At 34.1% G+C, this 70,967-nt stretch overlaps 8 protein-coding genes and 1 long non-coding RNA gene across 17 annotated transcripts; 4 read left to right on the forward strand and 5 right to left on the reverse strand.

Moving 5' to 3' along the window:
* The first annotated feature begins 2,750 nt into the window (after positions 1 to 2,750).
* On the forward strand, positions 2,751 to 4,755 carry LOC140822132 (uncharacterized). The gene is made up of 2 exons (XM_073182885.1): positions 2,751 to 3,193; positions 4,372 to 4,755. The coding sequence occupies exons 1-2, from the start codon at positions 2,911 to 2,913 to the stop codon at positions 4,752 to 4,754; spliced, it is 666 nt and encodes a 221-aa protein (XP_073038986.1). The 5' UTR covers positions 2,751 to 2,910; the 3' UTR covers position 4,755.
* Positions 4,756 to 6,352: 1,597 nt separating this feature from the next.
* On the reverse strand, positions 6,353 to 12,077 carry LOC140822141 (uncharacterized). 2 transcript variants are annotated; one of them, XR_012115907.1, is made up of 12 exons: positions 11,659 to 12,077; positions 11,326 to 11,504; positions 11,014 to 11,236; positions 10,787 to 10,928; positions 10,507 to 10,707; positions 10,285 to 10,416; positions 9,927 to 10,055; positions 8,427 to 8,836; positions 7,979 to 8,195; positions 7,546 to 7,736; positions 7,058 to 7,298; positions 6,353 to 6,963 (listed from the first exon to the last, which is right to left on the reverse strand). XR_012115907.1 is itself a non-coding variant. In XM_073182894.1 (11 exons), the coding sequence occupies exons 1-11, from the start codon at positions 12,018 to 12,020 to the stop codon at positions 7,115 to 7,117; spliced, it is 2,370 nt and encodes a 789-aa protein (XP_073038995.1). In that variant the 5' UTR covers positions 12,021 to 12,077; the 3' UTR covers positions 6,361 to 7,114. The 2 variants fall into 2 exon arrangements, 1 of the variants encoding a protein (XP_073038995.1); XM_073182894.1 differs by having other exon boundaries at positions 6,361 to 7,298.
* A 5,939-nt stretch (positions 12,078 to 18,016) lies between these two features.
* Positions 18,017 to 22,866, forward strand: LOC140822167 (uncharacterized). Of its 5 annotated transcripts, XR_012115911.1 has the most exons (7): positions 18,019 to 18,384; positions 18,587 to 18,685; positions 18,902 to 19,007; positions 20,546 to 20,629; positions 20,979 to 21,072; positions 21,166 to 21,282; positions 22,358 to 22,866. It is a non-coding gene; the product is annotated as an uncharacterized lncRNA (long non-coding RNA). The 5 variants fall into 5 exon arrangements; XR_012115910.1 differs by having other exon boundaries at positions 18,017 to 18,384; positions 20,979 to 21,282; XR_012115912.1 differs by having other exon boundaries at positions 18,017 to 18,384; positions 20,979 to 21,282; positions 22,384 to 22,866.
* Positions 18,687 to 23,521, reverse strand: LOC140822154 (beta-glucosidase 47). 2 transcript variants are annotated; one of them, XM_073182905.1, is made up of 12 exons: positions 23,218 to 23,520; positions 23,070 to 23,136; positions 22,873 to 22,931; positions 21,502 to 21,577; positions 21,342 to 21,416; positions 20,820 to 20,907; positions 20,446 to 20,698; positions 20,213 to 20,328; positions 19,487 to 19,745; positions 19,304 to 19,406; positions 19,115 to 19,223; positions 18,687 to 19,032 (listed from the first exon to the last, which is right to left on the reverse strand). In XM_073182905.1, the coding sequence occupies exons 1-12, from the start codon at positions 23,368 to 23,370 to the stop codon at positions 18,846 to 18,848; spliced, it is 1,545 nt and encodes a 514-aa protein (XP_073039006.1). In that variant the 5' UTR covers positions 23,371 to 23,520; the 3' UTR covers positions 18,687 to 18,845. The 2 variants fall into 2 exon arrangements, with proteins under 2 accessions (XP_073039006.1, XP_073039008.1); XM_073182907.1 differs by lacking the exon at positions 18,687 to 19,032 and having other exon boundaries at positions 19,115 to 19,234; positions 23,218 to 23,521.
* Positions 23,522 to 41,691: 18,170 nt separating this feature from the next.
* Positions 41,692 to 43,463, forward strand: LOC140822182 (cytochrome b561 and DOMON domain-containing protein At4g17280-like). The gene is made up of 3 exons (XM_073182922.1): positions 41,692 to 42,375; positions 42,480 to 42,734; positions 42,860 to 43,463. The coding sequence occupies exons 1-3, from the start codon at positions 41,692 to 41,694 to the stop codon at positions 43,187 to 43,189; spliced, it is 1,269 nt and encodes a 422-aa protein (XP_073039023.1). The 3' UTR covers positions 43,190 to 43,463.
* A 34-nt stretch (positions 43,464 to 43,497) lies between these two features.
* Positions 43,498 to 46,738, reverse strand: LOC140822187 (inositol-phosphate phosphatase-like). Of its 2 annotated transcripts, XM_073182928.1 has the most exons (12): positions 46,612 to 46,738; positions 46,422 to 46,477; positions 46,217 to 46,267; positions 45,342 to 45,422; positions 45,137 to 45,240; positions 44,977 to 45,061; positions 44,588 to 44,642; positions 44,465 to 44,508; positions 44,248 to 44,316; positions 44,059 to 44,159; positions 43,932 to 43,988; positions 43,498 to 43,844 (listed from the first exon to the last, which is right to left on the reverse strand). In XM_073182928.1, exons 1-12 carry the CDS (start codon positions 46,718 to 46,720, stop codon positions 43,748 to 43,750), a joined length of 909 nt encoding a protein of 302 aa, XP_073039029.1. In that variant the 5' UTR covers positions 46,721 to 46,738; the 3' UTR covers positions 43,498 to 43,747. The 2 variants fall into 2 exon arrangements, with proteins under 2 accessions (XP_073039029.1, XP_073039033.1); XM_073182932.1 differs by lacking the exon at positions 46,217 to 46,267.
* Positions 46,739 to 48,597: 1,859 nt separating this feature from the next.
* Positions 48,598 to 48,957, reverse strand: LOC140824014 (cysteine proteinase inhibitor 1-like). The gene has a single exon (XM_073185620.1). The coding sequence runs from the start codon at positions 48,955 to 48,957 to the stop codon at positions 48,598 to 48,600; it is 360 nt and encodes a 119-aa protein (XP_073041721.1).
* Positions 48,958 to 58,451: 9,494 nt separating this feature from the next.
* Positions 58,452 to 59,136, forward strand: LOC140824015 (uncharacterized). Its single transcript, XM_073185621.1, has 2 exons — positions 58,452 to 58,698; positions 58,820 to 59,136. Exons 1-2 carry the CDS (start codon positions 58,488 to 58,490, stop codon positions 59,134 to 59,136), a joined length of 528 nt encoding a protein of 175 aa, XP_073041722.1. The 5' UTR covers positions 58,452 to 58,487.
* A 404-nt stretch (positions 59,137 to 59,540) lies between these two features.
* LOC140822198 (F-box protein CPR1-like) lies at positions 59,541 to 62,823 on the reverse strand. Of its 2 annotated transcripts, XM_073182942.1 has the most exons (4): positions 61,539 to 62,823; positions 60,804 to 60,980; positions 60,370 to 60,458; positions 59,541 to 60,040 (listed from the first exon to the last, which is right to left on the reverse strand). In XM_073182942.1, the coding sequence occupies exons 1-2, from the start codon at positions 62,663 to 62,665 to the stop codon at positions 60,941 to 60,943; spliced, it is 1,167 nt and encodes a 388-aa protein (XP_073039043.1). In that variant the 5' UTR covers positions 62,666 to 62,823; the 3' UTR covers positions 59,541 to 60,040; positions 60,370 to 60,458; positions 60,804 to 60,940. The 2 variants fall into 2 exon arrangements, with proteins under 2 accessions (XP_073039043.1, XP_073039039.1); XM_073182938.1 differs by lacking the exon at positions 60,370 to 60,458.
* Between the last annotated feature and the right edge of the window lie 8,144 nt (positions 62,824 to 70,967).

Genomic DNA, 70,967 nt, shown 5'->3' on the forward strand with positions numbered 1-70,967 from the left:
AAGGTTTTGTTTTGGGTAATTAATTCAGTATTTGAGGAAATTATCATAAATTTGATGAGTAGGAAAGTGAACAGTATGAACCAATTTCGATTAGTAGATCGTAGATGTATGAGTAAAATGTAAAAAACCAAATTAATGTAGCTCTGTGTATTGCGAGCAGGATGGATTGCGATGATTCAACCAGAGAAAGCGCAGTTGCTGGCGAGGATTCAAGTCAAGCCGATACTAAAATGGCGAAAGGAGCAGAATCATTGGAAGATTTGAACGGGTGTGAAAGTGCTGGAAGCAAGAACGACGATACCTCAAAATCGATCGTTCCCTCGGAAGTCATCATTGAATGTGATAGTGCTGAAACCGAAGACAACGAGGATGCGGCGGAGCCAATATTCCCCCCTGAAGTTGTCATCGAGATCTTGTGCTGGTTGCCTCTCAGGTGCCTAGCGAAGCTCCAGCTCATCTGCAAGGAATGGCGAGGTTTCATTAATGGCCGCTACTTAATGGAAAGAAACGCGGATCGCAGGGAGGTTATTTGCCATTGGCACAATGTTGTGAGGCACGACGATCCGACCAAGCGGGACCCCGATGATGAAAGTTTTCAATTACTTGATGTTTGTGATGGCTTGCTTTTCATAACGAGTTTCGGCACAGAAAAGTTTACCATCTGGAACCCAGCCACTCGCGGTGTTCTCCATCTGCCTGATAATCACAAGGATGTCTATGGGGTCACCTTCAATTATGTCAAATCCACCGGAAACTATCTAGTGGTTTCTATATACAACGACGAATCGGGCAAAGAAAGCTGTGAAGTTTTTACTCCTGGCCAGTCCGAATCTTGGCGGCCCTTGGCGTTTCCTGATGTTGCGGAAGATGAGGGAAACAGAAAAAAACAGCGTGTTCAGGTAGTTTCAACCGGAGAAGCTGTCCACACTGTCCTAATTTTCAAAGTTGGAATCTACGGTCACTAAAAAGGTGGTGTCGCTGGATTTGGAGACGGAATGTTTCACCGTGACCTGTTTCACGAAAACTCAGTTCAAGAACTCGAGAACCCTCTGGGCTATAGATTGGAATGGGAAACTGGCGTTAACGACCTTAATCGGAAACGATCTCCACGTGACGGAGTTGGAGGACTACAAGAAACAAAGATGGTGTCAAAAAGATAAAGTCATCCCACTGTCCTTCCTGCAAGAAGAAGGCGATGATGTGGGCATGAGTTTGGTGCCATTGCTTGCAAAAGATGGTGATATATGGTTCATCTGTAAAGAGGCTGTGATGATCATTTACAGTATTGAAACCGGCCGCTCCTGTCCCGTAAACACAAGCAAGTTACCACCAGCCGGAAAGATGTACCCCTACAAACCAACACTCGTAGGTTTCCGAGGAATGCAGCAAGATCCCGAGTTTGGGAAACGTTGGTCTTCTACTTTGAAGTTTGGTTAATCTTTACTTAACTCTCTCTATTCAGTGAGTACCTGGTTATTTCTCTAGAACTCGTTTGATAAGGATAGATGGTCTATTTTATGCTTTATTTGAATTTCGATAACTGTCTTGTAAGTACTTTTTGTTCTGTGATAGGGCGTTTTCCCATTCATTGTTGATTCTTGAACTTGGATTTTGAAATAAATAAGTTCTACTCCACGGATAAATCGAGGGTAAAAACTTGTGTGAGACGATCTCACGGACCGTATTTTGTTTGACGTATCTCTTATTTGGGTCATCCCTGAAAAAATATTACTTTTTATACTAAGAGTAGTACTTTTTATTTTGAATATCGGTAGAATTGATCCGTTTCACAAATAAATATTCGTGAGACCGTCTCACAAGAAACTTACTCTAAATCGAGTTAGTAAAATAGAATAATCTTTCTATTTGAGTTTGACCCTACAATGTGTGTGTATTTGTGTATATCTCGAATGAAATTAGAGCCATGAGGAACATGAAAAAACCAAAGAAACCTAAAAATTAATCGGTTTGTGAAAGAAAAGTAATGATTATGATTGAATAGAGGAAAACATAGGTTTTGATTTTTATTTGACCAAAATTTGAGCAATCATCCGAGTGAGCCCATTTAATGTTACGAGTGAAATTAATCTCATTTAATTTGATCAACAATTTGAGTGAGTTTCATTTAATGATAGTCAGTCGACATAGGTGGTGGATAACGTAGTGAATTGACTCTCCGACTAAGCATAATCGAAGTCAAATATTCAGTTCACCAAAAGCAAAAACACATGTGAGACGATTTCACGGATCGTATTTTGTGAGACAATTTCTTATTTAAGTCATCCATAAAAAAATATTATTTTTTATGTTAAGATTAATACTTTTTATTGTGAATATCGGTAAAAATTGATATGTCTCACAAATAAAAATTCGTAAGACTGTCTCACAAGAGACCTACTCCATCTCAAATGTATTTCTAATATTATCCTAATCTTAAAAAAACATAACCAATTTTTAATATATTAAATAAAGATAAAATAAGAATATTTTTTGTTAAAAAAATTCGAATAAATTTTTTAATCTGTGTGATGAAACAAATAAGTGAGTATGATTAGATTAATTATTATTGATAATACAAAAATTATATTTTCAAAAAAACTCATTAGTATACAACTTATTTAAATATAATTTAAAGTATTAATAAAATGGGATGTCGGCATAAATTTCAAGGAATATAGGGGCTGAAATGAAATATATGAACTAAAAGTCCTAGTGATATTAAATGCTCCATTCAAAATATAAGACCCGAAGCTTTGGGTTATCGGATCCAAATTTAAACCCACATTCGCTACACTTGCGTCGTCTTCATCTCTGCCTGCATTTTCTCAATTCTCATGATCACCCGCTCCAATACTTTCCCTCTTAGAGTGAAACCCTAAACTCTGGAATCTGATTTGTTCTACAATCAAGATGTTGCAGCTGCTGTTTTCTCTAGTGTTTGCGGAGATGGCGCTGATTGTTGTGTTCGTGTTCAAGACGCCGCTGAGGAAGCTGGTGATACTGAGTCTGGACCGGGCCAAACGCGGCCGCGGCCCAATCGTAGTGAAGACGGTGGCGGGGACTGTTTTCATCGTGATGATGTCCACCTTGTACAGTGTGGTGGCTGTCCAGAGACGTTGGATCGAGGAAGGCGAGGTCAATCCCACGGATCAGGTTCTCCTAGCTAAGAACCTTCTCGAAGCTTCTCTTATGGGTAAACTTTCTGTTTTTCTTTACAAGAAACTAAGCCAACTGATTATTTATGTATTAAAAAAACAAAAATACAACATTATGTAATTTGATTTATTTGGACTTTATAATAAATAACTTTGCTACGTGAGCTAATTCATGACATGGTTCGCCATCGTGCTCGTGAAACGGCGGACGACGACGACGACGATTTGGTGGTTGTGGCCATCGGTGCGAAAGGTTTTCTGTAATTTTTTCAGAATTTTCCTAATTTTTTTCAATTAAATTTTTTAAAAATATATAATTATTTCTATTTTTATTATAAAATTATTCTGTGACGTGATTGTGACTGTTCCGCGAACCGCGATCCATGGAGTCAACTTTTATTTGTGTTACTGCCTTGAGTGTATTAATGATGGATTTGATTTGAGGTTTGGACGATTTGATGTCGTAAAATAAAAGGCAAAAAATTGGTTGAGACGGTCTCACGGGGCCATATTTTGTGAGACGGATCTTTTATTTGGATCATCCATGAAAAAATATTACTTTTTATGCTAAGAGTATTACTTTTTTACTGTGAATATCGTTAATAAAGATTCGTGAGACCGTCTCACAAGAAACCTACTCAAAATAAAATTCTTGGAAGACGAAGGGACCCATCATAAATGTTTTACTCCCTGATTATCGTCGCGTAAATCATTCGAGTTTGGTTAATGGAATCTCAATTTGAAGTATATCAATCAATATTCTATTTCCTAATTTGAATCAAGTTTTCATGGTAATTAATTTGGGAATACCAAGGGAACATTTATCTCTGGTTTGTGGTTGAAGATTTATTTTTGTAAGGTATGTGTTAGAATATTAAATTTTATTGTTAGTTCTTACAGAGGTTTCACAGAAAAGTGAGATCTTTTTCATGTGAACCATTTTCCAATGTGGTATAATCTGAGATACTATGATGATTTGGACAAAAAGCATATAATGTCCATAAGAAAAGTGTCAGAGTTTTACTCTGATAGAAACGAGCATAATAAATTCGAACATCACGTTATCTGTTAGACTGTGTAGCTCATGAATTCACTCGGATCAACAGAGTCATATTTGGTTTATTCACTGTCCCTAAACTATGCAAGACATTACGTTTTTCCCGTACCTGTTGCAGTTTTTAGTTATTTATCATTCATTGTAATTGTTTTTGTGCAGGATTTTCACTATTTCTTGGCCTGATGATTGACAGATTGCATCATTATATCAGAGAACTGCGCATAAGAAGAAAGAACATGGAAGCCGCGAAGAAACAAAGCCGAGGTTTTGAGGATGGTAAGACTGTAGTGTCCGAGGAAATCAGAGCACTGGAAGTTGGGATGACCACTTTAAAAGAAAGGATCGAGCAACTTGAGATACAGCTCGAAGAAAAGGCTAAAGAGGTGAGCAGCGCAGAAGCCAATGCATTAGCTTTGAAAAAACAGTCAGAAGGGTTTCTTCTTGAATATGATCGGCTGCTTGAAGAAAACCAGAATCTTCGTAGCCAGTTGCAATCCATAGATCGAAGCTTGTCTCATTCTGATAGTAAGAAGTTTGCGTGACTAGCTATTAAAATTTGGTTTTTTGTTTCCTCATTTTGTGAGTTATGTGGTTATTATGTTGTTCATATAAATCGTAACATAGTGGTCTCAAAAGGAAAGAAATAGTTTAAAAATATTTGGTCGCAACCGAAGGATCAAGGGAAAAAATCATCGCGTTGTGCGTTGGTTAAGTGTGTCTTGTGAGGGTCGTACTAGCATCAAGGACTAGGCACTTCACCATTAATTTGTACATCGATTTGTGAAGAAGACAATCTGTCTCCGCTCAATCAACTTATTGGAACTGGGGTGTCTTGAGGTGAATCCATTGCCTAATATGAATCTCGTCATATGGAATTTTTATTGGGGACAGAAGGACTCGTGTCTCTCTTTTAATATAGTTGATTATTATTATTATTATCTTTTTAATCTAGTAAACAAGTGGATCGAGATTCATTCCTCAGTTTCCAACGGACTAATGTCTAACTTAGAAGCTAAGGTACTTCAGGAGAGTATTATTTCATTGGCTTTAATTATATGGCCCGAATCCCACAAGATAAGGAGATAAAGACAATTGTAAGTATGAATGTAAAAGTAAGTGGGTGGCATAAATATGGGAATTTTGTGTAGACCCATGGGACATTTTAGTTATGGTAGTTTGGACTAAACCACCACAAATTCAGTGGCCAACTGCTAAATCTGGATATAGATTCTCGGGACAGATTCTTCCTCACTAGCAACACTCTTTTCTGTCATGATGTTTCCCACTTTTGGGTCATTACTTTTTTAACAGCTTTTCGCTTGTTTGGACATAAAAACAAAAGCTGCTGTTTGGATAGAATATTTGGTGAGTTTTGAGCTGTGCATGCATTAGATTAGAATAGAATACTCTATTCCTTAGAAGTTAAGTTTGAGAGTTTGGATGTGTAAACATTGCAAAAGGCATCATGGGATTGTGGCTTACAGGTCACCAACACGCCAAAATGACTCCATCCAAAGATGGCCTGTATTTATGAAAGAAATTGGTGTTTATGCGTGATAAGATTGCGGAGCAACCCGAAAAAATTAAAGTTAGGTAGCTAGTTTGAGTTAGTTGATAATAATAGTTGAATATTAATAAGAGAGAGCGAGAAAGAAATGGGTATGTGTATTTTGTATCTTCTTCTTGATATATTTTTGAGTAGGTATCTTATGAGACAGTCTCACGAATCTTTATCTGTGATGACGGATCAACCTTACCGATATTCATAATAAAAAGTAATACTCTTAACATAAAAAGTAATATTTTTTTCATTGATAACTCAAATAAAATATCTGTCTCATAAAATACGATCCATGAGATCGTCTCAGATAAGATTTTGCCTATATTTTTTTAGGAGACTAGTGATCTCGAATTCGCTGCTCTCAGTTGAGTCACAATTCGAAATTTGTGGACGCGTGAATTCAATTTCTCATCGATTTCTTGAAGTTCTGGTTATGGCAGACGGCAAGTAACATATGATGAAATTCTGGTACATGAACCGGTAACTTGGGAAATGATTAAATTACATGGGCACAACGCATCAAGTGTTATATTTATATTCTTCAAAGAAAAATGTAGGATAGAAAAATAGGCCAAAGTAGTGACAAAATTGCAGCATAGCTTAGTCACTTTGCAATGGGATATAGACCTTAATGATTTGTAGACGGCACTCTGAGACCAATATTTAGACATGCACCTAAATCAAGAGCTTCTTGTTTTGTTTCTTTGTTTTCAGAGAGATGAATGAATTCACAAATCTGAGTAACACAGGTAAATAAGGATATTGATGTACAAACATTATCCATATGAACCAGAAAAATCATTACAACGGCGAGACTCGTATCAAAGTCCAGATACGACCGACCACATCAGAGAGAGAGAGAGAGAGAGCGTGCGAGGGAAGAGTATCCAGACAGGAGAGGAGATGGTGTAATTGGCAACTGGCCAACTGGGTATGCTTTAAATACCGAATTCATAGACTCGACAGGTTTGAGCTTGAAATCAGGGATGAGTTGTGGGTACCTTGACTTGGTCTCTTACAGCTCTTGGCCTTGTTAGTATCTTATCTGGTTATCACTAAAACCATTTACTGGCCTTGACGGATTATGGTACTTCTGTTTGTTGAAGGTGCAGTTTCATATGAAAATGAACAACCCTTTGGTGTACATGAAAAGAGCAAATACCCATCAAACTAAACCATTCGCCAGAAAGCTACGATCACCATCAGCGTCAACGAGGAAAACCACATATCATACTCCTTGACAAACTTCTAGAAAAAATTGAAAAAAAGATGCTGAGTACATACTCGGGTTGAGATGAAACAGTTCAGTGGCTACTGATGAACATATTTGATTCTCCGGCATCATGACTGAGAATCAACCATCTTGATCAGAAAAGCGGTCTCCATCGCTGCTTCCTTGGAATACAAATATCTGTTCTCCTCGACAATGTCAGCTGTCAAATTAAGGAGCATAGGGCGTCTGGGATCATATACAGAATACTCCCGCACCCGTGCCACCCATTTTGCCGCTTCCCATACTCCAAACCTTATGATTATAATGGCGGCCAGGTGAGAGGAGAGTACATATATTTGGCACATAGATTAGCAGCAGTAAAATATTTCAAACTAAAGTTTATAACGGTCAACTCGTAATAAAAATTCCTACTTTTAGCAATTCCAAGATTCTTATCCTCCATCTGTTCTCCATCAGCTTGCACCAAAGGTTTTTTCGTTTCAACAAGACAAGAGAACTTCAAAACTGGAACTAAAAACAATAAACAGATGGAAATTACCTTGTATTAAAAGATGATGTCACCAGGACAGCTGGGTATACCGTGTCTTTTCGGATATTATCATAGGGTGAATATTCACGAATAGCCTCAAAATCTTCAAAATCTCCAGGGTATCCAAACTCTTCATAATCAACAGGTGTCAACGGTAACACAGGGTAAGTAAGAGTATTAGTTGGATCCAAAAATGGAACCTGACCAAGAAACAAATGGTTAACTCATCAAGATTTCAGTAAAATATTACGGTAAAAAACGACACAGATAAAACGGGATCATAGGTGAAGCGTAGATCCGTCGACCTTCACTGAGCATTCTTCGATTAAAATTGTTTTGAATTATACAGCCTCTTGTCATTGCTGTGACGTTATTGAAAGTATCGAGTACCGGTATTTTAAAATCAAGTAAAATGATAAACTTGTTTTAGAGCTGAGTGTACCTTTAAAATAGCAGCTCGGAATAAATCCGGACAAAAGTTCAAAGCTGAAGCAACCAACAATCCTCCAGCACTGTATCCCCAGCCTGCAAGTTTTGTTTCTTCAACAATGTCCATTTCAATCAGAAACTTGGCACAAGATAAATAATCCTTAATCGAATTGAGTTTCTTTGTTCGTCTACCATCATCGTGCCATTTTCTACCACCTCCACCTCCACCTCTGGAAATGAAAATCAACAGCAGAGTCACTAGAATGCGTTTTAAATAGTTTCCATAAGAACGATTGCCATTTTTTTTAAATGGTCATATGGGCAAGCAATCTATTTTTAAGAATGTCCTAAAACTAGACTGATAACGAACACAAAATTTCACGAAATATCTATGCAACAACGAAACATAGACTACTTTGAATTTAATAGGCTAAAAAAATTCACAGATAAGCCTCAATAACCTAACATCTGCATAAGCAATAACCCAACCACGGTCAAGAAGACTTTTTAACTCATTTCGCCAACGTTTGTCAAGTGCCTCCCCATAAGCCCCATGCCCATGAAGTAATCCAGGATTTTGGCCATTTTTCTTTTTATGTGGTGAATATAGTATGGTCAAAGGCACAGAAATCCCATCGTGCGAAAAAACTTCATATTCTTCACAAGCATAATAATCGGACAGATCATTCCATGGATGGACATCACCATCACCACCGTTGGAGAAGCTTTTGGAGATTGATGACTTCTGATTGTTGCTAATGATAGATGTTGATCCATATAATATCCTTGTTCTTTCATGAAGCAAGTTTTGTTGCTGGACAATAGTCCATTTTCCATTGAGTAAATCATAATCAACTACAGCATCGGGCATCTGGAAAAATAGATGAAAATCATTGGTAAGGATAAGGCAAATCGAGGAATCGAGGAGTATCCAGAAAAAAACAAGTTACATTATGTGGCCTAATGCAAGGCTCCATTGACCAAAACGAGACACTAGTTGTAATCAGGAACACCAATTTGTTGCCACCGAATTTCAAAATGAAGTGTATAATTTATCAAACTCAAAAGTATATCTACGTGGTAATTGGATCCATAACAAGTTGGGCTTATCATTCTTCCTTCTCGATATTATTCCCGATAATTAGCAAACAATACTAAATGTTAGAGCAAGATCGTTACTGCAAACTTAAGGTCCACAAAATCCCATCCATTGCTGACATTTCTTCATCAACAAACATATCTATCAGACTAAGGGGATCGCCAATCTGGTTTTTGGACACCTACATAAATATCAATTCATAATATCCTAAATCACAAGTAATAATGCATGATTCCTGTCTGGTCATGAAAAAGAGGAACACAATTGAACAACTTTCATAGGACTAGAAACTATGAAGTCCATAACACTTCTCCCTCAAAAGCAGCAAATTTATTGTCGAAACCGTTGACTGAAATCTTTTTGATGGCATAAAAAAACCAAATTGTTCAACTATTGGAGAACAAGAGGAGCGGAGAAACAATCCTAGTAGCCTTACACCAGATGAGAGGAAAAATTAGACAAGTAGAATAATGCAAGCGAGAATATTTGAAAGCTTCAGCTACTATCATGTTCTTATATTGTGATGCATTACAGCTGAATTTCTCCAGATTATATTGCATAAAGTTGTCACCAGCTTAATGGAGAAGATGAGGTGATGTAATATTTATTGGGATTCAATACCAATTTTATCACCAGATCACTGAACAAATACACTAAACCTACAAATATGTAATATATACAAATTACTTCGAAACTAGCTTGACGGTACTCATTAAATACTTTATCAAGATAAAATCTTTGTCAACTCAGTTGCTAACTTCCGCTATGAAGAAATACAGGAAAAACTTTTGCAGGATTGCTTCAAATGAAGAACATAGCATAAAATAAAGAAAGACCAGCATTATGTGAAAATTTTACATACCACTGGCGATGTAATTGTAAAGCGCATGGTTGAAGAAAAATAGTCATAGTTAGGTCCAGGCAATATTTGGGATACATGATCTGGAAGAGGCAGGTACTGTGGCTGAAATTCTTTGAGACGAGATCCCAACTGATAAGTCAATAACACAACATAACACAAGTTAATAGTGATAAACACAACAAGCTTCACATACCAATGCCAGTAACATGAGTGATCACCGAACACATAATAAAAAGCATAAAAACATAATTTTCTAAAGCGAGTTTTTAAAAGTGTGAAATGCATAGTAGGAACATATAAGCAGATAGCTCACATCAGCTTGGACCCAGAAATTTTGCATATTGAAGACATATATTACCTTGGCACTTGATAGAGGTAAAGAAATTGAACATAGTCCATATTTTCTTTTGTCTCTTATAATAAGCACCAAATGTGAGTGACAGAAATCAACATCTTCAATCATCAGTTCTTGTTCATTGGCAAAAACATTCTGCAAGAGATCATGGAAGATGAACAAGCTCAAGATCGTGAATTGACGTGAAAACCTGAGGTTTGGTCATAAATAAAGAGGTATGCTCACTTCCCACTTCCTTGGGTAGAGCGAGGAATCCACTGTACTCTGTAGAAGATAATGGTGATCGATCTGCTGACCCTGGTCATCAACATTTGTAAAGAGATAGAGATATCCTTGATGATGCTCGATGATGCAGTGGGCATTCATACTACACTCCCACACAAGTGTCATTCCAGATAAAGGTTCTGCTGCATTTATTAGAAAGACCTAATAATGGATCACAAATAGAAAAAACAATTTCAACTCCAGACACTTGAAAAGGCAGTCAAATGTTCTCAAAATCTACCTTAGATGAAGTGGTTGAGAATCTGTATACGGTCATAAACTGGAAATCTTTGGTATGTCTGATGTTCAAATAAACATTTTTTGAAGATTCCTCCAAGAGCAGTATATCCTCATCATTTGAACCAGCCATGCTACAATAAATTCTGGAAAAAACAAGCTCAATTTGACTTCGGTATTGTAACACAATCAGAGGCAAAGAAGGAAAAAAGTGTACTCAGTAGAACAAACCTAAAGGGTCTTTTATTGTCATCTGTCACTACATAAAATAAGGCTTGGCTATCCTTTGCCCAAGCCACATTACATACACGGTCAGCTTGGGGCCTACTACAAAGTGACCCCAAATTCAAATCCCTGACAGATAATTTGAAATAATCATTGTCCTTGTCATACATAGTGTATGCAAGATACCGGTGATCAGGTGACAATTCTGAAAGTTCTTCATAAGCATATCCTGCTTATTTACTCAAAAATACGGCATCATTAAAATTAGAGAAGGTGACTTCATCATAATAAGACGGCGTGAGATAAAAATTTCCATACCTCCAAACCTTTCAGCTTCTTGGTTGTAATCAAGCAACTTCTGCTCAATTTTTTTCCCGGAAGTGTAATCAAATCCAGCGGATGGAGATTTATAAGAAATAAACTCTTCATTTAAGCTAGCCAATCTACGACACAATACCATGTATTGCTTCCCTTCTTCTACTCGCCTATAGTACAACCTGCACCGATTCAAAACATTGTCCACTTCTCATGTCTGAAACCCTTAATTTTACTTACAGCCAGTGGGTAATTTACAAAGACCACTCAATAGATCTAATCTAAATCAATTAAATATCAACAAAATCCACAATTGAAACAGAACTATTCAATTACCAGGGACCCCATCGGATCGGAGGGGTGGATAGGTACGGTGCAAGGCGATAGGACATCTCCGATTGGAGCTTAGACTGGAGGCGATCGGTGTCGGACATGACAGCCTCGGTATACTTTTCCTCCTGCTCCATGCACACGTCCATGTGACGCATTGCCACACGGTCGTGCAGCTGCGACATCCAGCTGTACGGATCCTCCCATGACTCCCCGTGTAAACTGAATGTTGCCGGCTTCTTCGGCGGTTTAGGTGGCGACGGCGGGGACGTTGGTGGTTGGACTTTCTGAGGCTTGTAGTTGGCGCGCTGTACGAGGTAGTGACGTAGCAAGCGAGAGCGGCGGAGGGGCCTGAGCAGGTGACGCATGGGGAATGATGGAGAAGTGTTGGGGGTTTTGCGAGGGTTTTACTTCTCGGGCTCAATTGATATTAGATTAATGACAAGCGAATACACAAACATACAAAATTAAAAATAAATATAAATATATATATATATATATATATATATATATATATATATATATAAGGATAGATTAATAGACAAATATTTATCATTAAAATTTTAAGTTGTTTTAATAATCATTTTGACTCGATTTAAGATCTAATTTTATTAATCAAATAGTTATCCATAAAATTGGATCTTAAACCGGGTCAAAATAATTATTAAAACAACTTAAAATTTTAACGATAAATATTTGACTATTAATCTATCCTTATTTAATCCACTCAACCAAACACACGATTTGTAATACAATGTAGTCTTTATGGTCTTAGCCCAAGCAACATACGCTTGCTTACATTTTGTACGAACAAATATTAAATTGATTTATTAGATCGTCTCATAAATGATTATCTTCGTATTTTTATATTATTTGAGCGAGAAATTTGAAATGATATATTTTAGTATTGGAAATATTATAAAATAATTATACTATTCATATCATTTTGTTAATTTGAATTTTTTACTATAACATTTAAATGTGACAGACATATTGAGATTCTTTTGTTTCGAGTAAGAATGTTCACGGTTTAGTAAATAGTCTGAATCGATACCGAAAATTCAGTCTCAAATGATTTTTGACTGGAAAGGGTCCACCAAAGACTTCTACCTTTCCAGCTTGATTTCGGTTTCGGTTAACGGTTAAGCTCGGTTAACCAAACCAAAAATTAATTTTATTTTTTTTAGAAATCATTTCTTTAGTTAAAAAATCTATTTAAAATTTTTATTATTTTTTTTGCTAATAGTAAATATTGGGATATGGAATGAAATATTGTGTTAATATTGTGAATAAGCAATTATTGTGTGTATCGTTTATATTAGGAAATAGTATAAAGGGTAGGATATGGAGAAGAATACTTCTTGTGTATATATTGTATTGAATTCCTTCGTAATGAGATTATCACTTTCACATCTCAAAACACTTTCATGGTATCAGAGCCATGACTGGTGACAAGAGAGAAGGTGATAAACAGAAAGGTGTAATGACAGAAAAGTGCACATCACCATATCATCTCTCGGCTAATGATAGTCCAGGGAATATTATCACGCAAGTGCAGCTGAGAGGCGAGAACTATGAAGAATGGGCGCGGGCCATGAGAACAGCTCTACGGGCCAAGAAAAAATTTGGCTTCATCGACGGTTCGGTTACGGAACCGCCAGATGATTCTACAGAACAAGAAGATTGGTGGACGGTGAACTCCATGCTGGTGTCATGGATTTTGAACACAATTGAACCAGCTTTGCGCTCGACTATAACTTATGTGGAAATTGCGAAAGAATTGTGGGACGACATCAAAGAACGACTCTCGGTGGGGAATGGACCACGGGTTCAACAACTCAAATCTGAGTTGGCTGAATGTAAACAACAAGGGGCGACTATCATGAATTACTATGGAAAATTTAAAATGATATGGGAGGAGTTGGGTAATTACGAGAAGTACCCAATGTGCCGATGTGGAGGATGTAAGTGTGATATTGGTCCAGAATTGGACAAGAAACGAGAAGAGGAGAAATTGCACCAATTTTTGATGGGCTTGGATGACTCAATCTATGGGACAACACGTTCCAACATTTTGAGCAGTGAACCACTGCCAAGTCTGAACCGAGCATATGTCATGATTGTCCAAGAAGAGCGAATTCGTAGCATATCCCGAGGGAAGGAACAACGGAGTGAGCCTATGGCATTTGTCGTTCAAACAACAACAAACTCGAAAGGACGGATGGAGACCAAGGAGAAAGGAGTGACGTGTTCAATTTGCAAAAGAAATGGACACGATCCAGAATCATGCTTTCAACTAATTGGGTACCCTGACTGGTGGGGAGATCGTCCTCGAGGAACTTGTCGTGGAGCGGGCCGTGGACAAGGAGGACAGAGACCAACTGTTGCCAATAGAGGAAGAGGTCGTAATGGGCAGTTTTGGGCCAATGCAGCACAAGTAACTGCACAAGGAAGTACATCTAACATACAGCCAAACGAAGCAGATAAAATTGGATTGAGCGGCGAACAATGGAGCGTATTGATCAATCTTTTGAACACGCCAAAAGAAGGCAGTCAGGGAAGATTGAATGGTAAGAAAAATAAATTAGAATGGATAATTGATATTGGGGCTTCTCACCATATGACTGGAAGTCTTGACACATTGAGAGATGTAAAAGAAGTTCTCCCGTGTCGAGTCGGGATGCCGAATGGAAAGGACACAACAGCTACAAAAGAAGGGAGTTTTGTTTTAGATGCCAATTTAAAACTGAAGAATGTGTTATATGTTCCTAGTTTAATGTGTAACTTGATCTCAGTATCTCAACTAATCAAGGAGTCGAATTGCATTGTCCAATTTGCTGATAAGTTTTGTGTTATACAAGACCACAATTCGAGGATGCTGATTGGTGCGGGTGAACAACGAGAGGGACTCTACTATTTCAGGGGTTTGACAACAAGTAAGGCTATGAAGAAAATTAAGAAGGATACAATGGACCTTTGGCATCTAAGGTTGGGACATCCCTCTGAAAGAATAATTAAATTACTATCAGTTGTTGATTGCAATAGTGACATAAGAACTAAAGACTGCGACATCTGTTTTCAAGCAAAACAGTGTCGAGAAGAGTTTATTTCGAGTGACAATAAAGCATCAAATATTTTTGAAAAAATTCATTGTGATTTATGGGGCCCGTATAGAACTCCAACTTTCTGTGGAGCATATTATTTCTTGACAATTGTCGATGACTGTTCTAGAGGTGTGTGGACTTATCTGTTGAACGATAAAAGAGAAGTAGGACGAACGCTTCGAAATTTTTTCTCTATGATCCATAGACAATTTGATAAATCTATTCGAATTGTTCGTAGTGATAATGGTACTGAATTTACATGTTTGCATGATTATTTTGTGACAAATGGGATAATACATGAAACCTCATGTGTTGGAACTCCGCAACAAAATGGGAGAGTAGAACGCAAACATCGTCACATACTCAATGTGGCACGAGCGCTACGTTTTCAATCAAACTTGCCTATTCAATTTTGGGGGGAATGTGTGTTGACTGCTTCTTACTTGATTAATCGAACTCCATCTATGTTGCTACAAGGGAAAACACCTTACGAAATCTTATTTGGCCAAAAACCCTCGTATCAAAATATCAAAGTCTTTGGATGTTTGGCTTATGCACATAATCACAAACGTGGAGGGGATAAATTTGCTAGTCGAAGTCGAAAGTGCGTTTTCATTGGATACCCTTTTGGAAAAAAAGGATGGTGCCTATACGACTTAGATTCCAAAGAATTCTTTGTCTCAAGAGATGTGATATTCGTAGAACATGAGATCCCTTTTATGAATAAATCCGAGAAAGAACCGTTCAAAATGGACGCTGCTAACTTTGATGAAATTGTCAGCGAAGTATATGAGAATGAACTTGATAACCAAATGCCATTGAGTAACGACAATGAGAGGAATGCAAATGCATCTCAGAACTTAGAAGTGTCTTTAAAGGAAACTCGCGAGACAGCAAGAGAGGAAGAATTCGACATCTCTTTGGGACGTGGGCATCTGCAGAAACAGCAATCCACTCGATTACAAGATTATGTCTTGCACACGGTACAGCGCATGAGTAACCCCACGAGTCCCTCCGTGCATTCACCCGGCCATGTGCATTCCTCAGGTAGTCCTTATCCCATAACACATTATGTCAACTGTGATAAATTTTCTTTGGCACACCGTGCTTTCTTGGCAGCTGTGACTGCAGGTGTTGAACCTACTTCTTTCCTTGAGGCGATGAAGGATGAAAACTGGAGAAATGCAATGAAAAAAGAGATACTAGCTTTGGAAGATAATGCAACATGGACTTTGGTGCCCTTGCCACCAGGAAAACGAGCCATAAATTGCAAATGGGTATACAAGATCAAGTACAATGCCGATGGAACAATCGAGCGTTACAAAGCTCGATTGGTGATTCTTGGAAACAGGCAAGTCGAAGGGATCGACTATAACGAAACGTTTGCGCCAGTGGCAAAAATGGTTACGGTTCGCACGTTTCTTGCGGTGGCAGTAGCTAAGCATTGGGAACTCCATCAGATGGACGTGCACAATGCATTTTTACATGGAGACTTGAATGAAGAAGTATATATGCACACGCCTCCTGGGTTTAATCTTACGAAGCCAGGAATGGTGTGCCATTTGAAGAAATCTTTGTATGGCCTGAGACAAGCTCCTCGTTGTTGGTTTGCTAAATTGGTTGCTGTCTTACGAAGCTATGGGTTCAGACAATCATTCGCGGATTATTCTCTCTTTATCTTACGCCAAGACAAGTCACAGATCAATGTTCTTGTGTACGTGGATGACCTTATTATCTCAGGCAATGATCATACAGCTATTGAGATTTTCAAGGCATATTTGAGCCGCTGTTTCCATATGAAAGACCTTGGACCTTTGAAGTACTTTCTGGGAATTGAAGTGGCTCGCGGTCCTGAAGGAATTTTCTTGTGTCAACGAAAATATGCATTGGATATCATATCTGAGACCGGCCTGCTTGGATCAAAACTTGCTTATCTCCCGCTCGAGCAACAACATAATTTAGCCTTAGCAAATGGAGCATTTTTATCTACGCCTGAGCGGTACAGACGCTTGGTGGGGCGACTTATCTACCTCTCTGTTACACGTCCTGAGTTGTCTTATTGTGTGCATACACTGGCCCAGTTCATGCAACAACCGCGAGTTGAACATTGGGAGACAGCTCTTCGTGTGGTGCGCTACTTGAAAGGGAATCCTGGGCAAGGCATTCTTTTGCGATCAAATTGTGATTTACAACTCTCCGCTTGGTGTGACTCTGATTGGGCAGGATGTCCACTTACTCGTCGTTCGTTGACAGGATGGTTTGTACTACTAGGGAATTCCCCAATCTCGTGGAAAACTAAGAAACAACACACGGTGTCACGATCATCTGCTGAGACGGAATATCGGTCCATGGCAGCGACGGTTTCTGAATTGAAATGGTTAAAAGAGTTATTATTGGCTCTTGGTGTGGATCATTCGCGACCAATGAATCTTTACTGTGATAGCCAAGCTGCACTTCATATCGCTGCGAATCCAGTGTTCCATGAGCGAACGAAACATATTGAGATCGACCGTCACTTTGTCCGTGATGAGATACGTAATAATAACGTGCAATCGGCGTATGTCCCGACAAATGAACAACTGGCAGATATCTTCACAAAAGTATTGGGAAAACAACAATTTGAGTATTTACTTGGCAAGTTGGACATTCGGAACTTGCATACTCCAACTTGAGGGGGGGTATTGGGATATGGAATGAAATATTGTGTTAATATTGTGAATAAGCAATTATTGTGTGTATCGTTTATATTAGGAAATAGTATAAAGGGTAGGATGTGGAGAAGAATACTTCTTGTGTATATATTGTATTGAATTCCTTCGTAATGAGATTATCACTTTCACATCTCAAAACACTTCCAGTAAATAAAAAAATTCTTGGAAACCGAAAAATCTAAATAATTTCGGTTTTGACCGAACATTTTAATTTGGTTCGATTCTCGATCAACAATTTGGTTAGAACGATTTTAACTGAATGAACATCTTAATTTCAAAATTCTACGCTTTAACTATATATATATATATATATATATATATATATATATATATATATATATGTGTGTGTGTGTGTGTGTGAAATGTATACACTTGTAGGTGATTGTCTTTTGTTTCATTATTACCGTTTGTATTATCTTTATTTGTTTTCACTAATGTATGTATCATGCACAATGTAATTTTATTTTTCTTTGTTAATTTAACTATTTTTTTCGAAAATATCAAATTGCGAGATATCTGAGAGAGTTACGAATCTGTGTGCATCTTTCGATGATTGAGTTAAATGCGGCTTTAGCCAAGCAGCCTTCTCTTACACGATTTAATCTGTATAAAGGAAGGCGACTCCCTACAGCGAAGGCCACAGACACGCCGACATGGCTAATTGTCGACGGCGTCAACGCCGCTGTCTCGTCAATGTTCACGTGTAATCTTTTCTCTTCAGTTTCATGGGCGTCCTATCGCGAGTCGAGATTCACCATTCCTATCGACCTAGCTCTCACGCTAACAACCTGCCGCTCCTGTTTCAATAATGCTCGATATCACCAGAAGTTCAATGGTGGATTAAGAACCCTAAGTTGTGCATCCACCACGTTTTCAGATGAAAATTCCACTTATTCTGTTTCAATCTCCGACAATAGGTAATCAATCATTGCCTGTCCCGCTTTGGTACTTTAATTTTTTTAGATATTTTTTTAAAAAAGCTACTCTTTTGCTGTGACAAAATGAGAATGTATGTTTTGCTGTGATAACACCGACTCGAACTTTGATTCGAACTTTCTGCATTCCTCTGATACGGTTGAGTTTTCATGGGTTTAATTTGTTCTATATTTTATTGCTAAGTTTTCTCCGCATCTGAAACCCGACGGTAGAAAATGGCAATTTTCAATTTTCGTGGAAGATTCAAGAAAATGCCGAAACAAAGCCGGACAATGCTGGAAGGTACAACAAAAGCAAATGATCTCCTGTCTTTCATTATGGGAAAATCATTATTCAGTTCCTGGAAGATTCTTCGGTGTTATTTGCTATTTTCCTTCACAACAAAGCACGCAACCTCTGTTTTTAGTTCTGGAAACTTCATTATTCAGTTGTATGCCTATCCCTAGGCACTGCTTGCATGTCTATGATTGAAAATATACTCTTTGTACCAATCTGCAGATAATCTTGGAGTCCTTTTAAGAGTCGCAAAATCAACATGGTGTAGTCCAAATCTTACAGTATATCCATCAAGCCACTCAAAGTTATCGAGCAATGACCACGCAAAGTAGCCTCTCACGTCTGCTCCTTTCCTGTTCATAGCGTTATTTATGAGAGAAATATTAACAACTAATCCATACATATACGACTGCTTCATTATATATTTGATGGTACCTTATTGCATTTGCCAAGGATTCCAAATAGGTGCTCATGTACTCCACTCTCTTCACATCATTGAGGAAGTCGGTAATTGAGGAACTTGGTTTCTCCACAATGCCAAGTCCTAGGAAGTAGCTGTCCATTTTCAGCAACAAGTATTTGAAACTTTGTCTGGTATGTAAAGAAATATAGATCAACACGAACCGTTTTCAGAGATGAACATAGGTGTGTTGTTATATCTATCTTTTATGAACGTCACGACGTTCTCCATTCCTTGAGGATATACATAAATCCAATCAACTGCAGTCTACACACGAATTTGGAGTTTTCGTCAGACTTACTGAAATTGAGATGTCAAATTACATTAATGTAGATGATCTTACTCACTGGTTCGCCAATATATATGCCATCTCTTATAGGGGTACGCAGTGCCAAACCCTCTGCTCGGGAAACTCCCGGTGCTCCTGATTTGCATTTGGAGTAAATGCAGTCTTTACTATAGAAACTGGTATAATGATTGATCCCAATAAAGTCCAATCCTCGCCTCATTTTCTTAAGATCTTCCTTAGAAAATTCTGGAAGCAGAGATCCCAGAACATGACGCATTTCTTTCGGATATGATCCATGTAATATAGGGTCTAAGAACCTGCGTTTGAATTAAAATCGAGTGGTAAGAGCTGAGAAGGGACAAAAATGTTTGTTTAAAGGAATTGACAGAGGGTTTGACAGAGAAAGTAAAATGTTCTGGGGATTGAGTAGGCTTTATCATTTGTTGTGGATTAGACCTTTTGTTATCAGCGTTACTTGAAATGCAGGACTAACTCTGGTATAATCCAAACTGAATAGACGCATCCCATCCAATATTTGGAAATCTTTGCCAAATCCACTTTTAATTCACCCGAATTTTCGACCATTTCAATACAAAATTGATATGTTACATCCGATATTTGTTTACTTATGACAATTTATTTGTTCTCCTTCTAGCCTTTTTCATTCACTATTCATGGCAATGTATAAGGAAGAATGAAATAAGAATAGATGATACTACTTAATTACTCAGCGGAGCCGTAGCTCAGTTAATCTTTTGACTTTTGACTCATAAGAAGTGCTTACCAATTCAGAAAGAAAGATTGAGCTCGCTCAGCTGCTAACTTATCTTCTGCAGAATTGCTGTAAGGCTCATACCAAATGGAATTCATTATGATCCCAATGCTGCCTCCTTGTTCTTTCTAAACACAAACATTTTACCAAAAACATATCATGTCAAATGCTTCCACCGAGACACTTGAGTCACATTTTATAATTTATCATACAAAATACAAGCTAGTAATGTCTGTGAATAATACCTGGTATACATTACGATATATGTTGACTGCTGCCGCATGGGACAGAATCATGTTATGTGCAGCAACAAGTGGATCTTTAATGGAGTTTCCTTTGGTGCAGTTGCCGAACGAACCAGAGCAGCGAGATGGAGGGTAAATACCAGACCTATATCCTCGGATCGCCATGACATTTGGCTCATTAAAGGTGGCCCAATACTTCACTCTGTTGCCAAAGTATTTGAAGCATATATCTGCGTAATATTCGAAATCTTTCCTGCAAATGGGGAACTCTAGTGAGTGGTGGGATTCTTAGACTAGTAACTAGTAAGTATTAGATTTTAAGATTCTATAATAAAAATCACAACACACGGGAGAATTAATGGCCTGTGGCATACCGTATTTTTGGGCTTAACCACGCTCCATATCTTTCTTCAAGTTCTTGGGGGATATCGTAATGTGTTAATGCAGCAAATGGTTGAATACCTGCAGTTGTTGAAATAGTATCCATCATGGACTCCTTCTTTTCTTTCTAAATTACATTTGTTACTGAACAGGGATATAATCGCACTTTGATATGTGCCATAGATGGTTATTAGAATTGAAGGGTGTTGGTGCATAGTTGTTATGGAGTTGCAGCCTAGACACGAGGTGCGTGCTTTATTTGCTATAGTCTAACATTTGAAGAAATCTGCATGATCATGTTACACAGCAGGCTCAACAACACGACTCGAATGATTTCAGGATGGAAAAAACTTATGTAGAACTTGAGAAAAGATATTCATAGTCTCTGTGGACTAATTCAAATATTCAAGTCTTCTCCTATTTGTTGACTGATGAAAAGATGATCACAAGTCACAGGTATGTAGATGGTTGTTATGAAATCATTATATTCTCAACAGAGTCACTGAAGTAATAACCGTTCGCAAGAAGAGCATCGATGACCTTGCTGTAGTGATCTATCCCTGCCATGTTCAAATTACCAAATCTCCCTTCTGAAATGAATAAACACAAAAAATAACAGAGCCTCAAATCGAATAGGAAAATAATCGAAGGAGAAAACAAAAAATTCTCACTTACTGGGAAGAATTCTTGCCCATGATATGGAAAATCGAAAGCTGTTCGTACCAAGATTCTCCATCAGATCAATGTCCTCCTGGTATTCAATATGAACACAACCATTTCAACTTTGGCTTTGTTCCCTTGTTCTACTTTCGAAAAGATCTCGCATGGACATCTCTTTGTTTCAGAATTGATTTGGCGACGTCAACGTTTAGGAATATGTGAATTTAGGAACGAGTTCACTAAATGATCCTAGTTACGATTCTTTGAACATATACCCATTGATAAAATTTACATGTTCATTATAGTTTGAGCTCTAGTTGAAGAACATGCATTGAGAAGAGATATTCGTTATCTAATCTCTATAATTTTATTTTTTACGTTCATTATTAATGTTTGAGGGGATGTTTACTTTAATTTGAGGGGAATGATGTGATCCATCCCTTGAGTGCGTCACAGGACACATTCAAGGGAGAAGTGACATCCGTGAGCTTGAATTATGGAAAAATGGCTGGAATTAAAATCCATTGAAAAATTAATAAACTAAAATCTTTTAGCATTTTTAAACTAGTTTTTGAAAAAACACATTGAATAGTGCTCCAAATGGGGATAATATACATGTATACTCTTGGAAAAAACTGAAAGAGTAATGTTACATGTACAACCAAATTCGTACAACAATTCTTACATCACCAAAAATTCAATACAAAAAATTCATTTATCAACATCTTAGTGATAAATTCAATACAAAATCTCACGATATAGTAACAAAATGTTACGATTTAATTGTTGTAAATATCGTTGTACAATATTTTGATTATACTTTTAAGCATTATTCAAACTGAAAATATCAATATTTATTTATTTTCCGGAGTCGATATTCTCTCCCGGCGCCATCAGCGGTTTTGTCCCAAATGGCTCCAACAACCACAAAGAGATGAAGCAAGTGGCCCAAAACAATCAAAACCAAAGATCCGAATGGAGGTCTATTCGCAATAAGATGTTGAAATCCATACGGATTGGTCTAATTTTCTCCCACATATTCCTTATTTTACTGATTTCCTAGGACCCCATCTAAAAGTTATACCACAAAATGGGCATTATCCTTGTTCCTTTTGAGATGCAAACTTGGGAAAAAGATATGTGGCTTCACGAGCACCAGTTAATGTTCACCAAACCTTGACTACGAGAGCCTGTTAAATAAATGTTTTCTTTCACTGTATAGGCGTAGAATATGAGGGTGGTGGACATATAACATGTTCTCTACTTTTAATTTATTCATTTTCGTCCAACTTTCCGAATTTATCTTCAATTACACGCATACCATTTATGGGGAAATTCTGGTCCCCCGGTGGCCTGCCAGTTAATCAAGTACGCGCATATGCTCACCTGATATAGATGGTAATGATCCACAGCAATGTCCCCATTACTTCCATCCAAGATGTTTCCTGAATTCAAACAAACAACAAGAAATCAAGAGTTGAAAATGATTCCAAACCGAATCTAATATGCTAAGAGCAAGAAACAAGGGGATATAATTGCACAAATGGATGATAATTAAAGTGGAAAAAAACAGTAACTTTTACCAGTGCCGTGAGTGAAAGTATCCCAGTTACTGAGACCTTTCCCATCTTCCAAGATAGCACCTTCAAACTGAAGGAGACAGAAACAATAATAACAATCTCCCTCAAAATCAGTGGCATGATGATAATATAATATCCTAGTTAAACGCACCTGATATGAAGATGATGCAGTTCCGAAAAGGAAGCCATCGGGAAATTGAGAGGAAGACGAGCCTGGTAATTCCAAGGAGACTGAAGTACCAGTACAAGATGTGCACATTGCAAGTATGATCAAGGTCCCAACCAACGACGACGAAAGCTCCATATGTATACAGAAAAGGAGCGAGCCTACGAGCGTGGATGCGGGGAAGAAGATGGTGAAGGCAAAAGTCTTGGCTTTCGAGGTTTATAAAGACACTACACGAAGAGGTAGTTGTGAAAGGAAAGGTTCTTTCGTACGTGCAGGTTGTTGATCCTTTGTTGTCCCACTGCCAATTTAATCCTATATTGAACAATGTAGGAATCCCATGTTAAATCGAATCAAGTTGCTTGAAGAAAACAAACCACTTTAATTCGGAGTATAGTTTATGAGAAAAATCTTTCTGATGAGTTATTTATTGTATGATAGTTGTCCCTCATAGTAAGAATATATTTTGGAGCGTTAAACGTCTTTGGACTTAACTCAACTCCAAAATCTAGCTCAAGGAAGTCCATATATAGAATTCTCAGAAATTTTATCTAATCGATTGAGACAACTAACACTATCTTGTTAAAAAAGATTTCACTCTCGAAATCGAGACTGAAACAATAAAAAAATCTTAATATTTACTATAAAATAGTGTGATTATCTCATAGAATACATCTATCCAAATGTTGTGTTTAAGCTATTTTCTACTTCAAAAAATGTGATTTTTATTGGATACATATGCAATAACATTTGACATACTAAGAGCAACTCCAACCCTACACCAAAATGGTGTAAAACACCATTTTGGTGCAAAGTTAATTGCTCCAATCCAACACTATATTTGACACCAAAATAGAGTATTGCTACAGTGTTGCACTAAATTTGGTGCAACACTGTAGCAATAGCGTTGTGTTTTTATTTTTTTTTTATTTTTTTAATTTTATTTATTGTAGTTTTACTTACTCTAAATATTATATAATTAATTTTATAATCTAATTTAATTAAAAAAATATATTATTTCAAACAATAAATTTTAACAAAGTGATTTTAAAAAACTTGGATAAATTATTTGTGATAAATTAGTTGTAGTAAATAAAATAGTATAAAATATGCCATGAATATCTTAATTATGTAGTTATAATTAAATTAATTAATATTGAATGCAAAGATACAAGTACCTAAAAAAATTAAGATTTCAAACACTAGTTTTTTGAAAATCAAAGAAAATGATACAAAATTAAATAAACAAACATAAAAAACACTACATTATTAAAATTGACATTACAATACAACATAAAATAAAATAAGATGACAACATTTAAAATCTAAGATAATGATACAACATAAACCTAAACAAGATAACAACAAACTATTAAAAATCATACCACAATACAATAAAATAAGGATGACAAACACTTAAATTTAAAACGGAGGTATTAGTGATATTTTAATTATTGTGTTTATAAATATTTTGTGAAATAAATTATTTGTTGTTAATAAAATAATAGAGAATATTCCGAGAATATTCTTTTTAATGTAGAGTTTAGAGTTGATGGGTTGGAGATGAATTTTATATTTGGTGTAAGAATTACACTATTTTAAAGTTAGTGCGACACTAAGATAGCGTAATGGGTTGGAGATGGCCTAATTGCTGTCCGATCCTACAATTTACAAAGAGAAGCGAATATGATCAGAAATTTTCAAAACCACACAAATAATTAGCCCAAAACAAAAGGATATGGAAGAAAATGAAGGATGATAAAAAATGGAATGCATGGAATGCTCTTTCAACGTCAAAATCATGTCCATTACAACTTCTTGTGTTTCCAAAAATGAGAATCGGGCTAATGAAGTTGGTCTAGAAATTGAAAAAATCGAATCTCTGTCGTTGCGCAATTTTTATTTTTAATTTTAATCGTATTCGCTCGTCTCTTTGTAAATTGTAGGATCGAACGTCCCTCCATTAATAAATCAAATGGGAACTGTTAAAGAATGATAAGTTAATCAATGCACAAAGTATGAGATTTATTTCTCTCATCTTTGACATCGCATTCATATTGATTAGTTTTCCTTTTGTATAGAAATATAGAAAAATATGAAATCATTTTTCTGAGAGGAATTATTGATTGTCCATCCATACCAATTCGTCGGTTAAAATGGACAAAATAAAATAAAAAATCTTTTATCCATATCTAAATCATTGAAATCGTGATTATTTTACGTGATGTAGTGACATAAACATCTTATTGTTAAAAAAGAGATCGGAACCAAGTCACTTCAATATATGCACAAGAAACCATTGATACTCGAATCAAATTGATATTTAAAATAAAATTATAGAAAAAAAGTGAACTTTATCTGGTTCAGAAATCGGATTGTCCCATTTACATAAAAAAAATATATTAGTAATGTTGTACATATTTTATATTAGAGTTGTTAAAAATAAAATCTCAAGCTCACAAAATATATTAAACTACACATTTTTATAAAATTTTATCCACTCAATTATATTTTTTTCCCACAAATTGAGATACATATTTATAGAATTTCTTTAGAAATAATTCAAAAATAAATAAATTATTACATACATTATCACACATTAATTTTCAATATTTACAACTCTTATTTTCAAAACTCAATCTCTTATTTTCAACATAAGTAAATTAAATATAAGTATTAGAATTTTTATGTTTTAAAACATTAGATTGTAATATATTAAATCATTGTCAAGATTAGTATCACTCATAAAGTAAGGATATAGCAAGAGGTTAAGATAATGACAAAAATTTGTGTGAGACGGTCTCACGGATATTATTTGTGAGATGGATCTTTTATTTGGGTTACCCATGAAAAAGTATCACTTTTTATGCTACGAGTATTACTTTTTATTGTGAATATGGGTAGGGTTGACCCGTCTCACAAATTATGATCCGTGAGACGGTCTCACACTGAGACTCACTCTAATATAATAATATAACAAAAATAAAAAATAGATTTTCATATAACTTGAACTGACATCGATTCCTATCAACGTTTTATCGTGCATGTATGCGGTTTACCTCATGATCATGATTTGCAAATTACAGTATTTGTCTGAAAATTTACGCATTGCACACATCATCTTTCTGTATAATATTATATTAAACTTTTAAATCTTTTAAAATTTTAAATTGGACGATCTCGATTAATATCATATTATTTAAAAAATAACATATAAAAAAATTTACAAAAAATTGGGCGTGTGGCTCCGCCACTGACACATCATCCTTATGTCTTACCTTTTCCCCACAAAGTGAGTGTTTACTTAAAACAAAGATCTCGGACACACTGACTATTTTAAATTAAAGATGCATCTTTATATTCTAAAATGCAGATTTTATATGGTAAAAAAATTTATGTGAGACGGTCTCACGGATCGTATTTGTGAGACGGATCTCTTATTTAGGTCACTCATGAAAAAATATTACTTTTTATGCTAAGAATATTACATTTTATTGTGAATATGTGTAGGATTGACCCGTCTCACATATTATGATATGTGAGACGGTCTCACACGAGACTCACTCTTTTATTATCTCAACACATTTTGTACATACATTATAAATAATAAATCATTATATACATCTAATGATCTTGTAATAAATTTTTTTCCTTAAATAGGTATTTTGAACATTAAAGTTTAATTGATGAATGGGGACAATCGAAAATTCCAGAAAATTAGATTTTTTTTCCGGACATCAATAGATATTATATCATCTTGCATGGACATAGATTTTTATTTTTTGAAATGACATAGGATTTTGACATGTTCAATGAGATCCCAGTTGAGGACAAATATAAATTCCATGAATACAGATACTCGGACGTAGACCCATCTCCTACACCCATATCTAATTCCGTCAAAATACACCAATAGCCCCTTCTCATATATATGATATCAGAATTTTATCTCGGGTTTGGTCTGAAGAGCGGGTATTCGAATCTTATTATATGAGTGTCTCGGGTTGGTGATCTCGGTTCTGCAGGACAAAAATAAGGTTAGGGGGCGCAGACCAGTTTTCCTGTGCGATCCATCTAATACTTAAGTCAGTCTGAAGAGCAAACTTAAAAGCGAGATATAGTATTGCCAAGTGAACAAGAGAAAGTGAGTTCGAGGAAGAGGAGTTAGTTATCTTATAGAAGTAGAATTATTGATAAGATAAAACTCTAACTGATATAAGAAACATCGTAATGTAGGATTCAATGCCACAACAGTTAGGACTCTTGATGACGGCTAAGACTCTTGTCTTTTCTCAATGAAATTTGATCGAATCATGTATTTATAGGAGGTTATCATTTATCGACGAAAAAGTCTCCATATTCCCTGACTACATTAGAGCTTAGACTTCTAGGCCATAGTAGTGGGTTCGGATTTCTAGTAAACAGTCTAAGGAGATCGACCCTATTATAGATTCATGAGCCCAGGCATATGGGTTCGGACTTTTGGGCTCGGTAGTCTGTCCGTTGATCCACAATTCGGTCTGGACCTTATTGGACTATGATCAATTTTGGGATGAGCTTGGATTCATCCAGACGTAATAATTTTTGGGACGTCAATATAATTTTTTAAAATAAATCATATTAGCCATTTATATATGTCCATCTTACACTCCCAAAAATTCCTAAATCCAACCTTACTAAATTCCTAAATCAATCCTTTCGTGGAAGGCCACGAGGTTGCTTTCTTTGGATGCCACTTGCCAGCATAATTTATTTTCGACGTTGATTTAACTTTTGAAACATAAAATTTGATTGGATCCCGCAGTTACATATTACGAGCCAAATATGAAAATCTGACGAGATTTTCATTACGTTGTGAATTATTGAAGCATTAATGTTGGTTTCTGAGGTCACATCAACAACAAAGGCTACCTACGAAAAGGAAAGGCTAAATAAGAGGGCCAACATCGAATCAAATTAAATAATGAAGCCACAAATTATAATATCTATGAGGTGTATGTATGGATTTAGACTGATTTTTTTGTTGAGTTAAGTTTTAAGATTGAGTTAGATCTAACGTCTCATCTTAACATAGCTCAAGCGGAACCAAGTTCGAGTCCATGTATCACATACCAATCAATGTTTCAAATAAATCGGATTCGATCTCGAGCTGGCTCAAAAAATTGAGCTCCAGTTCATCGATCTTAAAATAAAGAAGCCCGGTCTTGTACTTACATACGAATTGAAGGAATATTTGAGCGTTTGTCCAGTGATTAGGAGTTTGAATCCTCTGTGATCATATTCTCGGATTAGTCTGTCGTACCGAGATTCCTCAATGTGACTTACTTGACTAACGTAGTTTGCAATCAATTACGTTAGTTCGGAGATGTACTCACTGTATATCGAAGAATAACGAATGCGAATTTACACGTCATAAAAAAAATCTATGACACATGCCAATGGAGAAAAAACCAAGAAAACAAAAGACATTCATCATAAAGTTGCTTATTTAATCGATAATAATAAGAATAAAAAATTTAATAAGAGTTACTAATGTAATCAAAACAATATTGAAACACCAATTATTGATGAGACAGGCAAATTGACCTCAAATAATAGATCGTACTTATCCCGTCTTGGTCCCCATTTCCACAATTTGATGGCAACAATGCTTTGGGTGAAAAATATAGAGCTATAAATATTAAAAGGTACACGACACACCAAAAAGAAAAGAAAAAAAGGGAAAAAAAGAAAAGAAAGAATAGACATCTCACGGACATAATTTTGTAATTTTCTTTGGATTTATTTTCCTTTTTTATGCTTTGATAATGAAAGGATGAGAAAAAAAAGGCAAGGCCATATATTTTTAAGGAAAATTGCATTATTTTGTATATTTGTGTGTGTTGTGTTTTTTTTTTAAAATAAATAAATTGGTCTTTCTTCCTACGTAGTACTGATGTGACATCAATGTGATATTAACGTATATAATATCACAACACTACTCTCGATATAAAAATATTAAAATTATCAAAATAAGAAGATACATGAAATTTGTTAGTGTAGAAGACACGGAATTAAAAGGAAGATAAACTCACATAACTAAATATACAATTTTGAATTTTTAAATGAGTAGGTCATTTATAAGACGGTCTCACGAATCTTTATCTGTGAGACGAGTAATTCTTACCGATATTCATAATAAAAAACAATACTCTTAGCATAAAATATAATATTTTTCATGGATAACCCAAATAAGTGATTCGTCTCACAAAATACGATCCATAAGACCGTCTCACACAAATTTTTGTCATTTTAAATAATGCGGTCTTAAAACTTTTTACTTTTCTATAAAATTATATACGATGACAATCTTTTATATCCGTCAAATGGAGAAAACCAACAAAACAAAAGCCATCCATCGTAATGCTACAACTAACAACTTTTATTTTGTTTTGTTCCATTTTATGAACTTTCATATTATGTAATTATGCTAATTATTTAACCCATTTATTATTTTATTTTATTTTTTGAAAAAATCACCCTTTGTATGATTTCTCTTTACAACATGAAAAAAAAAAAACAATATGATACGATCTTACAGATCAATTTGTGAGATAAATATTTTATTTCAGTCACCATAAAAAATATTATTTTTTATATTAAAAATATTACTTTTACTATAAATATAGACACAGTTATCCTGTCTCACAAATAGAGATCCACGAGACTATCTCACACATGACCTATTAATTTTCATATATGAGTGATTTGATTTTAAAATGAGATTAAATCAAAATTACCTTTTGTCACAGTAACTCACATTCTTGGTTTTTGTGCCTTTTTAAAATTCGAAAAAGAAAGATAAAGAGTCTAATTAAAGTTATAAAGCAACTCCAAATAAGAAAAATTATGGGGAAATTGCTCATAAATCCCTAAATCCAAACTTAACTTGTCCATAGCTCCCTAGCCATCAAAAACTCTCTTTTAACTCCCTAAACCTATAAAATTGACAAAACTACCCTTATTCTCTATTTTCTTTTAATTGATCCTCCGCGCTTCATAAATGGTATCAGAGCATGGTTAATTTATTTCAAACACGAAAATTTTATTATTACTAGTAACTAAATGTATGAGAAGGAGAATTTCGAAAAAATTATGAATCCGAACTTTAGTTCGAGGAGAATAATTTACAAGAACTATTCCAATATTTTGGAATATACACAAGTTTATCTAACTATCGTTAGATATCAGAAACAGGAGAACAGAGGTATGTCCCAATGGTGACCACCAAGTTATGGTACAGATATGATGGAAACATCAGACAAATGACGGTATATGTCATGTATCAAGAAATGAAAGGATTTAGGAATCCCCGAAATCATTTCAATCTCTATTCCAGAAACATTCGTTTCCGAATAGAGCTATTCAGATGTTCTATGAAGCATCTGAAACAACTCATTGAATCAGGAAATTTATCTCCTGATGAAAGACAGCAGTGTTTGCAAAACCTTGCATACACAAAAGGTAGACTCTTACAGGCCGAAAAGACCAGATCTTCGATGATCTGTTAAATATGCCAGGGACTACCATCCAGTTCGAAATTGAACTTATTTCCCTGGAAATAAATCAATTAGAACAAGAATTACAGCGAAGTACATGCTTCACTGAACTCAGAAGAAATTCTTCAGAGAACAATGGATCTGTATAGACAGAAGATCTACGAAGGGAAACAACAGCACCCTCAGGTAAAAATTTATGATTCAGAATAATAAATTTCTGGAGATAATACCAGACTCCTCTAAGCTCTCTCTGGATCTTAGAGAAATACAGAAAACGGTACAAAATTATGGCAATATGCTATATTATGCACCTCAAAGGATTGAAAAGGTCCTAGAAAAACAAGAAGAAATTCTTGAAATCTTAAAGGATATTCAAATAAGAATACAGAAACTAGAACAACAACCAAGTTCTAGTAGAAGAACTTCAGGAGGCTGGTTACCACCATCCTTTGGTACCGAACCTTTGTTACATCAACAAGGGAAGGCCAGAGTGGTGTCAAAACCTTTAACTGAAGAAGAAAAGATGATCAATCTAATCAAGTCTGTCTCAGAAAAGAAATTGATCTGATGACAACTTTAGAAAGGATTGGTTTGGAGGATCTACAAGAGCTTGCGGAATCTTTCGCAAATCTCAAAGTAGTAGATCTAAAGATGAATACAGCAGTAGGTGAAACACCACCTGCAATAACCTGGTCATCTTCTCAGGAACCACCAAGGGAAAGTATGGGATCTCATAATGTAAATATGAGAGAATCTCAGACTGATTTCCATACCGGTGGAGGATCACACCCAGCGGGAACAAGGGCAAGGAGAACTCAAATCCCTTTGCACCAAACACCCTATGGGAAAACTGTTTTAGATCCTATACATCCTTACGGGGTTATGCTTAACCTTGATGTATTGGACTTCAAAAACAGAGAAGATCTCATAGACGATTGGACATCTGCTATGAGAATTGCAGCATGAACACTTGATCTCAACAAAGAAGGATTCATTAAACTTTTGGAAATGAGTCTTATGGGATCAGTAAAAATTGCTTGGGACATGACTTCAGCAGACATGAAAGAGTCAGTCCTAGTTGGGGAATCTCTTAGCGAGATCGCTGGAAAGATGGCTACCCTATTCAAAGCACACTTTATAGGGGTAGACTATTTCAACAGTCAAAATACAGAGAAAAAGAAAAAGTATACTCAAGCTCTGTATAGTCTTGAATTACATGATATATGTTTGGTAGATGAATACATTATGTTATTCACCAAATATAGATGGAATTCAGGAGTCGAAGAAGATATAGCTATGCAGCTTTTCTTCGCAAAAATGCCAAGCCCTTGGAGAGAAATGCTCATAAGGGAATACGTACCTGGTAATCCAGATACATTGGCAAGAAGAGCCTCTTTCTTTAAAGGGAAATTAGCAGAATGGTGTCACATGACAGCATTACAAAAGAATTACAAACGACTAAGGGGTATCAACAAAAGAACTCCTTTGTGTTGTAAGGAAAATTATCTTCCAACAATTATTGGAAGTAAACCACAGAAGCATAAAAGGAAAAGTTTTAGGACTCATCCTTATGCACGAAGTGGAAGAAGTTCTTGGAAACCAAGAACCATATGGTCTAGACAGAAAGCCAGATCTTATAAATCTGGACAAAGAAGCGGACCATCAAGAAGTAGGATATCCTCTCAAGCATCGAGCTCATCTCGAAGCACGGGAAGAACACCTACAAAGAAAACTTTCAGAAGAGCTCATACTAGAGCCAATGAAAGTTTCAAAGATTGTAATTGCTGGACATGTGGAGCAAGAGGTCATATCTCGACCAATTGTCCAGAGAATGAGAAAAGAGGTATTAAACGTTTTGATCCTACTCCGGATATTGAAGAAGCAGTTTATTACCAAGATCTTATTCAAGTATACCAATTTGAGGATATCGCCTCAGATGAAAGTATATATGAAGAAGAAGAAGTCGTCTTAAGTCAAGAAGAATCTGATGGAACAGAATCGGAATCTGACTGAAGACGAGGTGTTTCGACACGAAACACATGAAGATTTGTCTGGGTTTTTTAGCCAGACAACAATATCTCATAACATGGTTCAAAGAATCATGAGAGAAAATCCGAGTTTACAGAGATACCAAGGTTTCTCTGCAGGACAGGTAGAAAAGTTCTTAGGAAGTCTTGGCCTAAGAAACAGAAATCATCATCTAATCTATAAAGTTTCTAGAAGGGAAATGGCAATCCCAATGGAACTTACAGGAAATAGAATGGAGATGCAGTTAATTCCTTCCGAAGAAATAAAGGAGGAATTACAAAAACTCAAGATAGAAGTAGCAAGGACTATGTCCTGGATTCATATAGGAGCAATCCAGATTATGATAAAGGCTACTTTCAAAGAAGGGATAGATTCAACAATTGATATCGCCATATGCGATAAAAGAATGGGGAATCTACAAGATTCAGTACTGGGAACAATCTCAGGAAACCTCTGTGCAGGAAAAATTGTAGGAGTAATCTATCCAAGGATAGCCTACAACCAGGCAGATCGAGATTTCAGCCGAGCCTTGACATTACATCAGAATTTTAAGGAAAAAGGGTTGATGAAAGAAGGCAATAGACCATATTCTATTACCTATCAGATTTCATATGCTCTATCTAATACACATCATTCTGAGTTGTTTATTAGAAATGAATTTATTGAAATCCCTGAGATATTTGGAAAAGTTGCGCAGGCAATTTATCCAGAAAGAATTGAGTTTCCTTTAATACAGGAAACAGATATCCAGATCCAAGACAAACCGATTCTACAGAGGAATCAAAGTCTTAGATTGGAACCAAGAAGACTATCTTTTCAAGGAGATAGAATTACAAGTTACAGATGGGATAAAAAGCCTGTCATAGAAACCCAACAGAAGCTGAAAAGTTTTTCTACAATAGGAAAGCTCAGATGCCCAGAAGGTTGGAAGGAAGTAGAAATAGTATTTGACATTACAAAACAAAAGAATCAATTTCCTTGTAATTCAATATACTATTTGGAACAACCGATTATAGGAACTTACCAAGGACTGATTAATATCGGAGAATTGGAGGTTCATATTCAAGGAATTCCAGGAAAAGAATCAGAACGATTGATTCTTGGGCTAGAGTTTCTCGAGGAACATAAACCTTGGAAACGTCTAGAGTATGGAATGGAGTTTATGGCAGAAGATAAAATGTTGAAAATCCAATGACCACAAGTCCATTCTCCATATACATTCCAGTAGGAATGTTGTATGAACAATATAAGCCAGAATACTTTGCTGCATATATTGATTCAGGTGCTGGAATATGTACAGCAAAACGAGGAGTTTTTCCAAATAATTTGGAAGAAGAGTTACCCAAGATTGCTGGAAGAGATTTTTCCAGAAGAATCTTAATCTTATGTAAAGGGATTAAGATGACTGAAATCATGATTGGCGGTGCTGGACAAACACCTTGGTACAAGGTAAAGACACCACCAATTTATTTTCATGATACAGGAGCTGACATATTGATTTCCTACAAATGTTCAAATCCTATACACAGGAAAATGAGACTAGAAGATTAGTATTCACAACACCATGTGCTCACAAAATCATAGTCCAGAGACTTCGTGAGGCATTTTATAGAAAATTGCCAATCCAGTTCCGCAGCAAGCGTGGTGATTCAGGAAAACTTCTGAACCCAAAAATGAAGGATTCAAGACGGTTTGGAGAAACAATGCTCCAGTTAAGAGCAGATAAAGAACTCCAACCAGAAGATATAGAATGCCTTAAGATAACTCTACACACAAATGAAGTAGAGTTTGAATCTAAGGTATCACTGGAAGATGTCAAGAAGAGGATCAAAGAAAATTATAACGAAGATCCCTTGGCATGGTGGGACAGAAATCAACTCAGGGCTTGCCTTAAAATCAAGGAAGGCAAAGAGTATGAATTTGTCCGTTGTAAACCCATCTCAATGAACATCATTGATCAAAGGGATATGCAGATTATAATCAAGGAACATTTGGACCTTGGATTAATCAAAGCAGGTATGTCACCATATAGCAGTCTAGGTTTTCTGGTAAGAAACCATGGTGAAATTAAACGAGGAAAACCCAGATTGGTTATTAATTATCAAGAAATTAATAAGATTCTGGAGTTTGATGGGTATTTTATACCTAGTAGAGAACACTTGATTAGTTGCATTCGCAATGCCAAGATATTCTCTAAATTTGATTGCAAGTCTGGATTCTATCAGATTCGGATGCAGGAAGAAAGCAAGAAATTCACAGCTTTCTCCACACCTCAAGGACATTATATTTGGGAAGTATTACCAATGGGATTGGCTAACTCACCCCAAATATTTCAAAGAAAGATGGATAATCTTTTCAAAGATTATTTCAAGTTTATGTTTGTTTACATCGACGATGTTTTAATAGCATCCAAAGATATGAATGAACATGTTAAACATTTGGAGATTTTCTCTAATGTTTGCAAGAAAGAAGGACTGGTTTTATCTGAAAAGAAAGCAGTCATTGCTACAAGAAAGATTGAATTCCTCGGAATTGAAATCGATGAGTCAGGAATAATTCTGCAAGAGCACATAGTAGAAAAAGTGCAGAATTTTCCAGAAAATCTCAAAGACAAGAAGCAACTTCAAAGTTTTTTAGGGGTTGTTAATTTTGCTGGGATGTTTATTAAAAACCTAGCAAAACACAGGAAGGTGTTCAGTCCATTATTGAAAAAGGATGCTAGATTTATATGGACAGACGAACACACAAAAGGACTTATCCATTTAAAGAAGGTTTGCAAAAATCTTCCAAAGATGGCTATTCCTCAAGACGAGGATGATCTGGTATTATATACCGATGCCAGTGATCATTGGTGGGCTGCAGTATTAACAAAGCTCACACCAGATGGAGAACAACCATGCAGATATTGTAGTGGGTTATTCTCAGATGCAGAAGCCATAAGATGGCATATCAACGAAAAGGAATTTTATGCAGTAAAGAGGGCTTTTGAAAAATGGTCATTATTTTTACTTGCAAAGAAATTCACTTTGAAAGTTGATAACACTCAAGTTAAAGCCTTTTTGAGGAATAGAATTGAGTCTAAACCGGAGAAGGCTAGATTATTACGATGGCAAGCTTTATGTCAAAATTATATTTTTGATATTATGATAATAAAATCTCATGAAAATATTCTTGCAGATTTTTTAACAAGAGATGGACAGCATTGACATCGATGCTATTATCAAGATGCAGAGGCATTTGAGGGAACACCTTGAAATGCTTCAAACCGAGTTCAACAAGTTAGCTGTTAACGCAGAAGTTGCGGGAAGGCTACAACAAGCTGATAAGAGAATTGTCTCTGATCGAATTACAGGATGTTTACAGGCATATACTCAGTTATGGTCTGTAACGCAAAGGCCTATCCTCCAGGGCATTGAGAGACCACTGGTTTCTCAAATGGAGAGTTTTCGAGTACAGGACTCTATACCTGTAGCGGGGGATTCAAATACCCCTTGCACAAGTGTTAAGTCGGGATCATCACGAGATGAGTCGGCTGAAACAAAAATTGAGACTCCTGATCCTTATCTTGAGTCCTCAAGCCAACCCTTCACCTCGGGGATTGAAGAGGGAGAGATCAACCTTAGGCCTCGTATTGACAAAGGCAAAGCTAAGGTTGGTACTAATGAAGGTGTAATTTCTCCATTTCAGGTTTATCAGCAGAATTGGGAGAAATTAAAAACACGTATTGGCATTAACCCAGCTACAAATAGGGTTGATGTTTCAGGAAAATATCCAAGGGTATGGATGAAACCTAATTCATATCCCAAGGAGGTTAAAGCTTGGTATGAATTTGGGGCTCTTGCCTCAGTTTATACTACATCACCCAGCTTTCCGGAAATCTCAGGTTTACCAAAGTGGATCCAGGAAGCTGTTCACGAGACTTGGGCAAACAATGATTATTTGTCCAGAGGAGATGTTTTGGAGCTATACTTCTTTAGTGCAGCACCAGAACCAGCAGGGAAAGGTTCTCACGAAGCCTTTCATTTCATCAAGCTAAGGAGGCCGGATACAAATGTCCAAAAATTTATCAAGGATCCTCCAACAGAAGAAACACCCCTGGTTGCTTCAATCACTGAAGATGACATTTCTACCAGAAGAGCTTGGGGTTTATGGTTCTGTCTTACTGAGATGGACAAAGTCAAGTTTCCGTTCAAGTTCTACAATCATTCAGTGAACGGATCATTCCTGTTGAATACCATGACAGGAAAAACAACAAGTTTCGCAGAAGATTTATTTGAAAAGAAAAGAAATCTCTTGTGGAACAGCAAGCTACCGGCAAGCAAAGAGACTCGCCGAAAGTTCTGTAATATGGCACACATAGGAAGATGGTCGGAGAACATCTGCTCTGAATGCCAAATACAGAAAGAACCAGAGTTCGGTAAAGGTTTCAAACCAAGATCTGATCGGAAGCATTTTACCGAAGCAAGGACAAGTGGGGAAGGACCACATGCACATTTTCCTCGAGGATACAAAAAACCGAAGATTCCTCGACAAAATTAAAAGGGACATGTGACCCTCCATTAGAAAAAGCAGGACCACTACCATGTGAGTGGTAGAATCAAGACAACCACTAATTAGTGGTAAAGGACAAATAGACCACCAATAACAAATGGTGGATGACTCAGCAAAGCATTGGATACCAATCTAAAAGGAATCCAATAAGTAAAAGTAAATTAACTGGTCCCGAAAATTCATCCATAAATAAGGACAGAAAGGAAACCAGTTAACACACCAGAATCAAAACTTAAAAATGTATCGCGTATATTTGAAAGTTTTGAAAAGAAGGATAACATACAAGAGGAAAGAGGCAGAAGCTCTTAAATGGTTAGTAAATCATTTCAAAGAGTATAAAAAAGATGAAATTACTGCCGATATCCTGGAAACTCATCGTCAATGGTATCTAAAAGAGATAAAGGAGGATGAGAAGTTAATGTCCAGATTAATAATCTAGACAGGGACCCTTCAACCACTACATGGTCCCCAAACAAGCTGTAAAGGCTAATGAAGATTTGAAATCCGAGTTTCAAATCCGAAAGAGCCTTCTATAAATAAAGCCGGAAGAAGGAAGTGAAGATCATCAAATATTTTCTGCATTTCTTTCATACAAGGTTGTAATATTTTCTTTCAGGTTTTATGTGTATTAAGAGTTCAGCTACGATAAGTAGCTAAAACAAGTTTCTCCTCCTCTACAGGAGGTTACTATGTAATAAATAAATGTTTGTGTTTGAATAAAAGAGATCTTTGCTCTTAGCCCCTATCATGTATTATTTTCAAAAATTTGATCTTTTGCTGTACGCTCTAAGGTAGGAAACGAATTAGAGCTGTGCTAAGTATTGCTGAAGGAATCTGCTTAGTAACCATCGGTTGCGATCGTGTGGTTGGACTGTGAGGAGCAGTTCGTAAAAAACGGTGGATACAACCCGGTGGTACTCTAGTCAAAAAGGTAAAAGATTCAATTTATTTTACGGAAGCATGATGGGCCTTTTACTACAAAAAAAGAAATCAATTATTTAAAATAAAGATATAAGGGCAAACTTGGAAATTTGAAGGATATGGGGAGGTGAAACAAAGTTTTAATGGGGTAGGGAGTAAAGAGGAAGTTGAGAATGGAAATAGGGAGTTTTTGACAAAATCCCCAAAAATTATCGTTCAAATATTCATTTTTGAGAAACGTCTAAATCAAAACATAAATCATATAGTATATTTTAATACAATTGTTCAATCTCCAAATTTCACATTCAATATATTTTTCAAAAATTAAATTAAATATTTCAAGCAAGAATTATAGCATTCCAAGTAAGGTAAAAACTTGTGTGAGACGGTCTCACGGGTCGTATTTTGTGAGACAGATCTTTATTTGGATAATCTATGACAAAGTATTACTTTTTATGCTAAGAATATTATTTTTTATTGTGAATATGAGTAGGGTTGACCCGTCTCACAGATTGTGATCCGTGAGACGATCTCAAATGAGACCTATTCTCCAAGTAATTGTACGATGTTTTTTCGTAAAATAAGGAAAAAAAAAAAGGTGCAAATATAAAATGAGTTGGTTTATTAAATAAATAATTGGATATAAATATTGGGCTTTAATATATGGGACTCTGTATTTTTTTAACATATTCAAGTCCACTTAGTTTTAAATTGTTCTACACAGGCCCAATTGAATTTCAATAGATATTAATGGATCATCAAAACGCTTCCGATTGGGTTCACTCAAGTACAGAATAAGCCTGCCAAAAAATGAAGAAAAATTTCATCATATTATGATTACCATGGACTAATAACATAACATCATAGGATGCAACCTTGAGATAATATCCCGTTGAGTGTAATAATTGTCTCTGTTTGGTAGAGCGATCGAACCATAATACTTGAGTTGTTGTGCTATTTAAAAGATTTGAGCTGCACCATTACTACTAGCTTTAGCTTTTGGTAAAGCGCTTGGTCCTACAATTGGTATCAGAGCCAAGGTCACGGGTTCGATTCCCATTGATGGCAAGGAGTGCAATTATTGGGAGAGAGATTGTTGGGTGCAATAATTGTGAGCGATCGAACCTTAATGTTTGAGCTGATGTGCGGTTTAAAAGATTTGAATTGCACCATTACTACTAGCTATAGCTTTTGGTAAAGCGACAAGCGCTCGATTCTATATACATGTAAGCTAGCATCTCAATAACCGTACTACAAAGCACATCGATCAAACGACGGTTGTATTTTTTATTTTGGATATATCGGTAGACGATATCAATAGGTAGAGCTCATATATATATATATATATATATATATATATATATATATATATATATATATATATATATATATATATATATATATATATATCATATGAATTGTGGCGATTTCCTTTATCTGGACAATGACTTGCATTGAATTTTGAATTTGTTTTTTGAACAAGTTTTGGAGATAATATTTGAATCACTTGTGAAAGTTTGTAAGAAAAGGGGTCGGATTTATTTTGACAAAAAATAATATGAAACTAAATGTACACACATAATACGAAATAGTTATATAATATTCGATACGAATTTTAGTATAATACAATTTTTCGCTCCATCCATATGTTAGTCGAATCTATGTTAAACCTTGAATAATATTTTTCATATGTTTTAATAATATAATATGTTCAGTTTTTTTTTTATCATTTAATAAATCTCACGTATTTTTATTTTGAATTATAAGGGGAATGTTACTCTAGTCGGAAAATAGATTGACCCTTAGTAGACCTATCATATAATTGGAACATATGGTGAAATCCATTTCCTAAGTTTAAGTATTGAGTTTTATTTACTAAATCCATTTATCTCATGCTAACAAGTCCAATTTTTTCAACTTTTTTGTTAAAGTTGGCATTGAAAGTGATAATTTTACTAACTCAATAAAGGTCAAGGTTTTGTATTATTTTAAAATAAAATTTTTATGATAAATTTTTCAAAAACCAAAACAAAGATTTTTTTTTTTATGTAGTAGTTGGTTTGACCAATGTTGGATTTCGACAGACATAACCATATCCAACTTATCTAATCCATCTTAAAAAGGATTTGTTAATTTCCACGAATAGATGACCATGGATCGATTTTTTTTCTTATTTAAAAAAAAAACAAGAAGTTCACATGTAATTTTAAAAAGAGTAGGTCTCTTTTGAAACGATCTCACGAATCTGTGAGATGGGTCAACCATATCGATATTCACAATAAAAAGTAATATTCTTAACATAAAAAATAATATTTTTTCAACACGAAGTGAGAGACCGTCTTACACAAGTTTTTGCCTTTTAAAAAAGTTACATTTTGTTCATACGTATCTCAAATCCTTTCTTTGTTTTGAATTCCATCTAGGTTATAATTTTTCGACACAATTTTCTCAAAATCTTACCATGACATTTGTTTCTTGGTTAATATCGAACAGTGGTTGGCCGTTCAGACACAATAGTATATTTAAAAAACTTTCTTATTATAAATAGACAACGATGATTTTAAGGAAAGTTGGTGAAAAATCCCCAATCAAAACATTTTTTTGGGTTCACTCCCTATCCACAAAATTGTGGTATTATGTCATATAAAATGTGGTATATTTCATGTGGAAATGTGGTACACTTCACGTGGATATGTGGTACTAAAAAAGTATCCAGGGACTGAACACAAAAAAAATCGACGGCTGGAGGGCCAATTTCCCAATGATCTTACATGAGATATTATTGAATGACAGATGAATTTTTATGAAAAGCCTTTGAGCAGTCTGATGATAAAAGTATGTCAAAGTTATGTTGGCAATAAGCATTCCACATGGTGCCAAATGATTATTACAGATGCTAAAGTTTTAAGGTAAATCTTTGGTGAATCAAAGAATAGGCGTTTTAAGCTGTAATAATGATCAATTGCACATGAAGATGGCTAAACAAATCACACTTTTATGCTTTAGTATAATATGTGTATATATATACTAAAGAATTCATATACCTGAGAATTATAAGCGATGCATATACCTACATACTGGTCGGATTTCGGAGCAAAAAAATACTCATAAACAAGCATCAAATATCATACATACACTAATGAAAATATAGATTTGTGTACCCTCCTGGTCTGGATACCGTGTTAGATATCGGCTTTTTTTGGGAAGCTTGAACTCATTACTGGTGTACCAACAATAATTTTACATTGTTTTACTGGGGGTTTATACTTTAACAAGGAGTTGACAGAGTTTTACGTGCTAAATCTCAGGTAAAGTTGAAATCTTTTTTTCCTTCACCAAACTTTAACTACTCAGTGTCCCACCTACAGTTCTCACTCTATAATATAAGCCTCCTCTCCATTAAACACTGCCTCATTTTTTAATGTTTCCTATTTTTCACAACCTCAGTTCTCGATTTTCTTATATGAATCCAAGATTTCAGTTTCATAATATACTCAGAATGTTGAAACTTGTATTGATCTTTAGTGTTCTGCTTTCGCTGCATGGGTTATCCTATGCCCAGTCATGTGCAACATACAACTTTGCTAGCAATCAAGTTTTCAGTTCCTGCAATGATCTCCCATATCTGAACTCTTTTCTACACTGGGATTATGACCAATCTGCTAAAACAGTTAGAATCGCCTATAGACACACAGGGGTTTCGTCCTCAGATTGGGTGGCGTGGGCCATTAATCCGAATTTTCGAGGCATGGTTGGGGCTCAAGCACTCGTGGCTTTTCAGAAATCTGATGGAACGGTTAGAGCTTACACAGCACCTGTCGATAGTTATCAGAGTCAGTTACAGGAAGGAGATTTGAGTTTTCCAGTCTCAGATTTATCGGCAACTTACTCGGGAAATGAAATTGTGATATTTGCTACATTGAAGCTTGATAATCTCAGCTCTACTGTCAACCAGGTGTGGCAAGAAGGTTTTCTTTCAAACGATTCTCCGGCTGCCCACTCTACTTCTGGACCTAATGTCCAATCCATGGGAACTCTAGACCTTATTTCAGGAGAGACAGGTACAAGAACAGAAGTCAGAAACTCCAAAACAAAGAGAAGAAACGTGAGTTCTTAAATTCTTACTTCATAATATCAAGAAAGCAGTGCTAATTATTGTACTCCAACTTGGTTAAACTGTAAATCTGACAGTGCTCAGTGAATGTTCAGATTCATGGTTTATTGAACTCAATAAGCTGGGGGATCATGATTCCCTTTGGTGCCATGATAGCAAGGTACCTAAAGGTGTTTCCTACAGCAGATCCAGCATGGTTTTACCTTCACTCAACGTGCCAAACCTCAGGTTATATTATCGGAGTTGTAGGCTGGGCTACAGGTCTCCAACTCGGAAGCCAGTCTCATGGAATTCAATTCACATCTCACAGAATCATCGGGATAATTCTCTTTTCTATAGCAACCCTCCAGGTACCATACAATTCCATTTGAACTCGCACTCCACCCGTTCAAACTCAACAATCTAAAGTCAAGAAAAGTCAAAATAGTTTCTTGAACCTTTTGAAAAGTGTTCCTAACATCTCCTTTGAACACAGGTGTTGGCTTTGCTTCTAAGGCCAAAAAAGAATCACAAGTACAGATCTTACTGGAACATCTACCACCATGTCCTTGGATATTCCATCACAGTACTAGGCATCATCAACATTTTCAAAGGGTTCAACATCTTACATCCAGACGAGAAATGGAAGACAACATATATAGGAATCTTGGTGGGTTTGGCCTTTGTTGCAGCAATCATGGAAGTATATACATGGTATGTAGTGTTGAACAGAAAGAAGACTTCTAACCCGCATAAATTGCACAATGAGATAAATGGAACAAATGGATACCATGGGTATGGAACACGGGCACATGATAGAGCATGAAAAAGAGTGCTTTAAACAGAGGTCGCTCATTTTGTCCATATGTTAGTTTTCTGATCTTTTGTGTTTCCAAGCTGGAGTGCCTATCCTTATTTTTCAGACTTGATATAAAGTGTCACATTATATGTTTTGCAGGAATGAGCAGTTGATACCAGTTTTTGTTGTCCTTCCAATAAGTATTCGTGTAGGTTTTGTGTTGAATCTATTACTTCTTTGTTGTATGAGAGTGTGCTTCTTTTTGTTATTTAAATTGTAAGAGTTCCTGTTTTCCATGTTATACACAAGATAAAGAATAGATAAAAAAAATCGCAAGAACCCATCAACAAAATTGGATACTCAGTAGATCAAATTAAAACATCCCATGAATTTCTTTTTAAATAAGGTTGTGCCACACAAGGCCTCCAAACATCAGAAATAACGACAAGTATATAGAAACATGAGATCTCACTAACAGTTGTGGTTGTCTATCATTTCACAAAAGGGCATGAGGATAGGATAAGGCTTATAGAAAAAAGAAACTCAACTCTTGTTCAAATTTTCAGGATTTTGGTTGGCACCCCCTCATTCTGATTGTTTCAATGTCTCAATAAATGCACCCTTCAGGAGAGGATTTGAGGCTGCTACTCGCTGAGAAGTGATGTCAAAATCTTTACCACAACTGTAAAGAAAATTTCAAAATTACAACATGATAAAGAAACCAAATTACTTTTGTTTACTTCTCACCGTTGGAGTATTTGTTACTTACGGGTCGAACACGAGTCCTCCAGCTTCAGTTACAATAACTGCACCAGCTGCTACATCCCTAAAACATCAACTAACTGTAAGTAATCCAAAAAAATCAGGAGTCCGGTGAGATGTTGAAAGAATCTTACCAAGGGCCTCCAAAACCAAGTTCGTAGAACAGATCAAGCCTTCCACAAGCAATCCCACAGAGATTTAATGCACAAGATCCACACATCCGAAGGGACCTAACCTGATCAGTTGACAACCCATACCTTCAGGCATTTTACCAAACAAAGTTAAATTTTATACCCAAATCCGTATTATGAGACGGCTGTCACCTTGAAGAGTAAGCTATTGATCCTATTTGTTGTCTCATCCACAGTAGCCTCGTCACGCTTCGTTCCCACCTGTAATTTCCAATTCAATTAGACTTGATGGGCTTGTTATTGGCATAACAGAACGGCCATTTTTGAATTTTACGAAGAGCACTGAGTGACACAATCAACAGCAATCTATCAACCAAGCATTATTAATCAATATGTTTAAGTAGAAAACCTCTGTTGCAAGAAGTGCCTTCACAAGCTCGGTTTGAGAAGATACTGCATATACCAAATATAATGGCGGTCATTTCACCAACCATGAGAGGACAGGAAAGGATCTAGACAGAAAGGCACAAACCTTTTATGGCTTTTCCGTTGAGGAAAGCACCTTTACCACGGATGGCCGTAAAAAGCTGAATATTGAAAATCAAACGTTATTATCTAACAAACTACCAAACTATAGCAACAACAAAAAACGCATATGATGAATACCATATCAAAATACATAGGGAAAAAATTTTGAAAGAAGAGAAAACCAAGATAGTGATAATTTTATTGGCTAGCCACACATTTGATTAACTGTGCATTTGAATTTTTTTGTAGACAATATACCAACAATAGAGGATGTAGAAAATATGAAACATTTAGCCGGTGAGGAGATAGGATAGGATGAATAATTTTAGGTGCTGTACCATCACCTAATAACTTACCTATCAAAGAGTTAATTCGAAGGTGAATAGTTTTTACCTCATCCATTATTGGATTGTAGACAACCCCGACCATTGGAATCCGTCCAATTGTTAATCCAATAGAAACACATACAAATGGAAACCTAGGATTTATCTCATATAATGATTCATAAGCTCAGAACATCTTATTGCAAACATAATAGAATTAAGATACTTACCCATGCACAAAATTAGTTGTTCCATCCAAAGGATCAACAATCCAAGTGGGTTCTTCAGTCAAGTCTGTAGCACCACAAGCAGCTGTGGTTTCTTCCCCAACAAACTAAGGTAGAAAAGGATAAAAAAACCAAATCCGAGTAACAGAAAAATAATATTCTTCAAAACTTTTACCAGAGAAAGAAAAGCCCAAAATAGAGAGGTAACCTTATGTTCAGGGAATTGTTGCTTGAGATGATAAAAAATCAGGTCTTCACATTTCTTATCAGTCTCCGTGACCAAATCCACCTATCCAGAGGAACAAATGGACCATTGTTATATGTAAAAAAAAAAAAAATCGGAAACAAGGAAAATTAAGATTTATTGCTGCCAATATGTTTTCTTCTCCTTTCTTGATCATCATTTTCTGCAATCTTCAAAAGCAGGAAATAACCCATCACACCTAATTAGAAAGTTTTATCTTAAACTTTATTATTCCTATTAAACAAAGTTTATCATACTTCACTTGTAATGCATCCAAAGAACGGGCCACCAAATTTTCAACCTGGGGGGAATATTAGATGCGAAACCTATCAACTTTAATCAGGTGCAATGTTACTTCACCAGCATTTGGTTCAATCAGGAACGACATATAATATATACATTTACAATCGTCTTAAACAAGGGCCACACAGATGTAAATTCCTCTACCACAAAACATAATGTAGATTTAGTAAGACACCCTTCTCAAGGGCAATCGAGGTTGCCAAACCAGACCTGTGTCTGAATAATCCCCAATGATTTGTCCAGAGAAGAAGATACCATTACATTGCTTATTAATATATAAAGATAAACATTAGGTTTCACAAGATTGCTAAAATTCCTTTCGAATGATATTTCATGCTCAACATATTATTTGCAACTGAAATCATTTACCATAATCACCCCCACTCCCTAATTTTGCATGTCTAACTAAAATAAAACTAGCATTGTTATAAAAGCACCGAAATTTTCTGCGAAATCTACAGTAATATAGCATATCACCTGAATTTTAATATTGTATACCAACAATTAATTAGGTTAAAATTATGCGAAGATCATACCTCGCCCTTGTGCTCAATTTGCTTAGTCTGATAGAACCCATGCTTAATAACCTTACAAACACAAGTTAAATTAATTAGATGACGAAAATCAAGCAAAACAACGAATAGGGTGGCCAAATGCTAATCACGACGTTAACAAATCAAACCGACAAAAACAATATACAAGAAAATATATAAGATTGAGCCATTGCGAGTAAAATTCCACCTCTCCAGCAATCTTAGCGGCATCCACTGCCTTGGCCAAGAAATCCTCCATTGAATCTGAAAATTAATATCTGATCAAAACACGACTAAACTCCAATCCCACCATAGTACCATACACTTGCGTAAACACTAATAATTCAAGTGCTTATCCGTGAGTGCGTAAAAAAAGTAGAATACGGAGCCGATCATACATTTGTCTGGCATTTTTTCTTGTTTCTTGTTTCTTGTTTCTTGTTTCCTGTCTCTTGATTCTTGAATCTTGATTCTTGATTGATAATTAGGCGAGACATAAATCCACATTTGTCCTCGTGAGATTGTTATTCAGTATAATCGTTAATTCCACATAATGTATAGGCATATTAATATAGTCAAAAATTTGCGTGACAGAGCCGTATTTTATGAGACGAATTTTTTATTTGGATCATCTATAAAAAATATTACTTTATTCTAAGAATTTTACTTTTTTATTATGAATATCGATAGGATTAACCTATCTTACAGATAAATATTCGTGAGACTGTCACACAAGAGACCTACTCATTAATATATATGTTCTGAATATAAAAATAATTTTATGTATAATAAAATTTCATATAAAATGTAAATATATTGAGGTAATTTTTTTCTTTATTTAATTTTAAATTAAAACTATTTTCAAATCGTATCTCATGTCAATTTTGATAAACTAATCTTCCACAAATAAAAATATATATAATTTTTATGTCAAAATATTAATATAGAAATAAGGTTTTGTCGCTTACTAAAAACTACATACGAAAGTAACAGTACAACTCAAATATTTTAAAATATATAACAACTCAAGTATCACGTTCTGATACTCTAACAAACAGAAACGATTATTGCACCTCAATAATCATCTTCACAATAATTCCACTCCTTGCAATAAATGAGAATCAAACTCATTACTTTAGCTCTGATACTAATTATAAGAATTAATGTTTGCTAAAAGTTATAGCTGATGATAACGGTGTACCTTAAATAGTTTAAAGCTTACATAAGCTCAATCATCTCATTTTGATTACTCTAATAAACAACTATGACTATTCCACTCCAACAATTATTTTTCATTGAAAATATGAGTCGAGTCGACCTATTTCACATATATTCCACTCCACAATATGTATATTCATAATTTTATATTTGAGTTTTTTTTAATATAAAAATAAAACAGATTTGAGAATTTTAGGGGAGAAAATTTTACGTTCTGATATATCAGCTGTAATTGTTATGTTTTACTTGCCCAAAAATGCATAAATCCGTTTAAACAAATTCTTAATTCCTCTGAATACATTGCTTATCTCTAATAATGTGCAATCAATTATTGTATGAATAAATCATTGTGATATTATATTTTAATATAATGTGTTAATTTTAATTTAAAAAAATTAGGAAATCAAGTTAATTATAAAAAAATAATTAAATAAATATGAACTAGCAACATTAAGATCAAGATACGTTCTGAAAAAAACAAAATAAACATAATTTATGTTCCATGACAAAATATCCAAAAGGACAAGAAAAAAAGTGTACATTATTATTAAAGGAGTTAATACTGCAGATTTAAATTAAGTTTTGTATATGATGTCTCATATGAGGTTCCTGAAATAAATATAATAAGAATTACAAAATCTAACATTTATGATGACAATAATTTCGGGATCACAAAAACTCGTGTGAGACTGTCACATAAATCAATTTTGTGAGACAAATATCCAACTCAACCTAGTTTATGAACTACATATTATTTTTTTATCAAAAGTATTACTTTTCTTTATAAATTATGTGGAGCGAGTCAACATATCTTACAGATATAAATTTATGAGACTGTCTCACACGAAACTTACTCTTAAACGATAAATAATGTTTAGTACCATGTGAAATATTTTACAAGATCCCAAAAAAAGTCTATGTAATCTTACTTTACGAAAATGGGGATTATATTCACCAATGTGAAAATGAATTAGTCCAACGATTGTAGAAAAAGATTGAATTATTTCCAAAAATTTAAAGAAAAAAAGAAAAATATGGAATTAAAAGGCTGGATAAATCCAATTATATTAATATGGTGAAACAAGAAAATCTAGATTCTCTCAAGTCTCATTACATACATCTTATTTAAAAAAACATCCTTATTCAGGATGACACATCATCTCCCTTCAAACTTTGGTAAATGATGTGAGTTGCCTGAAATGACCCCAAGGCTTATCCCACACAACAGCCTCGTAGTTTCCCGGCGCGTTTCCGGAGGCTCCATCATTCGCGGTGATGACCAATTTGTAATTACAACCTTCAACAACTTGTTTTTCGCCCTTCACCACCTTCACAAACTGCAACTTCGCGCCCTCCTTTTTGTTGTGCTCCGACACAGCGAATCTGACGATCTCCAACACAAGCGGTGAGTTCAGGTTCTCGATTGGCTTCCAAATGCCGACGAAGGAGGCGGAGACTTGGTAATGAAACGAAGCCACGAGGACCAGGAGGACCGCGGAGAGAAGAGGGCGAGATTTGAGTTCCATCTTTTCTTATTCTGTGAAGATATATATGTTGCCTAGTCTCAGTTTCTTTCTTGTTGGTGAGGAAATGGAGAGTAATGCTTTGTGTTTATATAGCAACAAAAGTGCTTTGCATGCGTCTCATTTGATGTATTTTGGCTCATTTTTTGGTTGGTTGACTTCAGATTTACCCCATATTCATGTAATATATTCGTAAGTTACGTATATATATGTATTATCATAATTAAATCTTTCAAATTCTAGAGATTTTAAAGGCTTAAAATCTAGAGATGCATGTAATATATTCGTAAGTTACGTGTGTGTGTGTGTGAGGTGAGAGAGAGAGATTTTAAAGGTTTTATTTATTGTGCTTTTCATAATTAATCTTTCACATATATATGGAATTGATGATTTTGTTTAGTAGATAACTAAATTGATTTTGCTTCTTTTTTTTTTTGTATTGAATAAAAACTTCGGTTAAAAAATTATTGACTTAAAATACCTCCATTTTTTTCAAAGTTTCTTTTAAAATTTCTAATTTTAGACATCAAATCAATTTACACTCGATCAAGATAACATATCCAGCAAGGCGCAAACCGTAGGAATCAATACGTAGGTATTTTTTTACATCCAACCTCGCCATTGAGGTCATCAGGTGGCGATGTTGGATGTAGTTTTGAAATACGTAGAAATCAATACATTGTAGTCGAGGATTCACCGTTTGCCTATGGGTAGAGATATCATATGAGATATGATGAATTAATAGTGTAATGAGTCTCTGGTCATAGCAAGACATGTGCTTTAAGGAAAAATATTTTCCTAGTTGCACATATTATGTAACTGATATTACTAAAAAATACATCACATCATTATCGAATTAATTTGCAACTCTTGATATACCATATGTTATAGATTCAATCGGGATATATGAGTTGAAGGGACGTATTGTACGCTAATCATAACTTAAGGTTTTTGTAAGCACTATCAGTAATACATAGGGGATTGTGGGGGCGATGTTATTAGACGTTCTTACCATGAACCGATGAGTGCGATCAGACTTGAGTTGTGACATTCTTAATCAAGAGGTTGATGAAAAAAATGAGGCTAATTAGAATACGTCATATAAGAATAAATATTATTTTGAATCACATAAAGTCGTGAACTCATGGCTAGCTGTATCTTTGAATTATTGAGAGTCGCATAATTATTGAATTTTGTGTTATCGTCGAGATATTCAAGTTCAAAGAGTTGAATTTGACAGCTGTAGTTTGATGAATATCAAACATATTATTTATAAAGAAGTTTATAAGTTGATTCCATTATTGTAAATTGTGGAAATTAGCTTAATTGCTTATTTTGTAAGTATAGTAGAACTGTCTATTTTGGTGAATGAGTTCACAAAACTGTTACCTGCCAAAAATGGATCAGTGTAAATTTTAATATTCGAAATTTTCATTTTTCGTTATATGAACGTGATTTGTATCCGCGACACATTGGTATTGCCTGATCGTCGATCAAGGTTATACTGATTCACAATTATTTATTGAGTAAATTTAAAATATATTAATTAAATAATAATATTAATAGTGATGACTACTAAGTGTAAAATTCTCGTAAAATATTCTAGAAGTGTCTAAATTCTATTAATTAATTAATTGAGTGATTAAATAAAAGTTACTTAATTTAAAACAAAAATAAATAAATATATCCGTGTATATATATATATATATATATATATATATATATATATATATTTGTGTGTGTATTTGATTTATCATAAGTAGATAATAATTTAATTATGCATGAAATTTTGAATAGTAAAATTTATACATAAAATTTTTTAAATAACGAAAACAAAGTGTCGTGATCCAAGTAGGATTTTTGGTTTGATAAAGAATCAAAACTTATAAATATTTCATAAAGAACTATATGAAATAAGACAAGTTTTCACTCACAGATTTTAGCAGACAAAATTTTCTTCCCCCTCCATCATAAAGAAAATTTCGGCCACCACCCGTTCCACTGCACGCCGCCTCATCGCCGCTGCAACACCGCCAGATTTATGAAATTCCGATGGTCCAGTCTCGAAGCAAAGTTCTTTTAGATCTCTAGTGGGATCTAAGCGAGTAACACAGTCTCCGATTATGGAATTGATTAAGCCATCAAATGAGTGAGATTCATGCGTAGGGATTTATAAGAAAGACCAATTCCGTTAAAATCGCACTAGTTTGGTGTTTAGCGTTAAATACACAAATCAAAACATTCTATAAATGTTTTAAATCATACCCAAGAAATGTTTTGAATGTCAAAATATACTGATAATTTGTATTCATATTCTTTAATTTTTTTTGTATTTGAAATGAATTTTTCTTGATAAATTATGATTTTTGCTAGAGACGAGGTAACGTCAAATGCATGAAACTTATGGAGGTGAACCCAAAATCATACCTGACGTGGATGAAGGAGCTGACGTTGACGCTGATGTAAGGATCCTCATCTGGGCTCTGCGCAAAGGTACCAATTTCTATTCAGCACCATTGTCTTCTGTAATTAGTTACTTCTCATGTGATCTTTCCAATCCAAATTTGCTGTACTCCGTTCAATTTGCTCTGTATTCGCCGCAGTTTCTCTCACATTTTTTATCCCTTATTAATTCCGAGATTTTCATTTTTCTGGTACTAAACTCCTACATATATATATATATAATAAAGATAATGGCGGAAAGTGGGCCTGGAATATGTGAAAGAAGTTGGCAAATGCATAGTTACTACTGTCCTCTGGCCTCCCATCAAGCGCCATATTGATTATTTGTGGTGCTGCCACGACAATATTGATCAAGGCCTCGGGGATGCATTAATTCGGGGTTCGAAAAGAGGAGGCTCGATTTGGTGCAGATCTAGAAGACTGAAGAAGCTCGAGATGATCGTGAGGCATTTTAAAACTACAAAACGAAGGAGCAATATCTTATATCCAGCCCCTCCTTGATCAATGGTCTCTCTCTCAAGAATGTCGACTGTGAAGTTTGAATCAAGAAGACGAATCGAGGAAGGTACATTTTGGAGTCTTTCAAAGATAGCCCCAAGGAAGTCAAATTGTGGAGAGACTCAAGCTCACATAGACAAGCATTACTTTCTTCAATTTTATACTCCTTTGCTTCCCCATAGACCAAAGGTACCTATAATCTCCAATTCCTTCAGTCCAACCAGACTTGACATGCATGACACCTGCCACTATTTTTGCAAGTTTTCTGCAACCAATAATGGTGAAAGAGCTTTGTTCTACTCAGAGTTAAGCTGCTGAATCTACTATTCGTGCAATCAGCTCAACTCAATGGTGTCACGAGACAAACGCGGAGTATACATAATAAGTCTTTGCTCGACTATATTTGAAGAAGGTGCAGGTGCAGGTGCAGGTGCATGCAAATATATATATATATATATATATATATATATATATATATATATGTATATATTTGTATGTATGTATGTATTTGACACTTATTTTGATTAACAAGTGTAAAAATTATAACATGCCAAAAACCATGGATGACGAATACATTATGGCATTGTTTGGTGTGCATGATAAGGGGAGTTTGATTTTTAATCTTTCACTTATCATGTGTTTGGTGTGCATGACTAAGATTGTGATAGGCTCGTTCAACCCGTACCCGGCCTGCACTGTATACATTCTTATTCTCTTGTTGGTGATTATATAATATTTCGGGGAGTAGAGATGATGTTTGATTAATTTAAATTTTCTTTTAATATCTTAAAGTTTAATTATAAATTCAAAAAATTTAATAATATTTAAATATAATTTTTAATTTGACTACTATTATAAATAATTTAATTAGTATTGATCATATTTTTATTATTATATTATTTTTAACCGTAATATTATAATTGTTATTAACCATTATTTAATATTCAAATTTGTATTAATATTTTAATTATCACAATAAATATATATTTATGTTATTATCAAAATTTAATTATTTTCTATAATATTAATCGTTTTTTTAGTTTTTTCGGAATAAATAATATTTTAATTTTATTTTTATTTTTTTAAATCAATTAATTCTAGAAATATTATTTATTTATTCAATCATTTTAAGAATATATTACTAATTAATATATGATGAGGGCGTTTTAGTAATTAACTAACAAAAATAATCAAGTAAGTTAAAATCATGTCAAACATCATATAATTTATCATAATGTATTGTTTATCCTTACTTTTTATTTTATAATCACTCTTATTACATATCATTTACTTATCCTATCACACGAACCAAACGGTGCCTTAAGGGTACAGATGGTGAACGCTAATGACGCGCATAGATTTGAAAAACATTGCTCACAGGTTTATTCCCTGTATTTACAACGTATAGATACAGCCTAGGTTTGGGTTTATTGTCCTCGACTGTGAGACAATATGTAAAAGGAACGATATGGTTAGAGCATAGGTGCAAATTTATTGAATTGATCCAAATATTAAGAAATTTTAAGGCTCGAGCGATTAGATATATTTTGCGCTTAAGCTCAATTCAAAACTCAAAAATTTAAATTTTTTTCCTCGATTAAGTAGTTCAAGTTTGACTTGAAGCATGGGAATATGTTTTGTGAGATATTTGAACTATCTGTCGAAAATAAATGCTAAAAAATTTAGAAATATATTGTTTAGTATATAATCAAATTATCTATATCTATATAAATATACGGATTGAATTGTGATTTTACTCTATTGTCCTCATTAATTAGTTGTCATCATTAAATTTGTACCATGGTGGCACTTTCTCTTCCTCATCTTTAATTGGTTATCCTTGTATTTATTTATTTGAATTTGTCACTCATTTTCATGCATGTACATTCTCTTTCACTCACTTTTATATATACATATTTGACCACCTCATTTTTTTCATCACATTGTTGCACAACAGTAAATAACTGTTAAACATCTCAACTTCTTTTTCAGAAAAAAAAAAAAAATCCAGTGACATATGTTATAGTACCTATTGCTTATATTATGTTTTCTACATGTTTGATCGATTATGGTCACTTGGAAGTTGGAAGCAGTATGCATTTTGACTATGTATACCACACTTTGTTGATTTTTTTAGCGACAATTTATTAAAAAAAACTTTTTGTTAGTTGATGAAATGACAATTTAAAAATTAAAATAATAGTTTGATTTCTGAAGTTGAAAACCTACATACACATATGATATTAAAGTTGTGTGTTCTAAAAGTAGATATATTCTGTTCATATAATTTTTATCATTCGAACAATCTACTCTATAAACGATGTCATCTTCATTAATTGAAATATTACGCCTTTCGTTAGTTGATGAAAATGACAATTTAAAAATTAAAATAATAGTTTGATTTCTGAAGTTGAAAACCTACGTACACATATGATATTAAAGTTGTGTGTTTTAAAAGTAGATATCTTCTGTTAATATAATTTTTATCATTCGAACAATCTACTCTAGAAACGATGTCATCTTCATTAATTGAAATATTACGCCTATGATTTATTATTATATTTTTTATGTAAAACTGCACAACACAAATTATGACAAATTTTATTTTATTCTTTTAATCTTTCTTTAAAAATTCCAGAATTATTATTTAATCAATTTGATTAAATTACTACTTCAACCAGTTTTTCATAAAAAACATTCAATTATAATTTGATAATTAATGTTTCTTCAAGATAATATCAACTAAATCAGATCGACCAAATTATTTTTCCCTCAATAAATTTGATGTTCAAACTAATTTATAATATTTTTATTTAAAATAGAATACGATCATTTAAAATTATCTTATATTACCATTTTTTGTCTCATAAACGTGCTACTGTTAAAAAATTAATAATTGGTTCTTCATTTAATTATATTACATATAAATTAATTTATATATGAAACACAAAAAGTGATAATTTTTTTTTTAAATTTTGAGTTAGCAAAAAATTCCTATGTGAAAAATAATTTAGGACAATATATTTATTTTTTGTTTTCGTTATAAAAACCAGATACGACATAGTTCAAAATGTATCAGCAAATCACTGATTTTGATATAGGGGTGTTAACTTTAATGTGACTCGAAAAAACCATAAATCCAAACTGAAAAAGTTGAAAAGAAATTGAACCAAAATGAGATGCAAATCATTTTTTTTATTCGCATATAAAAATTAAAAATAAAGTTTATATTGTTCAGATAGGGATATATTTGTCAAAACAAAACCAACAAAATAATAAATTTAATTAGATAATAATTAATTTTATTTTATTTTTGTAATATTATATATTTCATATGAAAATAATTAGCCTTTATATTTCTTTTTTATTTTTGATAATTATTAGCTTTTATATTTCTAAGATTTTGCTATAACTAAAATATATATATACCGCAAAACGATTTAAAAACATAATTCCACCGTCAGAGTAATAAAAAAATATTATTTCTCAGCATAGGCTCATTTATTTAACTTTGAAAAAAAAATTAAACAGACATATTTAATTTTACTTTTGCCTCAAGTTTAATATTCATACTCACGTATTTTACCATCAAATTAATATTTCTTACTTCTTTTTTTTTTTTTTTTTTGCAAAAAACAGGGTACAATGATTCATGGATTGATTTTCTCAAATGTCAATGAATATTTTCGCAAGTTATTTTAAACCATTAAGTGGTATACAATATACAACTCTCTTATCAAATGCATAGACTCCAGATATTCAAATATCAACCCCAAATTTGAGCTGAATTTACAAAAGAATACCATAGTTTCAGAGCTACCTCGGATGCTAAAGATGCCACACCTAACATTTAAATTCAAGGAATTTGACGAACTCGCCAATATCATGAATACAAAAAAAGTTCTGCGTAAGTTCCCTTATCTTGAATAAATAATTTTTCTATCTGAAAATAGAAGTCATATTTATATTCATAACACCGATGAAATGTGTACATATGTGATCGATATACCAAATAAAGTAATGTCATTAAGCAATTTCATCAGACCAGATAAAACAGAAGGTCAAAGGAGACAAGTTATGCTTCTCAACATGAGGTAAACTTAAATAAAAAAATGACACATATAAACATGCATATCTTAAAATCTATAACATATAAATTATTTTGTTTAGAATGGAAACTATTTCTGTCACTATGTGGGACGACTTGGCAATGCACGAAGGGCAATTGATGAAGCGCATTGAGTATGAACATCCTACTGTTGAATTTTCCAATCTGACCATGCAAATCTTTCTCAGTATATTATAAAACAAACCTTCTTTCTTCATTTCTTAAATGTTTTTTTAAAGCAAAAATGACTAATATGTGGTGTAAATCGAAAAAATAAAACACATGCACAACATTTACAAACTACGTCGACAATTGCAATGATTCTTAATCCACTATGGACACCGCCAAAGAAATAAAAACATGGTACATATTTCTGAATTTATAACTCTTTGTATTTGTGAGTCATACATTTTATTATATAAATTGTATGAACTTACTTATTTTGTCACAAAAATTATTCTAGCATGACAACTTTCTTTTTAAATATATAAAATGATGTTAGAAACTAGATAAAAACATTGAACATTTTGTTTATTATAATATATGAATGCTTAAAGACTATTATTTATAATAAATTTGTAGGTTGGATGCAGACAAAAAACAAGATAAGTTAAAAGAATTTTGGGTTACGAGGACACTCACAGACGCCAAACAAGTGACGTTAGATGATGTAACAAAAAACCGAGCTATGTTGACGGAGGTACTGCAAAATTTACTGTTTATGAATCTTAATAGTTTTAATTACTAAAATGATACAAAACAAAAACCAGATAATTTGCACATGCTAAATATTAAAATTTTAACAACTAACATTCAAACTAAACCAAGATTTGAAATGCTTTTTATTTAACATAGAACAACTACTATTTGATATGGAGCAAGATAAAGGAAATCGAAAACAAAGCTACTCCATGGTATGAAGCATGTGATCATTGTTTCCAAGCTGCTACAAAAACAAACAACAAAGAAAGTTGTGTCAATTGCATCAGCTATCTAATTAAGATCATTCCAAGGTAATAAAAAATACAAATACCCAACCCAAGTTTTAGACCACGAAAGAGAGAGATGATCACTACTTTACTTCTTTGTGTTGCAAGTATAGAATAATAATCACAATTGAACATTGGAATGAGACGCTAGGAATAACATTATTTGGAAAAATTACATCATCTTTTGTTGGATGTTCTATTGAGATTTCATTCAAATTCATGACCAGGTATAAGATAAAACAAACAAATGCTTTTATATCTACATAAATAGAATATTTAAATTTTCAATCTAACAATAAAAATTTGCAATGCAAAATTTACCAAATAACCCATATAAAGATTTGCTAAGTCAACCAAGCTCCACACATTCTTGTTCAAGTTGGATAATTCAGTAGAAATACGTGATGGAGTGTTAAAGATTGTGGCAAAAGCTATTGAGATACATGACAATTATCCAACAACAAATGTCAATATCAGGAAACGGAGATCTCGGAAGATTATCAAGCAAACTAAACAAAGCAATGTACCGCCAAAGGTAGAAAAGTCAAATGAATCAAGCATCAAAAGAAACATAAAGATCCATGAAGATGAAGATGAAGATGGAATAGAGATTCGAGATGACGAACCAATTGCTGCCTATAAAAAAAGAGCTAAGAAGATAAAAATCGATGGGTACAAAAAGATTTCAGGGGATCTTCAAATCAAAGTCAAGAAAATGTGATGATTTTATTTGTAACCAAATAATTATTTATCAATCTATTAATAGTTATTCTTATTGCAAAAATAATTCCAACATATTTAAATAAGATTATCATATACAAATTATCTCTATTTCTCTACGTGCAATGCATGTGCATTTATCTAGTATTAATAAAATATTCAAATTCGCTAACTATCAAACAAAATAATTTGAATTCAACCTCGGCTAAAAACCAGCTGGAGCATGTTCGAGTTTACCCCGAATTCGATAATTTTGAATATGAATAAAATATTTTTCGAGTTAACTCGATTCTCTTGCAACCCTATAGTTGGTCCATTCGGATAAATGATAAGCTATTTGTTTTGGGAGATTAGATCCAAAAATATTTCAAAATATCATATATTGAATCAGGATTTGATGCAATCAAGAAAGAAAATCAACATATCATATTTTTATAATTTTAGACATAGTTTGATATATATGATAGGATAAACATGTGATATTCTGCGTTTGGTTGTAGGATAAAATAAACTAATGATTAGTATTTAAATGATAAAGAAATTGATTGTTGTTGAGATGTAATATATGGTAGTATGTTTGGTAAGATTTTTAAGTATAGGATAATTTTCAAATTTTGATGAAAGGACAAAATTGCCCTTTCTCTTTTATTTTTCTTCTTCCACTCCGACGGCGGCGGTCCGGCGATCCAACGGTGGTCCGACGGCGACGGCGGTACGACAGTGAAGATAGGGCCGTTGAAGAGAAAACTGTTGTGATGATGAACGGTTCAAACGTCGTTTTTGAAACCGAAGAAGATGTAGCGGAAGCTAGGGATGTGTTGGTTGACTCGATGCTGACGTACGATCCTCCTTCGCAGGAGATGGTTTCTCCTGAGCTTCCGCTGGAATTTCTACTTCCGGCGAGGGAGAAACCTCTGGTGTCTTCCAGATTCGGCAATAGGAAACCCATGAGAACGACTCCTGAAGGTAAGTAATTTACTTTTAGAAATTTTACCATTTAATCAAACTCCGTAATTATCTTGATTTGTGAATTTGAATTCGAATTTGGAGCCATGTTTAGCTGTTTTTGAGATCGGAAAATCCGCAGGAATGAGAGCTCTGAAGTTGGCAAAACCAAAGAGGCAGGAAACACTGGAGAGCACTTGGAAGATGATAACGGAGGGTCGTCACGTGCCTCTCTCTCACGCGGCACACCAAGAAATCCGACGCCTGGGAGCACCACGTGGCATCCACTTCCGCCCCTTCGGATCAAGTGGCCACACCAGAGAACTTCCAGGAAAGAACCAGCTACCACCCACCACCGGATGCGACGGCGACGGCAGTCCGACGGCGGTGGCGGTCCGGCGAGGGCGACGGAGGCGGTCCAGCGGTGGTGGCGACGGTCCGGCATTAAAAGAGGGATAGCGGTGAAGGAAGAAGGGTAAAATTGGAAAGAGAATAGGGATAAAAGAGGGATTAATAATCCAACGGAGAAATGAGGTATTATTTAATCACACGTAATACCACCTAATCACTTATAGGAAGGATTGAGTTGGATAATTAAAAATCGTATCAAACGTAGTATAAAGTATGATAAAAAATTTAATCCTTCCTAATCCGGCCAACCAAACGCAGCTCACAGAACTATACACCATTGACAGTTTGAACCTAAGACTTCCGATTATGAGTAGACTTCCGATTATGAGTCTTGGGTTCGAGGCTTGAGACTGAGCAAAAACTTCATTGTCAGGGGTGGAGAGTTTTGTAAGTAAGTAATCATGGTCTACCACGAGAGATGCGATGACTTGGCAAAAGCATGACCCAAAAAGAGTAGTGACCATGGTCCTTACAAATTGCACGGCAAAAGTGAATACAAAGGTGCGATTACTGATTAGCACAAGGAATAAAACACCAAACTCTTTGACCTTTGAACCATAAAACTGTACATGAACAACTAGCAGTTTTTTCTGTAATCGAGTGCACAATTTGATCCGAGGAGTATATGTTTTAAGCAGAAGAAACGACCGGACACAAAACTAGACGTTGACATAGATCGTCCCTATAGATGTCACCGAGTTTCAAGATCGCCAAATTCTTTAGTCCGCCCAGACTATAGCAAGTCCACCTCCTTGTTGAGATATCTGACTTGTGTGAAATCAACCGGGGCTGCAATTCATCATTGCTGACCCTCTTTAACCACTCAAACTGGATTCACCTGTCCCATGTCTATCTATAAAAGTAAAAACAGGACCAGGATTGCTGGCATAATACTTGACAGAACTGAGTGAGCTTTCCATTTTTTATCCAAGTATCTGAATCTTATCCTATCCTGCATTTGAAACCACAAAAATTTCAATGAAGTAATATACAGAACGCAAGGGTGAAACAAAAGTTTCTGCAGATATCACCACTAGATTGTTCATACAAGCATTGATCAAATTATATTTATCCTCATGTAACAGGCTCAAAATTTAACAATCAGGTAACAAATTATATTTATCCTCGTGTACTATAACCAACTATATTGCTGATATTGGTTTGCGCGTGAAGGGAACTAGAGAATGCACCTAATACCTCATACCCGATCTCACATTTAATGACATCTGGTTTTACAAAAGCACATCCCCAGAAATGTTTTTCCTTCAACAGTGTACATACCTACAATAGCTTCCAAGGCTTTATTCCGTGAAGACCTTGGGAAAATGTGATTTTGCATTAACCTTCGCCAGGCTTTATTCCGTGAAGACCTTGGGAAAATGTGATTTTGCATTAACCTCCGCCACAATTCATATATTCGACACTAAATTTTATTTTTATCAAATTGACTGAAGGCATGTAGGTCATTTCATATATTTTGCTAGAAAAATTAACATAGTAATTGACAAAAGGGTTATAAGTGCCAAAATATAAAATATGAGAGAGGTTAGTGCCAATATATATTTGAAGCATAGGGGTTGTCAATAGAAAAATCCCTTTGGAAAATGCACACATCATATTTGTCAAGATTTAAGAAATGTAGAAGGCAAAGAAAGAACACATAATGCAAGTGATTCATGTCAGGTGTCGACCATTGTAAGAAAATAATTCTCTACCTTTTCTGCCTGATCCAGGCAATCCGCATCAACTGCTGTAAGAAAGAGTTACTTGTACCTTTATCAATTGATCCACTTCGTTTGCTTTCTTCGTTAGTTCTTTGTATTTATTTTTCCTCTCATTTCCACAATTTTTCTTATAGCACCAACTTGAATCCCTCTGACAAGAAATCATCCCTGAAACGAAAGCCGTATCATTCCAACTCAATAAAGTCAAACGGGTTGTGTCTCATAGTTTGTTCGATCAGTCAAATTTACATGGTAGTTAATCGTTATGGTGAAAAATGGACAATTCTCCAAACTAATGACAAGCACGTGTATACTGTGTAGAATAAATTTTATAAACCAAATCGAAAAAAAATCTATATATATGTTTCTGGAAAAAAAAAAAAAATACTCACAACATTTCAAAAATATCAATTGGGAGAGGAACTGATTGCTTCCTAACGAGGTCAAATCAAAGAAACTAGTTTTTTATTGTTTGAGTTGAGCAAGAGTTTATACTGGGTCTCGAACCTGATACCTAGTTGGTTCGATAACTTGAAGTCATAGCAAGAAACCTTTATTTTTCAAAAGAGGAAAAAAGGAAAGACGAGTGACAGCTGATTCAAGTTCTTGATAAGGCCCAAAATCATTATTGTTGGATAAATGACAAAGTCTTCGTCAACTACAGATAAGAGAGAATGCCTTAGCAGTATATAGACAGTGTAATGCTCATAAACACAGCCCCATTACCTTTTATTCAGGTATTTTTTTCCCTTCTTTTTCTCTGTTCCCAGGTTCTTGACTTGTCCCGGGACATCGAACCCCACAAGACTCTCAACACAAACCTCAGCATAAAACATGAAAGGCAAACCCTCGACGGAGACATTTTCCACAGTTTTCTTCTTTAAATCATACCAAGCAAGATCTTTATCATCACAATTCAAAAGAATCTGTTCCCCATCATTTGAGAAGACCAAAGGCTTCACAAAATCATCCCTCTCAATTAAAGGTGGTCTAATTGATAGCAGTTTAGTCCATGATTCCTTCACACCATATTTTTCCATCACCCAAATGACAACCCCATAGGTATTGGCAGAAACAATACATAGAGACCCTCCTAGCACATCCAAACTCGCATTAACACCCCTGAACCGAATCCCCTGCGGCATCATCACTTCAAAATGCTTCTCACTCTCAATATCAAAAGCCATTATTTTAATAAATTCACCAGATCTCAAGTGCTCAAGATTCTCCACCAGCGTATGCAATGCTCCGTTGACGTGCACGCGCCAGATCCCTCTCAAGAAGGGCAGCGGGTATGGGAAGTTCTCAATTACTTTCCACGAATTCGATTTAGTGCTGTAAATCTTAGCCTTAGAATAGATCCACGCATGGGTTATCGAGTTCCTCACTTCCTCAACTCTGACAACCTTATAAACATCGCTCACTGAATCATAGCCAAACCCATACGCAACCTTGCAGTAAGAATCCCCAGAATTTGGCTGCTCAATAACATTAACGGGTAAAACCTTATAATATCTCGAAAAGGGGTTCCACAAAACGGGAGGCTCGCTCGTCACAACCACCAAACCATTGCAAGAATTGGTGACACTGTCCACAGTTTGATAATAAAAAGGAGGCTTGATAACATGGGCCTTGTCGAGCGAATTCAAATCGACCGAATACAAAGCGAGGCCTCCCAGAATCAGATTACGATTGGAACTAGAAACCAAAGAGCGACGCAAGTGCAATTTGACGAAATCTTGACTGTCTATCTGGAAACACCACCATCTTGCAACAGCGCGAAATCGCTTGAGGGATTTGACGGGTAGGCGGCAGAGTATTTCCACGATGATTTCCAGGGGAAGATTCGCCATATTTCTGTCTGCGGCACTTTCCTTTCATCAAGGGTTTTCTACAGATTAGTGGAGATGGTTGCGTCACATACCAAAATGGACATGTGGCGAAGTCTTCAATCGTACGGCCAATACGCGTACGCCCCGGTAATTCAACTTTCCTCCTTTGAGGATTGTTTCGACCTATCCGTGCAGTCATCAGATAACTCTATATGAAAAATCCGGGTCCACTCTCTATGTAAAAAAAAAAATTGACTCGGAAAAATCCGAACCATTGGATCGACTCTTGCGGACAGTACTCGCAGAGGTAAGGTTGAGTGAACACTGTGGAATATGTGATAATATTGAATTTTAGTAAAAATTTGTATGAATCGGTCTCACGAGTCATATTTTGTAAGATAGATATTTTATTTGAGTTATATATGAAAAAGTATTATTTTTTATGCTAAGAGTATTGTTTTTTTTATTGTGAATATCGGTAGAGTTGACTCACCTCACAGATAAAAATCCGTGAGATCGTCTCAAAAAAGACTTACTCTGAATCTTATATTACTATCCAAACATGTGACGATGTAACAACTTTGAAAGTTTATATCAAATTACGTTCGTATGATATAGTTCACGAAATGATACAACGAAATTGAATTTGTACGTCGTATATTGAATTTTATAATGTTTCTCAAATAATGCGTGCACACTGTTCAGTTCAAGAGGAGATGTAATAGTATTGATCGTTTATCCTATAATATGAGATACTTAAAGTAACTAATTTTGATATCATGATCAGTTTTAATAATTATATATATTAATAAAGAGTTAAAGTTTTAATGCAAGTCAAATGGAGTTCAATATATATAATATTTGTTTCTTAATTAGTCATTAACTTGTAGATTTAATTCATGTTTGAGTCTTTCTTTATTTATTTTTTTTTATTTTTTTAAATTTGTATATCAAAATTGTAGTATAGTCTCTCGCTATTTTTTATAATTATATTTTAATCTTCATTTGAATATAAACTAAATAATTATAAAAAAATATTAGACAAATCGTATGTAATATTTTCGTCTCACCATACATGATCAAACGGCTTGTAATGAATCATACATTAGTTTTTTAATGCATAGTTGGAACTACATTGGGGATTGAATGAACCGAGGCTAATCTTTTCCGACATAGAAAATATTCGTCATCCCATTTTTTCTGGAAAAATATGAATATTAATTTTTTAATTTAATGACAAAAACTTGTGTGAGACGGTCTCACGGGTCGTATTCTGTGAGACGGATCTTTATTTGGGTCATCCATGAAAAAGTATGACTTTTTATGCTAAGTGTATTACTTTTTATTGTGAATATGGGTCGGGTTGACCCGTCTCACGGATTAAGATCCGTGAGACAGTCTCACATGAGACCTACTCTTTTTTAATAGATTAAGATTAATTTTAAAAGTCAAATTTAAATGTAAACTTAGGAGGACCTCTCTCTTAATATATTTTGGACAGAAATAATGCCTATATTTCCGACATTAAGTTACTCAATGATCTTTTAAAAATAATTTTTTAGAAATATTAGTATATACTTGGTTTATTTAATTGATTTTGATTGGTTCGATTCAAATGATGCTATTTTTTTTAAAAAAAAATTAATATTAATAAAGGAGCATCCGAAACAGGGATGGAGATCCTCGATTTTTTCGAGTTTGAGTTCGGGTTCGGGGATTTAAAAAAATCTCTGATGTCTGTTCGGAGCTATGAGATTACTATCCTCATTCCGAAACGCGCCTCGAAAATAATATCAATAATAAAATAATAGTATCAATAATATAATAATATTTTTTTTATATTTAAAAAGTAATATTATTATTTATATTATCACTAATAGTAATAGATAATAATAAGTTTTAATTTGAGAAAATCTCTGAATCCGTCATCGTCTTGACATATTAATATTTTTGAAATGGAGATGAGAATGAGAAGTTGATCCCTGAAGTTTTGGGTTTGGGAATTCTCCGAACCCGAAAAAGCGTGGATGATGACGGGTATGGAGGTGGGGATAGAATTCAGACACGGAGATGAGGATGACAAACCCTCCCCGTCCCGTTTCATTATCATCCCTACCCCGTGCCCGTTGCTAAGAATGTGCGTATAGCTAATTTTATTTTAAAATACGGAATCAAACGAGGAATTAAAAGTACAATAATAGTTTTATTTAAAAAATACGAAACACGTGAAATTTGATATCCCGTGAAGAGAACTTTTGACTTTTTAGAAATATAGCTTGCAATACTATATATTTTTATTAAAATTTGTGGATATCATTTGTTTAATTTCCTTGTTGATTGGACCTTCGGATATGTGTGATTGTTAGAACTTCCCAAATAAACAAGAAATAGATTTTTTAAAATAAGTTCATTATATAAATTTTTTGTCCTGAGAAATCTATTAGACCAAGATCTAGTATTGATTTTCTAAGCTTATCATAGCATGTTTAATAAAAATATCGACATATCTACAGTCCAATTCGAAAACTCGGTTCGAAGATTTATCTCATGCACATGTTTTCGTTAAAAAAAATTCGATATGTTGGTGTATGTATAGTCAGAGGTCTCAAGTTGTGTTCATGAGTATAGATAGACAAATAATGTCGTTCTTTTTATTTTTCCCTCTCCTTCACCTTTTGCGTGAGTGAATGATGAGTTTCTTTATGATCGGTAAATAAAATTTATGAGTTTGTTGTCGAAAAAAATAAATATTTTATTTCATTTATAGTATAAATTTGTGAATATTTTGTTGTTTGTGGTATTCAAATTTGAGAGGAAAAGCAAGAAGAAGACTAAGAATATGGCTTTGTAGAGGCAAGTGTTAAATACTTTCTCCTTAAAAAGAATTTGCCCCTCACAATGTGCTTAAGATTTTTGGCAGTATTCTCTCAAAATACAACTACAACTCTTGAATAATGAGCATTCAAATATTCAACTTCTATAACAAAGAAATAAATGAACTCTCTCTTGTTGAAAAAGGAAGAAGAACAATATGCAAAATGTTTTGAAAATTATGTGTATGTATTTTTTATTTTCAATAAATCGACATTTAATGTTTTTCATGTGAAAAGACATGATCTTTCATTCATAGTGGTGTTCATTGGCTATTGTAATTGACCACAATCATCAAACAATGCCAAAGAAATGAAAAAAATGTCAGAAAAATCGAAGGGACGCGCGCAGACCCGCGCGCCTGCTACTGTTCACGCCGATTTTTTCTGTTGTCCCTTTCATGTTCCGACTACTCGTTTTAAGTTCTTTCAACATTTGATGAACTCGTTTCAAGTTTAATTCAGAACCACCGAACTTAATATTCATTCATTAAACTTCGTTCTTTGTTTCAAATTTTTCCAATCAAACACATTGATTTATTTGCTTCATTTTCATTCATTAAGCATCAAAATTCCAACACATTTTTCATTCATCATATATGGGATAACGCACGCAAGGTCATCCATCTTGAAAATAAATGGATTTTGTAAACTTCATAATAGATTGTTCTCTCACACTTGTTTAGTCATGTAACTTTATTTTTCAACTATGTTAAAACAAATATTTCTTGTTATCGCCCATCTCATCATCTAGTAACGCATCGTAATATCAAATGAACTGTTGATTTATCAAAATTTATAGTTGATGGTATCAGTGCAATTACATTTTTTTGGTAACCATATAACAACTCAAGTTGCGTGTACTCCACGTAATATGCATCATTTTCTCAATAATGCTTTAATCCTAAATAATAATAATACATCATCAAAATTACAATGTTCTATTTATATGGCTTATGTTTGCTATTATTTGATGTACACATATGTCTAATTGTCAACGAAGTTCAGAAACCGGAGTCTGGATTGTCGTATTTCAAAATACAATGATTTTTAGGAAAATTGGTGTGTATAAACGTGTTGAATCTTTTTGATATTAATAATCTTTTACGTAAAAATCTGTCTGAGACGGTCTCATTGGTCAATTTTATGAGACAAATATTTTATTTGTTTCTGGAATAATTTTTCAATTACAAAATAAAATTTTAAGGTGAAATATTGTTAAAATTTCGTAGGTGAATAAATTAACATTATTCAAATTACAATTGACTTCATTGTCCCAATTACTCGTTCACATTACAAGTAATTGTGAATTGCTAATATGCGATTTTTTGGATAAGATAATATTCCCTGGAATTATCTAAAGCTTGTATATGGTATACTGACAACATATGACTTTCGAATTTCAAATGATGTTTTAGAATATTGTTGTATGTATTTAAAAAATCCGTAACATCGATTTAAAAAATATTATAATAATTATTATTAAACAATTATTTATTTTTATTATACATTTATTTATTGTTATTATTATCATTTGATTATTAACTTGTAATTTTATATATTTTAATTATTATTATCATTATTAGGGCAACACTTACCACCCACCACATCAAAAACTTATTGTCTATGGGTATTATTGTCTACTTATCCATATTTATTCTTATCTTACATCAAATAAATACATTTCAATTTTATTATACAATTTAAATGATTGTTACTTAAAAGAAATATTATTATTATTTTTCTAAATATATTTATTACTTAAAATTATTTTATTTTATCTTACGAGTGTAATTTATGTAAAACTAAACGTGACATAGGAAAAAAAATCACACTTGCATGAAATTAAAAATAAACATTCCGAAATATGTAAAAATTAATTCAAGGATTGTTGTTGTATTGTGTCCAAATTTGTTCAACTAAGTCAATACTAAGTTAGTGATGCACTTGACTGTCACGTAATTCAGAATGTATCCAGAGATAATCATGAAATCCTCGGTTTGAGTCTTTAACAGTTTGTGCATGTCCGTCATCTTCATTTTTATACCCATTTGTCACATGACCCACCCAACTTCAATAATCATGTCGTGCAAAGTAATTAAATATTTATCTTTCTCTAATCTCATGACATATATATTCATGGAAGATAAATTGTTCTTTTGTCATTTGTGAGGTGGGCAAAAACTCCTGTGAGACGGTCTCACGGTTCGTATTTGTGAGACGGCTATCTTATTTGAGTCATCAATGAAAAATTATTACTTTTTATGTTAAGAGTATTACTTTTTATTGTGAATATGGGTTGAGTTGACCCGTCTCACAGATTAAGATCCGTGAGACGGTCTCAGATGAGACTCACTCTTGTGAAGTGTCCTTCAAAAGGATTTCATATTTCTTCAGTTGAATTTTGGTCACAGTAGTTTTTGCTTTCATCTCTTATACTCGTCGGCCTTTTTAATGCATGTATACTCAACAACATTTACGAACATATTGTTCAAGTTTACTGTCATACCATCCATGCCTGATTTCAATTTGTCTTTCTCATGTTTTGCTGCCTCCTAAAACATAGGACGATTTTCTTCTTCATTTAGGTCTACTTCTTGACTCGCATCTTGGTTGGACAAACAAAATGATCAACGGAATGTAAAGTAAAAATTAGATGGTCTTTTAAGGCTCTCCACATACTATCGAGATTAAATACCATAATATATTATTATCATTATTAAACAATATTTATTATTATAAATATAAGTATTTATTATTATTATTATTTGATTATAAATTTAAAAAAAGGAAATATTTTGTAAAAATAAACGAATTGAAAGTAAGAAACTAAGTATGACCATACCCATCCAAAATGGATATGAGAATAACCATTTTCATTACAACAAATATTTCATTCTACTCTCATATAAAAAATATGTATAGCGAATGATATACGAATGCTCATTATTACATCTTCCTTTAGAATTCTGATGGATATATTTTATTATAATTTTTTTTTATTTATATTAACGACACATATATAGGGAAATTAAATTTAATATTTATTTTAAAAATGTGTTTCGGTAATCCACACATAGGATACCAAACATTATGATGGATTGACCAATAAAGGGAAAACCAGATTTATTTCAAACAAATTATTCGCCAAATCTCTCCAAATCACATTCTAAAAAAATATTTTAAATCTCGTTATTGATTCCACGAGTCTAATTCGATGCCCAAATTTCAGTCACCCACAATAAATAATCTCCCTATAAATAGCGAAGTAAGCCATGCACATACCACCAATCCCCAACAAATAACAAACCTTGATTTATTAGCTCAAAAAATGGCTAACAAGTCAGTCGCTTTGATTTGGGTTCTCTACTTCGTATTCGTCTCCGCCTATGCACGTCCCTCCACCAACATGCTCCGAGGCCTAAAATCCGTAGCTACCGATACCCCAGCCCCGAGTTCTAAGGACCCGGGCACTCACTTCAACGTCGCTTTAGACCCCAAGGATCCCAAGGTTGTAGAACTTGGAAAATTTTCTATCGATGAAGAAAACAAGAAAGCCGAGTCCAAGTTGAACTTTGGTGGTGTTCTCAAGGCTGTTTACGGCAGAAATGGCGATGCGCAAATGTACGCACTTGTTATCGGTGCATCGGACGCCACCGGCTCCGACGAGTATTATGCGTACGTGTTGGTCGACCAAGATTCTAAAGAACTCGTTGCCTTCATTAAAAAAAATTAAATTGATGTTACCAAAAGTATTAGTTAAGAAAAATGAGTCAGTAGTTTACGACATTAAATTATTGAATAATGTAATATGCATGAAGCCTTGCATGAGTTTTTTTTAATGTAAAATTCGTGCAAATAATAATTATGCAGTAATTATACAATATAATATTTATAAATGTGTTTCTGTTAATTTAGAGCATTTCATATTTGTTTAGTTGTCTAATTAATTATTTTTTTCTGATTATATATTAATGTTTGTGATTATTTTATTATTTGGTTGGCCGCTCAACGCGCTTGAGAAACAAGGAAACTGAAGAAAAAAATGTATATTTTAATAAATATGTAATTTGTTGGAATAATTTTTTGGGGGTTAATTACTAATCAATTGTCCTTCCCAGAGATCAATAAATTTGAAAAAAAAAAAAGTTATTTCACTTAACTCTCGGTTGAAAAAAGTTTGTCTGTGTCTATAATCTTAAGGCTCCGTTTGGTACATGTGATAGGATAAGTAAATGATTAATAATTAAAGTGATTAAAAATGAGATATATGGATTAATAGTATAGTGAGATAAATAATATGGTGTTTGGTATGATTTTAAAATGATGGATTAATTTTGTAAATTTTATTGTAATGACCAAAATGCCTCAAATAATAATTAAATATATAATCTTAAAATAATTGGATACATAATTAAATATTTATAATTATAATTTACATTTATTAAGATTAATTTAAATCATTAAAAAAATTAGAATTGAAAAAATATTTATTTTCATAAAAAAATTAATTAACAAGATTACAAATTTATAAAAATTTAATTTAAGATAAATTTACATTACAATTTATTTTCTTTCAAATGATTGAAAATAATTAAAATATATGAAATTAATTTATAAAAAAATATAATAAAAATTTAAATATTATATTAATCATTAAATTTTCACTAATTTTAATATTGAAGAAAACAATTCAAGGGTATATTGATTAATATACAATATTATCATGATCACTATTCAAAAATTATTAATTATCACACTCTTTGAGGAGGGATATTTAATCACACAAATAATATGAATAGTGTGGGCTTTTAATCATAATCAAGGGCTTATAGATTAATAAAAAACGAACCAAACGCGAGATAAGAGAATAATTATTAAATAATCTTTCTCTTATCATTGTTACCAAACATAGCTTAAGGTATAGTTTGGTACATTAGATAAGAAATGTATTGATAAATAATCTGTCTTATCTCACATTTGGTATCTTTTTAGAAAGCACATGATCTTGTGATATGTAATTTTATACAAGGACAAAATATCTTTTTTATGAGATGTGATAATTTTAATTTAATGATAAAAAATACCACAAATGACTTAATTGCCCTCAATATATAAAATCCTAAAACCTATCAAATATTTTTATTTATTTTTATATATTATCAAAATAATGGTGTTTTAAACTCAAGATAATTATATAAATGATTTTTATAAATATTTAAAGTTTTCTCTTGTAAAAAGCCCACTGTTTTTCGATCTTAATAAAAAATTAAATCAAATAAATATTTTTATATATTATATAATATGTTAATTATATAAATAAACTCAAGATAATTATATAAATGATTTTTATAAATCTCAATAAAATTATTAGTATAACTCGAATAATCTTAAAATTTGATTTTGACTTGACTCACAAAATCAATGGTTCAATTATCATATTTATATAATAT

The sequence above is a fragment of the Primulina eburnea genome, chromosome 2 (assembly GCF_022965805.1).
Source record: "Primulina eburnea isolate SZY01 chromosome 2, ASM2296580v1, whole genome shotgun sequence".
NCBI classification, from domain to species: Eukaryota; Viridiplantae; Streptophyta; class Magnoliopsida; order Lamiales; family Gesneriaceae; genus Primulina; species Primulina eburnea.

Coding starts and splice junctions, on each gene's coding strand:
- LOC140822132 (XM_073182885.1), top strand. CDS start 2,911: ATGTTGCAGCTGCTGTTTTCTCTAGTGTTTGCGGAGATGGCGCTGATT. Junction 3,194..4,371: donor TCTCGAAGCTTCTCTTATGG/GTAAACTTTCTG, acceptor GTTTTTGTGCAG/GATTTTCACTATTTCTTGGC.
- LOC140822141 (XM_073182894.1), bottom strand. CDS start 12,020: ATGCGTCACCTGCTCAGGCCCCTCCGCCGCTCTCGCTTGCTACGTCAC. Junction 11,237..11,325: donor AGAAGCTGAAAGGTTTGGAG/GTATGGAAATTT, acceptor GTAAATAAGCAG/GATATGCTTATGAAGAACTT. Junction 10,929..11,013: donor GACAATAAAAGACCCTTTAG/GTTTGTTCTACT, acceptor TGTTTTTTCCAG/AATTTATTGTAGCATGGCTG.
- LOC140822154 (XM_073182905.1), bottom strand. CDS start 23,370: ATGGAGCTTTCGTCGTCGTTGGTTGGGACCTTGATCATACTTGCAATG. Junction 21,578..22,872: donor ATCATTACCATCTATATCAG/GTGAGCATATGC, acceptor ATTGAATACCAG/GAGGACATTGATCTGATGGA. Junction 20,908..21,341: donor CGATGCTCTTCTTGCGAACG/GTTATTACTTCA, acceptor CAACAACTGCAG/GTATTCAACCATTTGCTGCA.
- LOC140822182 (XM_073182922.1), top strand. CDS start 41,692: ATGTTTCCTATTTTTCACAACCTCAGTTCTCGATTTTCTTATATGAAT. Junction 42,376..42,479: donor CCAAAACAAAGAGAAGAAAC/GTGAGTTCTTAA, acceptor GTGAATGTTCAG/ATTCATGGTTTATTGAACTC. Junction 42,735..42,859: donor TTTCTATAGCAACCCTCCAG/GTACCATACAAT, acceptor CTTTGAACACAG/GTGTTGGCTTTGCTTCTAAG.
- LOC140822187 (XM_073182928.1), bottom strand. CDS start 46,720: ATGTGGATTTATGTCTCGCCTAATTATCAATCAAGAATCAAGATTCAA. Junction 46,478..46,611: donor AGAAAAAATGCCAGACAAAT/GTATGATCGGCT, acceptor ATTAATTTTCAG/ATTCAATGGAGGATTTCTTG. Junction 46,268..46,421: donor CCGCTAAGATTGCTGGAGAG/GTGGAATTTTAC, acceptor TGTGTTTGTAAG/GTTATTAAGCATGGGTTCTA.
- LOC140824014 (XM_073185620.1), bottom strand. CDS start 48,957: ATGGAACTCAAATCTCGCCCTCTTCTCTCCGCGGTCCTCCTGGTCCTC.
- LOC140824015 (XM_073185621.1), top strand. CDS start 58,488: ATGATGAACGGTTCAAACGTCGTTTTTGAAACCGAAGAAGATGTAGCG. Junction 58,699..58,819: donor CATGAGAACGACTCCTGAAG/GTAAGTAATTTA, acceptor GAAAATCCGCAG/GAATGAGAGCTCTGAAGTTG.
- LOC140822198 (XM_073182938.1), bottom strand. CDS start 62,665: ATGGCGAATCTTCCCCTGGAAATCATCGTGGAAATACTCTGCCGCCTA. Junction 60,981..61,538: donor AAAAAATACCTGAATAAAAG/GTAATGGGGCTG, acceptor CTTTCGTTTCAG/GGATGATTTCTTGTCAGAGG.